The sequence below is a fragment of the Vigna angularis genome, chromosome 3 (genome assembly GCF_016808095.1).
Source record: "Vigna angularis cultivar LongXiaoDou No.4 chromosome 3, ASM1680809v1, whole genome shotgun sequence".
In the NCBI taxonomy this organism is placed as follows: Eukaryota; Viridiplantae; Streptophyta; class Magnoliopsida; order Fabales; family Fabaceae; genus Vigna; species Vigna angularis.
The window spans coordinates 24433977-24506065 of record NC_068972.1 but is presented as its reverse complement, the minus strand read 5'-3'; the positions used below and the strand labels follow the sequence as shown (position 1 = coordinate 24506065).

Below are 72089 nucleotides of genomic sequence, written 5' to 3'. Positions count from 1 at the left end.
GACTGAGCATCAATGGTGTCGAATGGCCAAATGCTGGAGCGCTTGAGGCCACGGATGGCCGAGCGTCAATGAGAGCGAATGGCCGAACTGTTAAGGCCAAGCTGCCGAACGTCAGGGAGACCGAATGGTGGAACATGTGGGGCCATACATGGCCGAATGCTGGAGCGCTCGTAGCCATGAATGGGCGAGCGACGTAGGCCGAAAGGCCGAACGTCCGTGAGGCTGAGTGGTCGAACGTCAGTGAGGCCGAGCGGTCACTAGAAACCTTGGGGCCGCAAGAGGCCGAACGACTGAAAATGGTGGACCGACAACATGAGAAGCCGAACGGCCGAACCCTTGAAAATTGGATCTTCTTGGGCGAACATAAGGTAGGCTAGGGGACGGTCCCCTAGTTTTGATGTTCTGGGTGTTCTAGGGCGAACATCTACCAGAGGGAGTGTATCCCTTTATTCAATGCACCTGGGTGTTCTAGGGCGAACATCTACCAGAGGGAGTGTATCCCTTTATTCAATGCACCTGGGTGTTCTAGGGCGAACATCTACCAGGTTTGAGAGTGTTTTCTCGATTTTGAGTGCTTGAGCATGTACGACTCTCTAGTGTCCGCTTTTGTATGCAAGGTGTACTCGCCTGCACTGTATAATGAGAAAAAAAAAAGTAGCCAAACAAACCAATGCATTTACAAGATTTAGAAAATTAATATAAAAAATAGATCATGTTATAACGCCGATCAGTTGATAGAGTAAGATCGCTCGATCGCTCGATCTTTGGTTAATTGTCCCCTGTGACCTGTAAGATACATAATATCAAACATATAGGTAAGACCGTTTGACTGAGATTTAAGCTGAGGCCGAATGGCCGAACATTAGTTGGGCCGAATGACCGAATGCTGGAACACTTGAGGCTGAAAATTTTCCGAACGTCAAATGAGACCGAATGGCCGAACGGTTGAGACCAAGCGGTCGAACGTCATTGAGGCCGAACATCCGTGAGGTTGAATGGCCGAATGCAGGAACGCTAGAGGGAGGCCGCGAATAGCCGAACGATTAAGACCGAAGGGTTGAGGCCAAGCGGCTGAACGTCAGTGAGACCGAATGGCCGAACGCTAGAGCGCTTGAGGCCACGGATAGCCGAGCGTCAATGAGGCCGAATGCTGGAACATGTGGGGCCATACATGGCCGAGCGGTAGAGGATGAGTGGCCGAACGTCAGTGAGGTCGAATGCTGGAACGCTTGAGGGAGGCCGCGAATAGCCGAACGATTGAGACCGAACGGTTGAGGCCTAGCGGCCGAAAGTCAGTGAGAGCGAATGGCCGAACGGTTAAGGCCAAGCTGCCGAACGTCAGGGAGAGTGAATGGCCGAACGGTTGAACGTTTGAACACGTGAGACCATGCATGGCCTAGCGCTACAGATCGAACGTCAATGAGGAAGAATGCGAGCGGCCGAATGTTAGTGAGGTCGAATGCTGGAACGCTTGAGGGAGGCCGCGAATAGCCGAACGATTGAGATCGAACGGTTGAGGCCTAGCGGCCGAAAGTCAGTGAGAGCGAATGGCCGAACGGTTAAGGCCAAGCATCCGAACGTTAGGGAGCCGAATGGCTGAACACTAGTGGGGTCGAGTGGCCGAATGCTGGAGCGCTTGTAGCCATGGATGGTCGAGCGGTGAGTGGCCAAACGTCAATGAGACCTATGGCCGAACCATTGAGGCAAGTGGACGAACGTTATTGAGGCCGACTGACCGAACATCAGTGGGGTCGAACGTCCGTGAGACCGAATTCTGGAACGCTTGAGATACGGATGGCCTAGCGGTAGAGGCCGAGTGGCCGAACGTCAATGACACCTATGGCCGAACGATTGAGGCAAGCGGACGAACGTTATTGAGGTCGACCGGCCGAACATCAGTAAGGTCGAACGTCCGTGAGACCGAATTCTGGAACGCTTGAGATACGGATGGCCTAGCGGTAGAGGCCGAGTGGCCGAAGGTCAATGAGACCTATGGCCGAACGATTGAGGCAAGTGGACGAACATTACTGAGGCCGACTGGCCGAACATTAGTGGGGTCGAACGGTGAGGTCGGATAACCAAAAACATTTGAGGGCGAACGGTGAGAATTCGGCCGTCGAACGGTGAGGTCGGATGACCAAAAAAATTTGAGGGCGAACGGCGAGAATTCGGTCGTCCGGCCTCGCTGCCGTTCGGTCGAGTGCTGTAGCGCTTGTGGTCACTGATGGCCGCTTTCTCACGAGCTGAAGCAGACCGAGTAGCTTCATCTCTAGGGGGCACAGGAAGCTAGGCCTGTGGACGGTGTTGGAGGGTGTCCTGGATGAGGATGGCGGCGGATTTCGACAACGCCGGCCGAGGCCCTATAGAGGATAGATTGGATTAAACCCTCCACGACAAAGAAGGAATCATCTATTCAGAGATTCACTCGCGAACCCTAAATTGTCGATGATGTTGGTGATTAGGTAATGATAACCGGAGTTTGACATATGGGGAATAGAAATTTGGACGACGTGGAGGCAGAACCGAACGGCGCATGGATGCCGTGGGTGCTGCGGAAGACGCGGAGGATGGGTCGGACAATGCGGCGGACTTGGAGGCGCCGAAAGGGTTTGTCTCTTGGCTGGGTCTGACCCGCAAAGGGGTGCGATTTCTCAGAGGTACTCACGGGCGCGATTTCGCAGAGGTGCTCGCGGTGGAGTCAATGGCTCACGGAGGAGAATCCTGGCGGTGATGTGGCAGCTTCATCTTTTTGGAGTAGCCTTATCCGAAGAAGTGATTCATCGAGGCCGAGCGCTCCTCTTGTGGCTTCTGTGGGATGACACTCGACCCCACGGTGGGCGCCAAAATGTTTCGGTGTAAATGTTGTCTGGTGTGTCTTTGTTGCTTCCAAATGCCTGGGATGCTCGCTTCTCCTCAATTGTTGTCGTTCGCACTCCTTCAACTAGTACCGCTTGTCTGCTTTCGTCAATGGAGGGGGAGGTACCTGCGAAGATACTCCGACGCTCAAGTCAGATGTGAGTTATGGAGCCTCAGCTCTCAAGAAAGTGATTGTATTATCACTGTAGAATATTATCTAGAGTCTCTAGAACGTAGAGGGAACGTACCTGAACTTTTGCCCTGTCATTGTATTTATAAACCAAATAACCTTACCTAAAAATGTGGTTAGTTACTCCTAAATATCTTAACCGCTTAAAATATCTTACTACGTAACAAAATATATATATATATATATATATATATATATATATATATATATATATATATATATATTATTCTAATCCAAAATATAATATATAAAGTTAATCAGTTTTGTAAAATTTATTTTTATTGTTAAATATCGAACATACTTACAAATACTTGCGCAATGACCATTTTTGATATTTTTTTTCTGAGTTTTGTGAAATTTTTTTTGTTTTTTTAAGATTTATTGACTGGTTGATTAAATGTTGACATGAGAATAAAATTGTCAACACTAAAAACTGATGATGTACAAAGCCCAATTTACATTATGCTTAATATCTATTTATAATCTAATATCCATTTATGCTTAATATGATTTCTGTTTGAGTATTTTAATTAGCTTTTTTTCATACATTTTTTTTTAAAATAAAAAATTAGCAAAATTGTCGGTAAACAAGAAAAATAATGAGTAATGTATGCAAAGAATAGAAATTTTTGACATACTTTCTAATATGAATTTTGTTATTGGATATGTAAACTTTATTAAACTCAACCATCATGCAATTTAGTAAATAGTTGTTTTCTTTCTTTATTGTTTATGGCATTAATTTTGGTATGTCTATGTTTAGTTTTATTTTGTCTCTAAGTCTTTGTTTTAAGCTCCTTTTTTGCATTGTTGCACTCTAGGTTGCTTTTCATACTGTCAATTTGTTGGCTTTGAGTGTCTATTTAGGTTTTAAATTGCATTTTTTCAAATATATTTTTCAATTTTTTTTATACATTTGCAAAATATCAACAAAAAATATTTATAAAATATTTTTAAAAATTGACCAAATCCGATAGATTAGTTGAGTGATATTACATTACTAAAAAAAGATTTCAGAAAAATATTCTTTAAATGACCGTTAATTTAAATTTCATTATTTTTTAAATTAAAAAATTTGTTTGATCATTTTATTCTTTTAATCATTATTTATTTGAATTCAGTTATTTTTTAATTAAATTAATTATCTATAATAAAAAAAAGACGCATACGCACGTATCATTTCATATTTTCATTTATATAAAAAGGTATTATATACGCTATTTTCTCAATAGTAATAACTATGTTTCTTCCGTGAACTTATATATATATATATATATATATATATATATATATATATATATTACTTTATCTAAACCTTTCTTCTACGATTTTTCACCATTTTTTTTTAAAAAAGAAAACACGATTTTATATGAATAATTAAAACCATATATAACATAAAAGTTAAAATACTAATTTAATATTTCACTCAATACTCTATCTCTTTCAATTTATATAACATTATAATTTATAATATATTCTGTTGAGGTTTTTCTATATTTTTAATATAATAGTATAGCTCAATTGAAGTCAATTTAAAAAGAATCAATAAAAATTTTAAGCATGGTTTAAAAAAACAGCTAAAACAGAATAAATTATATTTTACTATTAAGATTTATCTTTAAAAATTTTATCTTCAATATCTTACATTAGTTAAAAATAAAAAAATAAAATATCAATATATCTTTCTATTTGCAATAATTATCCTCAGTATATTTTTCAATCAATATTTATGAATAAATTTGGTGCCTTAAGATAGAAGATAAAAATAGATAATAAAAATAATAAATAAGAATAAAAGAGAGAGTATAAATATATTAACTTGGTCATGAACGAAATAAGAGTGGAGTCGCATAAGTTTGAATAGGAACAGAAAAAAGAGTGAGAGAGAGCACCGTTTCAAAGTTTTGACGCAAAGCAACCAAAAGGAGTGACGAGACGAGGCAACACTGGTTGACACCACCACCTTCAACTACTGATTCCGCCATGGTAATTTTCTCTCGTAAAGGTTTTTCCTATGAGCACTAACAGTAGTAATTGATTGGATATCTAGATCTCGTCAAGTTCATTCCTTTTACTCCGATATATTATTTTTAACCTAAAACCTAAAAATTCAATAGGTTTAAACTCCCCCTAGTCTGTAATCATTGAGATCAATTCCCAATTGGTTCCTACTAGGGTTGCATTGTCTCACTGTTTTCTCTTTGTTGCAGCTGCCCCTTTCCCTTCTCAAGACTGCCCAAGGCCACCCAATGGTGAGTCAAACCCCTTTGTTTTATTTGATCCTTTACTTTTACGGTTATAAAAACTTGTGTTAATACTGTTTTTTGTGTAACTCCTGACATATTGTAACAGTTGGTGGAACTGAAAAATGGGGAGACTTATAACGGCCATTTGGTAAATTGTGATACATGGATGAACATCCATCTCAGAGAAGTCATCTGTACATCTAAAGTATTCTTCTTTTCAAAGCCCTCTTTCTTTTCATTTTCAGTTATCAATTTCTCATTTGTTTATGTTGTTGCACCTTACAATGTTTCATTGGAATTGGTAACTTAGGATGGAGATAGATTTTGGCGTATGCCTGAGTGCTACATTCGTGGTAATACCATTAAGTACCTTCGGGTTCCTGATGAGGTAAGTTCGGGTGGTTCAGTGCTTTTTGTTTTTGCTCTTTCAGTGAATAAGGTTAAGAACTTGTTAGTGAACGTCTGAAGCTCTTAAGCTTGCTTACATCTATCCACTTATCTAGCTTCATTGCCTGTTGATTTAGGTTATTGACAAAGTCCAGGAAGAAACAAAGAGCCGTACCGGTAAGCCTTGATTTTTGAAACTATTTGTATGTTCATGTTGATATTTAAATTGGTTTGGTGATCTGAGAGTTTGAGAAAAAGTCATGCCGGTATGCTTATCATTAATGTTAAGGCTTTTTCGATTACAAGTATTACAAATACACATTAATTTTCTTCACTTGTACCTTTTATTTTTCCACCAAGTAACCATTTCATTTCATCAACTTCCGAAACACAATTCAAAAATTGGTCAGTGGTTATGATTTCGTGAATGTGAACAATTTATGGTTGTGCAAGTACCATTCCTTTTTCAGTTAACAAAAAACTAGAAAGTTCTGATTGATGTGATCGTTTTTTCAGATCGCAAACCCCCAGGTGTGGGACGTGGAAGGGGAAGAGGTAGGGATGATGGCCCTGGAGGACGGGCAAAAGGAATTGGGCGTGGCCTTGAAGAAGGTGGACCAAAAGGACAAGGAGGAGGTCGAGGTAGGGGTGGTCCAGGTGGAAAGCCTGGTGGAATCAGAGGTATATCATTCTTTACGTTCATAATTTTCTATCTCTCAAATTCACCTTGAAATGTGTTCTTGCTTTAGTGCTTTTATTTTCACTTCTATGATCTCCTGTTGGAGCAAACATGTTTTTGTTCAGTGTAAAAACTAAATTATTATTGAAGGAGCTTGGAGGTCTTATTCCTCTTTATTTTTATGTTTATAGAAAAAGAATTTGGTAGATTGGGTTACATATTTCAGAGTTGTTATAGGTCAAATAACTTGAATTTCTGAAATATAATATCCATGTTGTAGTTTTTGATCACTTTTTCAAATCTGAGGGGAAGAGTGGCTTCCCTTCCTGTTCTTAAAATTATTCCGGAAATATTGTTTAAATTTGCGTCTTCTTAAAGGCCACTTTTTCATTTGCATCTTCGTCTTTACCTTCCATCCAACACATATCGAGTAATACAGATACTGTGATTGAAGCTCATCCAATACTTTTCTTCTTGTGGTAGGTGCAGGGCGAGGTAGAGGTTAATTTGGGTACTGATGTGGAGAATATAGAAGGACCAGTTGCTGCATTTAAAGGCAATGGTGCCCATTCAGAAAAATTACTGTTTGCCCTTTGTTTCCTGTGCATTACTTGTAGGTTTCGAATTATTTTCCTGTATTTATAGCCACAAAACTTCTAATGCAAACATCGTTTTCTAATGAATTTGCCTTATATCCAGTGATGAGTAAAATTAAATCAAATGGAATAAATAGTGCAGTGGAATGAAATTCAATAGTCCATTAGGTTTCATTCCATCTTATTCTAAACTACCCAAATAATGGAACCCAGTTTTATTCCATTTCAGTCCACAGTTAATGGTACATCATGAAAGTAATTGGCTTATATAGTGAATAGATTGAATTACAAGCCTGTTCTCAAATGCCCTTGGTAGTTTGAGCTGCTGATCTTACGTTGCTTTTATGCCAAAACTGGGATCTGATGGAAATTATACAGCGTAGATTTATCTTTATCTTTGTGTTCATTTCATCACTTGTTATTCACATCTCTTGCGATCTTGTTTCCAATGCTACAGCCTGTAACTTTTTTTGGTCTGATGTCCACCGGTATTAATGTGATTGGCCTAACACTGAAAATTAAGCGATGAACATAGTATAATAGTGAAAGTGAATAAAAAAGAAACTATTGGTAAAATAATGAAAATGTTTTTATTGGAAATGAAGTAATCTATGGCATTAAGAATTTGTTTCTGCCTTACAACGTGAGCTTTTTTCCTTAATGGAGGTAGTAATTACTCTAATTCATTCCCAAATTGATTCAATCCTTTGATCATTTTCTCCACTCCTAAGGTTTAGCCAGACCTGCCACCCCAACAATTCTTACTTTATATTCTTTCCTCAAAACTAAAACATAAACAATTCATAGTTTCTCACTTTCAAGAAAATGTCTTTTTTGTCCTAATTTGTGTTCCTAAATTGTGCTTATTTCAAGATATCATATTATTTTTTAATTCGAGAATATTATGTTCTTATATTCGATAAAAAAATTTAAAAAAACTTCAACATTGTTGATTTTCAGAGATATAAAATATTTATTTGTTTGTTCTTTTTATCATTTCTACGGCGAAAGGAAAGTTTATTACATTCTCGTAGAGAGGAAGCCACTTCCTACTTTAATTACTTGGTCCCGTTTTGTTCTTCAATAGTTCTATGATTATTTTCTGATTAAATAAGTTTAATATTTTTTAAAAAATATTACTAAAGACTTACTAAATATGTTCATGAGAATAATATATTTGAAAATGTGATTTTTGAGAGTGTAATATTCTTCTTTTAACAAACAGTCTAAAATTAAAAAAAAAAAAAAGAGAAGTCAATATAGGAGTGGCCATTTAATAATTGTGGAGCGTGAGAAATGCAAAAGAAAAAAAATGTTTTTCCAACCTACTTCCCAGACCAACCATAAGTATACAAAGTCTTGTCATAACATTATTTAATAGAAAATAAATATTAACTCAATGATTGTCAACTATATATAAATTTAAATAAAAAAACACACTTCTAAAATCAAATTCTAGATAACTTTTCAACTATTAATGGTTTTTTCATCACTAACTTTATTTTAAAAAATATATTAAAAAAGTAACTATTAATTGATTTCAATACATTATTATTAAAATTATAATTAAATACTTTTTAGGACAAATTGAAATAAATTATTCAAAAACAAAAAATTTAAAACTGAAAAGATGATATATTTTATCCACGTCCTTTCAATCCTAAATAAATAAATAAATAAATAAAGAATGAATAGGTCCTCCAACAAATGATGGAATGAAGAGGCGTTTTTGGTGCAGCTCCAGGTTTTAGTGTGATGACATAAATAACTTTCAGAAAAACATATACAAAAAAAAAATTAAATTAGGTAAGCAGTAATTATTGTTTACCAAAATTGTGTCCTCTGTTGAAGGCATGCACCCCCAAATCATACCTTCACCAATTTTTTCTTCTCTCGTTTCTTTAATGTTCTTTGGTGTGGTGGTGTGCTTTGCATTTATTCTTCGTTTTAACAATTTCGTAGTTCAGCTGGTTTTCCTTCGTCTTCTTCATTTCATCCCATTCATCTTCTAGGTATAAGCATTTTTTATTGGTGAAATTTGGTTTGAAATTTTATATTTATTTCCTTTTAAATTTATATTTATTTTTATTATATTTTGCATGTACTGGATTTACTTGTTTTGTTTTAACAATTTATTGATATCCAATTATTATTATTACTGAAGAAGTAAGGTATTCAATTATGGTGTTGTTATGCTATAGGTGGTTATATTGTAAAATGAAAGATTATCCTTTCAATTTGATAGATTCAAAAGTAAATTCGAGCTTTATGTCAATTTTCTCTTCTTTTATCAATGAAATGTGTGAGGAAGATTATACAAATAATTTTACAATTGATCATATTTTTCTCACACGTGATGAGTTAATTGAGTGGGTTCGAGAGATTGCTTTTGATCTTGGTTTTGTTGTCTTCATTATAAGATATGACACTACAAGAAAAGCGCGAATTACCGAGGGTATTTTTCCGAAGGCCAGTCTACCATCGGTAAAAGTGATTTACCGAAGGGCAAAAAGTGAAGCACCGACGGCCTAGACGAAATGACATTTCCGACGGTCAAAAAGACCTTAGCGAGGGTTTGGAACCTTCGGTAAGAGCGTCGAGCAATTAAAATCAATGATTGGGGTTCGTCCCCAATTTTGTCAAACAAAGCCCTCCTTCCCCTCTGCCGATAAGAGCTGCGATTTCGGCCCTCCCTCCCCATCGACCTTCCCATTCACTCCGTCTGCATTCCCTTTCGCTTGCTTTCGTTCATTCTCTCCCTATCCCTCTCCCTGCCGGTGGCATTGTGTGCGTACGGTTCGTCGTGTCGCTGTGGGTCGTGTCGTTGTGGGTCTTGCGGGTGGGGTGGTGGTTCGTGGTCGTGGGCGTCAGGCTTGTGCGGCGAGTGGGGTGGTGATTCGTGGTGATTAGCGTCAGGAGGTCGTTGCGGTGAAGCCCAAGGTTGGCTGTTGGGTTGAGAGCTCGCGGTGTGGCTTGGCTTCCATTGAATTGGGTGCTATGGAGTGCGAGGTAAGTTCTCTGTTTTAGAACGCTACTTGAATAAATTGATTGCCTTGTTCTTCCCTAGTTGTGTGCAATGTGTCCATGTAATTGGTTGTTTCCCTGTTCTTACCAATATGCATGAACTTGTTTGCATTGTTGATATTTCTGTAAGGACAAGGTACTCACATATATGGAACCCCAACTTTCCGAAAACGTAGACGTTTACTTCTCTGGCCATCCGAATCTGTTTTGTATCTAATGCAAGTCTGGCAAAATATTTTTGTCTTCATATATGGGCATCTTTTTCTGTTCTATGGGTGAATTGAAGAACTCAACAATAATTTTAGTCGCAAGATTCAGTGTGTTGCTTAATTTCCTAACATTAAGTCATAAAAGCGAGAGTTATAACTGGCTTTGTTGAGCAACTATAATTCCTTACCTTTTTGGTCTCAACATTAATTCTAAAACCTGTTTCTAACAGTATAGCTATCTCAGTTAGGCGTTGATTAACCCTGCATTTGATAATACTCGCGGAGAAACAGATTATACGTTGAAGTGTATGGATGTTCAACAGTCCTATTAGAGTCATATCTCAAATATTACCGGATTGACAATAAATTTGAATGTTTGACTCTCTAGCAAGCAATGTCCCTTAATTAAGCTTGTAATACATGTGGACTGGAATAAAACAAGTTTAAAAAATATAGGACCACTTAACAAAGTACATTGATTAAGTAAAAAGGGACATCAAAATCCTCTAAAACAAAGTAACACTAGAATAATCACCTTGTACCAGAATCTGTTTTCCAATACTTTGACCCCAATAGTCACTTTCAGATGCTGTACTTGACTTGACCACAACAAAACTAAAATGATGGGTGATTGGAGGGAACTCTTCTTTTCTGAAAGGTTGATTTCTCTCTGAAGTTTGAACCTTTAGGATTCTTGTCTGAACATTGTGTTTGCAAAGTGCCCCTCTTGTCTTTGACACAACAATCATGCATGTGTAAGCATGGAAGGTGTAGTGGACTTGTCTTCACTTGTTTACAAAAATTTTTTGTTTGCGCTAAGGCCCCTTCTCTAACAAGTCATTATTAGCAAGGTTAATTGAACCAAAGGTCTCAGCCACGCTACCACTATTAATTTGTTTACTTTTGCCACTGTTGTTGGCAAAAGCAGGTTGTTAGATTGGTTCAAGATAGAGAGAAAAATGGAGTAAATGATCCTTATCAACACTGACTGAGCCACTAAAGGGTTAAACTAGGACAAGTGTGTAAATTGAGGTAAGCAAGTCTAACACAAGATGGCAAGTGGCAAGTGACTAAGGGAATCTGCAAACTTTATCTGGAAATTTAACTTTATTGATTCTAGGCTTTTACTCAATCCAACCAAGTCTACTTGCAATGTAAAATTAAAATCAGACTTCACAACATCCACTTATACCAAAAATGAACTCAGAATGGATTTTTGAGATGTGAAAACGCACACAAGTTGCTCTAAGGCCAATTAATCAATTCCAGCAACTTTATATTATGAAATTAGATTTGTTTAAGCTGGGAATTGGTACAGAAACAACATAGATCATAATATGACCTCCTAACATCCCATTATGCAGGAAAATAAGCAACCTCACACCCCAAACTGAGTTTTAGTGAAACAAAGGACCAAACAACAATGCAAACAACTTTGAAATAAGTATTAACACTGAATCAAGCTGGAAAATATCAACTAGGTGAAATTAAACTCGAATTAGTGATTTAAAGCAAAGCTAGCATGGTGATAAGTTGAAAACTGTGCAATCATATGGTTTAAGCAGTAAAGCTGTGGAAATGCACTTCATAGCTTATTTGATGTGCTTTCCTTGATGCAAAAGTATCCACAACTGATTTGGAATAGCAAGGGTTGATTTTGGGTTTATGCTTTCTAAACCATCACTTTTTGAGTTAAAATAGAAGTGGAGTAGTGATTTTGAGTTGCAGGATGTTTATAACTCATTTTAGAGTTTAAAGACAATTAAAATCATCAAATAAAGTTACTTGAACATTCAGTTGTGTGTTTAAATCACTTGCATATGTTTTTTAGTATCAAACCACCAAACTAGGGACTTTTTCTAGTGCAAAATTTGTTTTCCAGCTAAGGTTTGATTCTTTTCTGTAGTTGCAGTGCATTTGTAGTCATTTATGAATCATATAAGGTAATGAGACAATGTCTAGCCTTGATTATATGTGCTACATCAGTTAAAACATGATTCTGTTTCAAAAATTCTGCACAAAATGGAATAAATCTAGTGCAATCTCATAAATCTGTTTCAGTGGAACTTTTTTGTTTCTTAAGCAATGTGCAAGTTTGTTTAATGATATGAAACATGTTCCAAGTAATAGCAACCTGTATTAATCACTAAAGTGCAAAAAGCATAGTTGAGTTGCTAATAAATCCTGAATCAAGGTGCTGTTATTGCTTTTTTGATCAATCTTTTCACCGTGATTGATATCTTTGCTTGTGTCTTAGGTGTTTAAATTCTTCTAGCTGATTCTCTGCAGTTATATCAAGTGTTTTAGGATGTCTTAGAGTCATTGCAACTGTTGTCTTCATTTCATTTCACTGAATTCTAAATTCTGGTGTAGTTTTGGTAACATTTTCATGCATATTTGGCTATAGCAAGTATGATTTGTTGAATCTTGTTGTGTTCGTGCATATACAAAGTTTGAGCAAGTTTATTTTTCCATTTTAAAGTTGTGTGCACTGTTCAAATGGTCATTTTTATGCCTATATGCATAATCATCTCTTAAACCATCAAAATTGGCTTTAAAATGGAAGTGAACCAGTGAATTCACATTGCAAGATGTTTTCAAACTGTTTGTGTTTAAACATCTTTAAAATGATGATACAAAGTTGTTTGATGCAACAATTGAGCTGCTGAATGACTTCCAATCAATATTGGGTTTAAAACCACCAAATTATAAGCATTTTCCTAGTGCAGTGTTCAAATCAAGTAGTCTTTGAAAATTTGTTTGCTCCAATTTTCGATTCTGGGTTGGCATGTGCAGGTTTATGTTTCCAAATGTAAGGATATGACTAAAACATTGTAAAAAATCCATAAAAAGCAAAACAATAACCTAAAACTCAAAGTTTGAGTATTTAATACCTAAAAAGTGTACTTATAAGGTGACAAATTGTCATTTCACCTAATGTAGACTCATTCTAAGGTATGTGAACATCCTAACATGTCTAAACTAGTGGAATGAAGCTAGGAAACTTGTCAAAAGCAAAGAATTACCTAGCCAGCAAAGGTCAAAGTTGACAACATGTTATCTCACCCAAGTTGCTCATCTCATAAACATTGTTTCTTTCCTCCATCATGGGGTGCCAAAACATCACTTTCCTCCACTAAAACACCAGGACCAGCCTAAGACAAGATCAAAAGTGCTTAAAACTCACTTCTTTTAACAATGGTGACCCCTGTTCACCTGACTGAGTACCTGTGTTGGACTTTCTGTACAAAATCCAATTTTCTCTCGGGTAATCGTTTACAGTGTCCTTGTAATCGATTACAGTGTCAAAGAAGGTGTAAATTTGATTTCTAAGGCATAATTTGAAAGGTCTTTGAGTATAGATTCCAACAAAACAAGAATCAACTCATTTGGAGTTCGGTGGAGAAAGTTATGAGCAAAAGAACAAGCAAAGGTCAGAGTTGGCAAAAATATATGAAACGCTAACTTGAAACAATAAACTGTACCAACTCAGATGTCCAAAAATTACAAATTAGTAGTCATTGGAAAGATTTTTGAGTCTAGTTTCTAATAAAAAAAGAATCACATCATTTGGAGGTCGGTGGGAAAAGTTATCAGTAAAATAGCCAACAAAGGTCAAAGTTGACAGCATGTTATCTCACTCAAGTTGCTCATCTCATAAACATTGTTTCTTTCCTCCATCATGGGGTGCCAAAACATCACTTTCCTCCATCATTGGGACATAATCACATCACTAACCTCCCTCTCCCACCACTAAACACAAGGAACAACCTAAGACAAGTGCAAAAGTGCCTAAAAGTCACTTCTTTTTTCAATGGTGACCCCTGTTCACCTGACTGAGTACCTGTGTTGGACTTTCTGTACAAATTCCAATTTTCTCTCGGGTAATCGTTTACAGGGTTGGTGTAAACGATTACCAGACCCCTGTTCACCTGACTGAGTACCCTCCATTATACTTTTTTTTTCAGCTATTCGGTAATTACCGAAGGCTTTTGGCCCTCGGTAATTACCGAAGGCTTTTGGCCCTCGGTAATTACCGAAGGTCAAAAGCCCTCGGTAAATGTTAGCGACAAGCGATTTACCGAGGGCTCTTTGGCCGTCGATAAGCCTTCGGTAATTACCTTTTACCGACGGTTTTGGGCTGTTTCCGAGGGCTTCTGGCCTTCGGTAATGCCCTTCTTTTTTGTAGTGTGATAAAACTAATGTTAAACCTAGGAGAAAGACGTTTGTGTTGTTAGAATGTGAAGGAGGTGGAAAGTACAAGAAATACAAACATGATGTTCATCCTAGTATATTCGACATAAGAAAATGCGAGTGTAATTGAAAGGTTAGCCAATTTCTAATGGAAAATGATGTGTATTGAAGGTAATGTGTGTATATCATAACCATGATTTGACACAAACTTTACTTGGTCACCCCTTTGCTAGGAGGTTAAATTATACCGAACAATTATTGTTTGTTGATATGACTAAAAGTCAAGTGAAGCCTACAAACATTCTCCTTACTCTCAAAGAAAATAATGATTGTAATGTGACAATAATCAAACAAGTATATAATGCAAGATATACTTACAAACGATCATTAAGAGATTCGATAAATGAATTACAACAACTGATGATGATGTTAGAACATGATAAATACATCCATTAGAGTATATGTGTCGATGAATTTAAGGAGGTAAGTGACCTCTTTGGACACATCCTGATGTAGCCATATTGTTCAATAAATTTAATATTTTTTTGTTGATGGATAGCACATACAAAACAAAAAAATATCGATTACCATTGCTTGAGATAGTTGGGGTCACATCAATAGAGTTGACTTTCTTAGTGGCCTTTGTATTCTTATCAAGTGAACGACAAAAGAATTTCACTTGGGCTATAGAAAGGCTAAAGTGATTATTTTTGACACATAAGGGCAGTTCATAGGTCATTGTTAACGATAGAGACCTAATTTTGATGAATGTCATTGACATTATATTTCCTGAATGTTATCATCTCCTATGTCTTTTCTACATTCAGAAAAATGTGCAAGCCAAGTACAAAATGTTAGTAAATTCTTTTGAGGCATGAGATGTTGTCACGAAAATATGAAAAATGTCATGGATTGTGAACATGAACCAATGTTTACTAATTGTGTTGATCGCCTTCATCATGCTTGTATTTCATAACTTTTATTCTTTGAATATGTCAATGACTCTTGGATCATTTCGTATAAGAAATATTTTGTAAAGGCCTAGACAAACCAAGTTATGCATTTAGGAAACACAACAACAAACATATATGTTTAATCTTATTTTATTTAGTTTTTTATGTTTGATGTTTTATTATATTGTTTATGTCATTTGTATCAGGGATGAGTATGCTCACTAGAGCTTGAAGAAAGTATTGGGGAGTAGTATGAGAGACTTGTATTCATATTGGAATGCAATTCATAACATCATCATCCTGCGATATAATGAGATAAAGGCATCCTTATGAGTGACGCTTTTAAAACAACATATATAAAAGATTGGTTGGAAGTGTGTCAAAATATGCTTTGAGATTCATTGCTCAGGAGTTTGATCAAGTGAAGCATATAGGATTTGATAGTGAATCTCATATACTATTGGGTGCATGTTTTTCAAACTCTGCACGAGTTATCTGTAATGCCTCATTAATACGGTCTCAGGCTACAACGCCTTCGTTAACATCACGACAATCAATCATCATCTGTAAGATTTTCATCATGCGGTTGATAGATCCCGACAATGATGATAACAACAAATAAATTAATATTCTTTAATAACATAAACACATAAACATTGTATGATTACATACCAGCAAACCAGATTCTAACTCTAATCTCCTACAAACTGGAATGTCATCTGGGAGATGTCGACGAAGTCGAGGTATAAGACTCGGTTGGTCGTCCTAGTAGCAGAAATAACATAGGGATGAGATATCCTTGTGAACCATTACAGGTATCCCTTAACACATGCAAATGGATATGATGTCGGTGTGACATTCACCAACATGTGCTCGACAAAGTTCAACCAACAATCATTAATGGTTATGTCAACCTTTGGAACAACGTTTAGCGATTGCAAGATTGGTTGCTTATATCCAAATTGCCTTAACACGTGTCAAGCCATCCAAATGTGTCCTGACCTTATGTAGGCTAGAAATTTGCCTCCTTATCACCTAACGTGTAGCCTGAGGTCTACCTTCATCATAACTAGGCAACAAATGTCTCATTTCCATCCAAGAGAAATACTCATATATCCAACTCTAAAAATAATTAATTAAAGGTTTTTCAATAATGAAATAATAAAGGAAATCAAAGTGCAAGATATATGTCTACCTATAAAAGAGTCAAATATCAAACTAATTGTTTTGTCTATACAAAACTGGCATTTCCAAGTTGCTCATACAAGTGGGCATGTGCAACAACTTCTTAAGCATATCTGTCACATGACTACAAGTCTTTGAAGAGCAACAGGTATGATACACAAATGAAGGTGTCTCTCTTATCCATAAAAATAGTGCATGCAACAAGTAGGCGTTAAAGAAATTAACATTTTTATTACTTTACTTTTCTGCAATGGTATCAGATTTTAAATTTTCGCAAATAATAATGTTTTATACTTTACTCATGGCATCCCAAATCGGGATGTTACAATTGTCTCATTATAAGCATATGTAACTGCGCAAATACAACATCTAGTGTGACAATCATCTCACTAACAAGGACATGAAAAATGTTTGTCTTTTTATGTCATCTCTCAACGAACACCAATATCAAGCCCTTATCGGTGTAATCCTAAGAAATATCACATAGAGACATCAAACATGAATTCATTACAAAATTTGAATAGACAAATGACATGTTCCAAATTTGTTTATATTTTTTTTCATGGGAGACCAACTTGATCTCCCTTTGATCCTAGAGAAAACAATTGAATATAAAGTTCAAACAACTCATCAAGCATAAAAATTCAAGAAAAAAATTATTCAACTACTGTATTAATCTAGCCTTGCCTCGGTGTGAAAGCAAAATGATAAGCATAGCTCGTCAACAATGATGTATCATGTGGACCTCCAAGAAATCCACCTACTTCATGTTCTTCTTGAACAATATCCTTATGCTGCTCAACAACATCATGTTGCTTCTCAATAACTTCCTCCTCGTGCTCATGAAGATTAAGATGAGTTAATTCCAAAACTTCTTCAAAACGACCCCCTTCTACGAGCAGATGTCGTAGGTCTCCTTGATTTCACCCTATGAAGAACTCTTAACCCGATATGTAGATGAACCTCGTTTTTTTATTTCCATAACAAAAAAATTCATAAAAAATTAAAAATAAATGAAAATAAAATTTTAAATAAAGTTAAAAAATTAATATATATATATATATATATATATATATATATATGTATATATATATATATAGATATATAATCCTTAAACTTTAAAGAAGAACAAAAAAATCAAAAAATCAAAAAACAAATGAAAAAATCATAACTACAATATCCCTTATTTGGATGTCACTAAAAATGTCAAGGACTAAAATTTGTTCGTTCGATTTTACTCATAAATAAACTTTTCCAAATATATAAACTTATCATAACTTAAAAGCTTATTATTCATATCGAAAGAGAATTTCTTAATTAAATTGATTTCGTACAAACATAAGGTTAAATATATTTATAAGAAGAATGTTCACTTTAGTTGTATAGACATACATAAAGCCTTGAAATTCTTTAGAAATAAAATATAATTCCCTTAAAACCTAATATAATTTCTTTAAATTGCATAATGACATACACATTGGAAAATTTCCCTAGAAAATTCTATTTCCCCTCTCGTAGGTCTACGAAACCTATAAAGCCTCTGCAAAACATCTGTATTTCTATCTGAGCTCTTGTATAACACATTATACGATAATATCAAAGCACAAAAATAAGCAAAGCAAACAAATGTATGAGTGAGCTATTTGAATAAGAACAAAGTATACATAACAATTGTTAAAGTCAAAATCGTCTATACAACTAAATGCTCCCATGTTTTGAAGTTTAATCAAATAACATTAAAATAGAGTAATAATCAGAAATAACTTAGGGTAAGAACACAAGACTTAGAGCCTAAACTCCAAACAAACACAACCTAGAACCAGAATCCCCAAACGTAGAAAACCGTAGGAAAACACTTAGGTCCTAGGAAATAAAGAAACATCTAGGTTAAAACATCCAGACGTATGACTAAAAGATGTTTTGCCTAAAGCGTCCAAGAGAGATTATGATAAAAGCTCAATGCTTATAATACCTAGAATAAGTATCTGGCTTCTCTAAAAAACAAAATAGGTCGAGACAATGTCTCTGACAAAATACATTAAATGACTTAAAAAGTATAAGGAAACTTAAACAAGATAAACACCATCTGTCTAAAAAGAGACAAAAGATAAAAAAAGCATTTACTTGGATAAACGATACCATGAGCTCAACAACTACCTCATCTTTTGATGAAGTGTATATCTACGCTTGATATCTTCAAGAAAAATAACTTAATGGTAAAATGTTACCTAATGATAGGAAATCAAAAGCACTTTGTTGTTATGAGCAAACATTAAATAACATTAAATGCTCAACGTTCAAAAGCAAAAGTGATAAGAAAAATCATATTTGTTGCATGCACAATTTACTCTAATTTTGCAGATAAGGTAGTGTACATGCATGCACACTGCTACAGTTCAAATATCAAAATGTGGATGTTAAAGGCAAAAGAGATATTCACGGAATGTTCCTCACTTGAAGAAAAGTATAAAAAGATCGTACAACCTACTTCAAGCAAAGGACTGGAAAAACATGCTTGCTCTTACAAAGTTGACTTAAACAATGACTGCTGTGAAAAGAAGAAAGAGAAAATACAAGTATCAATGTTATAAACTACAAACTCAAACTAATAGACAAATATTCACGAAGCGTATAAATAGAAGATATATCAAGAAGAAAATCAAGAGGATAACTTAAGAGAAAATCTTAAGAAAGAAGAGCTTACAATGATATATCCATCTTGAAAAAAAAGGAGAAAGAGCTCAAGAAAAAGAATACATTTGAGTTGAAGAAAAGAGAAGAGAAGAGAAAAAGAGAAAGAGATACTCTCGAGCTTCATTGTAAAATTGCTTACTGTTGTAAGAGAGAAGAGAAAAACATTTGCAAGTGTTTAGACTGCATTGTATTGTATTCAAATCCTCTCGTTGAGAGATATAGTCTGAACTACTTGTAAGAAATCGTTGATTACAATTCTGAATAGAATTAAAACACTCATAAATGAACTCTATTTGAGTTGAGGAATCTAGGTGCGATAGTCTAGTACCAAGAGTGGTGCGAATACTCAAGGAGATCTCGGCAGGTTGTTGAGTACCAAGAGTGGTGCGAATACTCAAAGGAAATCTTAACAGGGTGTTGAGTACCAAGAGTGGTTCTAATACTCAAAGGAAATCTCGACGAGGTAGTTGAGTACCAGGAGTGGTGCTAATACTCATTTGTAATCGTGTGAAGATTATAGTGGAACCCTTTGCGGAGGAGATTGGACGTTCAGTTGGAGCGAACCAGTATAAAATCTCGTGTTATTTTCTCTTCTCTTAACTAAACGACCCTCTTGAAAAACCTACAGTTGAGCTTTATATTTTAAATACAAGAACTTCCAATCTAAACGATTATTTTCTTTAAGGAAGTTCTTACAAAACATTGCAGAAGATATATTCTTATTAGCACGCCATACTTATTGACGCTTATACATAAATCTCAAGTTGAGCGTTTAAGCTTTCAAAAGAACATTTCAAGAGCTCGATAAGCGTGCTATATCAGAAGGATTGCGAAAACATTTTTTTATTAACACTATTCAACCCCCTTCTAGTGTTTTTCAAGTACTTCAACAATATCATTTATCACCAAAGCAAAAAGCATTTAAGTACCTTTAAGATACAATTTTTATGCTTCAGAATTATTAATAAATCTAGAGATTTGTATATCAACTTAAACTCTAATATGTTCTAATTACAATTCCTAATTTAATTTCCAAAACAATACAACTAATTTTAATTAACTTAGATCTACATGTCCCTAGCATTTAGCTCATTTCAAAATTCAAAAATTTATTCTTAACAATACAACAATATTTATATCATCAAATTAAATTGCTCGACCCATAACTCTATACTATTCAGTTTCTCCTCGGAAAATAATCTCTTGTTCATGTTTAGTCACCATAATTACATTTATAGAGTAAACATACATTATTACCAACCTACACGTACTTTATAAGCCATTTTCATTTCATTTCAATCAAAATATTAAATTCCTAAGCCTTGGATTATACTACTCTTTCTTAATGAAACCAATTACCAAATTCCAATCTTAAAGACACATATCTCATACTTACAACAATTATCCCATATTATGCAAAATACAACACCTTAATGCTCTCATACATTTATATCATTTTTCGTACATCACCACATCTAAAAATAGGATTTTTACCTCCACTCAGCTAGTCCATTCCGTAAACACAAAAACACGTGACAACATTAATACCATATTTATTTTCATCATAATACACTCCATTACTCAAATACCTTAATTCAATGACAGTTCTTGAAGCATACACTATAAAACCCCTTTTTTAACAACCCATGACCCCTTTAATTCAAGTCATAAAATTTCCAAAAAGATACAACCCAAAGTGATAGGAACTACTCCACACTTCAAGCAAGAGTGCTCCACGACCTAGAATGCAGCAGCGGATTGTAGGAGAATGATGGAAGTTTAGACGTGCGCCAAGTGTTTGATGTAAGGTTTTGTGGAGTTTGGATGTGTGTATAGTGTATCTCAAGCTTAGACAACCTTCCAAAGGGGAAGGAAGCTAGAGGAGGACGTGCTAAAGAGGCACAAGGCACTGAACTCGAAGCAAAGATGGCTGGAAGAATCTCAGTAGCGTTTCGTTATAACATTCAAGTTCCCTTTACAAAGGAGAAGAGCCTCCCTTTTATCGATGAAGAGAGGACTTTGAAACTTGCCTTGCAAGCTTCTAAAAATACAAACGAAGTGTGTTTGGAGAAGCTACAAAGCTCGGTGTGCAAGTTTCAGAAGCCAACTAATCAATCACGTGTTGAAAACATAAAGCTGCACAAAAAACGTTGGTCGTCGCAATGGTTGAAATTGCACTCCTCTTTGCCTTCCTTGCTTTCTCTTGCTTTGTCAAGCTTTCTAAGATGCATAGACATGGTTTCCAACTTTTATTGTTGTCCTACAAAACAATGTAAATGTATTTAGTAAAGAGAAGAAATGATTAATAAGTGATGTTCCATAGGAGTAAAGTGGTGAGTGATCCTTCTTCTTCTTGAATCCTTCTAGACATGGCTCTTGTTAGAGGTCCTAGTTGTATCTTAGATGGTCCTCTATCAGTCCCTCCCTCTTGAAAATGATCTGTCCTCAGATCTGCTTCTTCCTATTGAGCATTACTTGTGAAAGGAATGAAGTCGCAGATGTTAAAAGTAGGACTGACACCATAACTTTCAGGAATGTCTAACATGTATGCATTGTCATTTATTTTCTTGACCACCTTGAATGGACCATCACCTCGTGGACTAAGTTTGGACTTGCGTTGAGAGGGAAATCTATCCTTTCTCAAATGAAGCCAAACTAGGTCTCCTTCTTTAAGAATTACTTGTTTTCTCCCTTTGTTGTTGTATTCAGTATATTTTTGGGTTTGTTTTTCAATATGGAGTTTAACCTTTTCATGTAACTTCTCGGTGAACTCTGCTTTAGAAACTCCTTCTTTATAACGAAAAGAAGATGATTCTGGAAGAGGTAGTAGATCAAGAGGTGTGAGAGGGTTAAAACCATAAACAACCTCAAAAGGAGAAATATTAGTTGTCTTGTGGACTACTCTATTATAAGAAAATTCTATGTGAGGTAGATCATCATCCCAATTCTTATGATTTCCTCTTAACATTACCCGTAATAGAGTAGATAAAGATCTATTTACTACTTTGGTTTGCCCATCAGTTTGTGGGTGACACGTAGTAGAAAATAATAGTTTAGTTCCTAGCTTGGCCCATAATCTTTTCCAAAAATAGCTAAGGAACTTAACATCTCTATCAAAAACTATAGTTTTGGGTAAGCCCTGTAATTTGACTACTCTTTAAAGAAGAGTCTTGCAATATAGCTAGCATCATCTACTTTGTGGCAAGGGATGAAATGAGCCATTTTACTAAATCGATCAACCACCACAAAGATAGAATCAAAGCCCTTTTGAGTTCTTGGCAATCCTAGGACAAAGTCCATACTAATATCCTCCCAAGGGGCACTAGCTATGGGAAGAGGAAGGTAAACTCCATGAGGCATAACTTTAGATTTAGCTTGTAAACAAGTTATACAACTAGAGCAATGCCTTTGGACGTCTACTATCATGTGTGGCCAATAACATTTACTCTTCAAAATATTTAGAGTTTTATCAACTCCATGATGGCCCATGAGTCCTCCTCCGTGACTTTCTTTTATAAGAAGATTTCTAATGGATCCTTGAGGTATACAGAGTTTGCCTTTATTATAAAGATACCCCTCGGATAAATAGAATCCATCAAATGGCTTCTTAAGACAAGATGCATAAGTGGATGCAAATGTAGGATCAGTTTCATAAAGTTGTTTGATGTCATCAAAGCCTAGTATTTGTGATCCTAGAGTGACTAATAATGAATGACGTCTAGATAAAGCATCCGCAACAACATTAGTACTCCCCTTCTTACGTTTGATGACATATGGAAACTGCTCGAGGAACTCTATCCACTTTGCATGTCTCTTGTTTAATTTTCCTTGCCCTTTGAGATACTTGAGAGATTCATGGTGAGTGTTGATTATAAATTCTCGTGATACCAGGTAATGCTCCCAAGTCTTCAATGCTCGTATAAGGGCATATAACTCTTTGTCATAGGTGGGATAGTTCAAAGTTGTTCCCTGAAGGTTTTCACTAAAATAAGCAATGGGATGACCTTCTTGAATTAAGATTTCTCCTATCCCAACCCTAGATGCATCACATTCTACGTGAAAGCCTTTGGAAAAATCAAGTAAGTGTAGAATGAGCGCATGTGTTAACTTAAGCTTTAAGGTCTCAAAGGCTAAGATTTGTCAATCACCCCATTTGAATGACACATCTTTCTTTATCAGCTCATTGAGGGGAACAACAATAGTAGAGAAGTTTTCTACAAAACGTCTATAGAAACCAGCGAGACCGAGAAAAATTCTTACTTCTCCCACGGTTTTCAAAACAGGCCATTCTTGGATAGCCTGATTTTGTCAGGATCAACATGGACACTGTCTTTTCCAACTTTGAATCCCAGAAAAATTATACTTTCTTGACAAAAAGTACATTTGTCAAAGTTGGCAAAGAGATGATGTTGTCTAAGAAAACTCAAGACCTTCCTAACATGGTGAAGATGTTCTTTACGACCTTGGCTATATATTAAAATTTCGTCAAAGTAGACCACAACAAACCTTCCTATGTAATCCTGAAGGACATGATTCATTAGTCACATGAAGGTACTAGGAGCATTGGTTAAGCCAAAAGGCATGACTAACCATTCATATAAACCAAATTTGGTCTTAAAAGCGGTTTTCCATTAATTTCCTTCTTTTATTCTAATTTGGTGATATCCGCTTTTAAGATCAATCTTAGTAAACATGTTTGCTCCATGTAGCTCATCTAACATATCATCCAAGTGAGGAATATGGTGCCTATACTTAACATTGATGTTGTTGATGGCCCTACAACCAGTACACATCCTCCATGATCCATATTTCTTTCGGACCAACAACACTGGCACCGCACAAGGACTAAGGCTTTTCTGGATCCACCCCTTGTCCAATAAATTATTGACTTGATTGGGAAGGCTAGCCCCAAGAATGAAATCAATTTGATGTTCTATTTACCTAAGAAGTGGTAAACCACTTGGAACCTCTGTAGGAAATAGATCATCAAATTCTCTTAAAAGCTTTTGTAATCCCTTGGGTAGAGAATCAAGTTGATAATTTTCGGAGACAAGTGCCTCTTTGCAATAGAGAAGAAAATGAGGTTATGCTAGGAAAAGAGTTTTAGAATTTTTTGAATGGACAACAACTTTGGTCGAGGCACGACCTACCAAACTCACATTCTTCTCTTTTGAGCCTTTTTTATTTTCAATCTTTTTCTCCCCATCCAACCTTTTTTTAAGAATGATTTGATCCTCTCGCACCCGTGATGGTGTAAGAGGGCTCAATATAATCTTTTTTCCCTTATGTTGGATGATTATCTTATTTGTGACCCCATCATACAAAGCTTGTTTGTCAAATTGTCAGGGTCATCCAAGTAAGATGTGACCAACTCCCATTGGAACAATATCGCAAATGATTTGATCTTCATATTTGTCAATGGATATAGGTACACTTACTTATTCCTTTACTACTATCCCTTCATCCTCTTTGATCCATTGAAGTTTGTAAGGGTTTGGATGAGGAATAGTAGTTAAGTCTAACTTTTCAACCATTCGAGAGCTACAATAGTTGCAACAAGAACCACTATCCACAATTATAGAACAAGTTTTGTTTAAAACTTTATAGCGTGTGTGGAATAGGTTTACTCATTGAGTTTGTTCTAGCTCAACATGCTTTGTTTCCAGGAGTTGTCTAACCATAAGTATGGAGTCTCTTGTTCCTCATTAGACAAAGATAACTCAGACTCACTTGAAGAAGAGTCCTCACTATCACTACCATGCTCAACATGTAGGTTGACCTCTTAATATGACACTCAGTAGAATAGTGTCCTCTTTCCCCACACTTAAAACATTAGGTCTCCCTACTCTTAGAATCTCATGAGAGCTCTTTGTGAATATTGTCTCTCTCATTTCCCTTCTCTCTTTCCTTCTCTTTTTTCAAATCTTAATCTTTACCCTTGACTCTTTCTTTTTCTCTCTCTCGAATTTTCTCATACCTTGAATAACTACCCTCCCTCTTAGGATCTTTCCTATATGTGGAGGTAGTAGGGTAAGTCCTCTTGGTGAAAGTTTTTCGTCTATTTTGTTCTTCCACTTTCACACATAGCTGCACGAAATCATTGAGATCGAGGTAAGGTAAAAGCTCTACCTTATCACGGATCTCATAGTTAAGTCCACTTTGAAACCTACCTATGGTGAATCTTTCTTCCTCTTTAATTCCAGCTCTTAACATGAGTAGTTCCATCTTTTGTCGATATTCCTCGACACTCATGTTTCTTTGTTGGAGTCTATGGAGCTTGTCCTTGATCTCCCAGGCATAATATGATGGCACATGTCTTCGATGCAAGGCGACTTTGAGCTCAATCCAATATTGGATGGTGTAGTCTCATTGCATCCTTTGTTCTCTGATTACGGATGTCCACCAATATAGAGCTGCGCCTTGGAAGGTGATAACGGTTGAAAATACCGTTATCTGTGATGTAATTTTCATACTAAATCCACCCTTTCCTGCTTAGAAACTTGCTTGGAATCATGTTTTTCTGTTAAGTTGTGTGAATAAGAGAGTTGAGGTTGAATTTTATGAACTTATGACTAAATTCCCTTGTTTTGGCAGGAAATGAGATAATACGGAAAGCAGAGATGAAGTGCCAAGGAGATAAAGCTCAGAAAGGCCTGGAAAAGCATCAGAAGGGAGGAATGCTCGAAGCTTGGGCGCCCTTTTTGGAGGCTTAAGCGCAAAAGAGTGTCGCTCACCACCTGGGCGCCCCTTTTGGGCGCTTGAGCGTCAGAAGCACGAAGCTTGGGCGCCCCTTTTGGGCGCCCAAGCGCCAGGAACCACCGCTCACCGCCCGGGCGCCCTAAGTGGGGCGCTTGAGTGCCAACGACATGGGCCAAACTTCGTTTCTGTTCTCTTTTCCCTCTATTTAAATGACCCAGACGTCCTAGGTTTTGTATCTTTGGCAGGAGGAGCGCAGCAACACACTCTTTCACCCTCTAGAGGCAGATTTGGATGCAGGAGCTTCCATCTTCTATTTTTAGGGTTTTTCTATCTCATTCTTCTCCATTATTCATCTAGTTTCACCATGTCTATGGTGAACTAAACTCTATTTGTTGTTGGGGGATGATGTAACCTTGTGAACTCTCATGTATTTGAATTGATTCTTAATAATATATGCTTTTTCATTAATTGTTAGAGTAATTCATTTGTTACAACGCTTGCTTTGTTTAATTCATTCAATAGCATGATTTATGAATTGCATGAGTGCCAGGAGGTTCCTTACAATTCAGGTTCTTGTTGAATTACTCCCAAGAGTAATATTTAACAGGGATAAGGGTATGAGTCTTGGTCGTATTAAAGCTCTTGATCTTCACATTTAATTACTAGGAATGCTAGGAATTGCATGAACTAGTGATTAAGGACAGGCTTATTTCGCCGAGGGATCGGGTTTAAGTGATTTAGTGAGTGACGTTAACATTAATGCATAAAGAAGAATTCTTACATACATGAGAGGGAACTTGGCGAAATCTAACCCTAACAACATACTCATCTCATATTAAACAACATCCGTTCATCATTGTGCTACTTTACTATCGATCAACTTGCATTCATATTTAATATTCTGTTTTTGCATTTGAAACCAATGATCTTGTTTTCTTTAAGTTTTAATTAATCAAGTTATCACACAACTGTCTAGTGTCGAGAGTCTTTTGGGACACGATACTTGGTGTTACCATTTTATATTACTTGTGCGATTCAGTACACTTGTCGATCCATCAACAAGTTTTTGGCGTCGTTGTCGGGGACTCACGATTTAAACTATTCTATTTTTGTTGATTCTTGATTAACTTTGACTTTATTTTTATTTTTAATTTTTAATTTTTTAATTTTTTTTAATTTTAATTTTTTTTAATTTTAATTTGTGTTTTGTGTCGTTTTGCTTTGTTTTTGTGCTAACAGTGTTTCTAGGGTTTTGTGTTTAGTTTATGCAGGATGCAATTCGAACAAGAAGTTAACTATATGGACACTAAATTCCACTAAGGTAATTTCAACCACTGGTGGAAACCTCACTTAAACATGGGTCAAAGTCAATTTGGGCAAGCTGCCGAACAATTTGATAGGCTGCCACAACAACAATGGCAGAACAACTCTTTCCCTTAGAAAGAATGGCTAAGATGAATGACACACTTCAACAATTAATGCAGATGTCTGATTCTCATCACAAAAGCACTAAAGCGACACTCAGAAGAATGGAGATGCAGCTTGGTCACATACTTCAGAAGCTGGATGATTTTGGGGGCAATATGGAAGTTAACCCTAGGGAGGAATGTCAAGCCATTATCACTAGAAGTGACAAAGTTTTAGATGAGAGAAAAATCGAGAGAAAAGAAGAAAGGTTGAGTGAGAAAGATGTAAAGGAAGATGAAGAAAAAGAAGAGAGAAAAAGTGAGGTTGAGAGAAAAGAAAAGGGGAAGAATGTGGAAGAAGAGAGAAAAGAAAAAGAAGAGGTTGAGAGAGTAAAGAAAAAAATTGAGAAAAATCTTCTATACCCTAAGGAGTGTTCCAAGGAGGAAAAAGAGAGGGAAGAAAAGAAAAAGAAAAAGGAGGAGGATGAGAGAAAAATGAAAGAATCATATGAAAAACTCCTTCCTCACCCAAAGAAGTATCATAGGAAGGAGAAGGAAAAACAGTTTGAGCGTTTCATGGAAATCTTCAAGAAATTGGAGATTAAAATTCCTATGATTGGGACACTGCAACAAGTTCCTGGTTATATTAAATTCCTAAAAAAATTCAACAAAAAGAAAAAAAAAATATTCAGAAAAGGGAACAATTGAGGCACAGGGCAATTGTAGTGGGCCAAGCTAATGACGTTAAAGAAGCGCTTGCTGGGAGGCAACCCAGTTTCTGATTTTGTTTTTTTTTTATTTTCGTTGTGTGGTGTGGATTTGATTTTGTTTTGCAGTAATGACAGCATTTGCGGATGGATGCTGGACAGCATCTACTGAGGAATGCTAAGAGGATTCAGATAACAATATCTACAGATGGATGCTGCTACCTGAAATTTTCTTTTTAGTTGATTTAATTGTGTGGTTTTGATTTGATTTTTTCTTTGTGTGTTTGAGTTTTTTTTTTAGGTTAAATGTTGCTTCTGATGGCAGTAATTATAGCATCTACTGATGGATGCTTCTACAACATCTACTGATGGATGCTGCATTGGAAGAGGACGGTGACTAGACATCTACTGATGGATGCGATGAAGATGAGAAAAATTGGTGTCTACTAAGGGATACCAATGAAGATAAGAAATATTAGCATCTACTGATGGATGCTATGTGATTAGACATCTACTGATGGATGTTACTAACAACATCTACTGATGGATGGTATGATGATGAAGATTGGGTCAAGCTAGTGACGTTAAAGAAGCGCTTACTAGGAGGCAACCCAGTTTTTATCTTTCTAATTTATGTTCGTGTTTATGTTCTAGTATAGGTTATTGTACTTGGCTTGAATTAACTTTACTGCATTGGTTCGATTATGTTGTGTTTTGTGATAAGTACTGCTTTGTGATGCTCTATTATATTGATTGATGTTGAGATGGTGCATGATGTGCTGATATACAGGTGATGGCTCACAGTTTGTATGAGAAAGGTGCTTGAGGTAAAATTTGATTGAGATACTGAGCAGGGTGTTTTTCTGAATTCTAGAACTTGAGAGTTAACCTGTGTGAGGTTTGGGCTTCAGAGTTTTTTGTGAATAATTGCTATTACTTTGTAAGCATGAATGATTTTGCCCAAATTTTCTGTGATTGAACTACTTGCTTGCAGGTTTCATATGATCAAGGCCATCTTTTGTTATCCCTTATCCTTTTAGCCTTCACATGATTTTTGTCCACTGAAAAGAAAACAATTTGTTTTAACCTTTGAACCTTGAGCCTTATGCATGTTTTCAAAACCCTTTGTGAAAATCTTTACCTTGAGTTAAGTTGAGAACATTTGTAAGGTATTGATAAAGGTTCAAGTTTGGGGTTGCTGGAAAGATTGAGAAAGGAAAAAGAAAAAGCATTGAGCTAAACAATGAGTACATGAAAAGCAAAAGCAAAAGAAAAATAAAAATAAAGAAAAGAAAAGCCCAATGCAAGAGAAAGTTGGGAAAAAGAAAGTGAGTTTGTGCTTGAATGATGAAATCATAAATGCCTCTCTTAACTCAAGGATTTTGCTTACCAGAAAAACCAATTTCCTTTCTAGCCCAGCCATGTTACAAGCCATGAAAAGCCCTTGTGATGAGAACTTGCTTATGAGTATGTTTGATTGTGGTTAAATAAAAGGCAAAGTTAATTTGTGTGACATTGTGATAGCAGAGTAAAAAAGACACCAACACCTCACTATACACCTTTGAGTTGAGTGATACACTTTTGAGTGCTTGAGTGAAACACTTTCCTTGATGAGGAGTAGTTCTTTGAATTTTTGATGACATCTTTGCTTGGTTGATTGATTATTCTTAAGGATAGCATCTGTTGAAGTATATGAGCATCACATTGATTTTGATTGAATTAAGGCATCTACACATCTTGACTGACATCTTATGCTGAGTTGATAAAAGTGATTCTTGTCCTAGAAGGAAAAGTTTTGAAAAATGTTGAATCATTGTAGTAATTGTTCTGAAAAACTGAGTTACAATCTGTTTTGCTTGAGGACAAGCAAAGTTCTAAGTTTGGGGTTGTGATAACGGTTGAAAATATAGTTATCTGTGATGTAATTTTGATACTAAATGCACCCTTTTTTGCTTAGAAACTTGCTTGGAATCATGTTTTTCTGTTAAGTTGTGTGAATAAGAGAGTTGAGGTTGAATTTGATGAATTTATGACTAAATTTCCTTGTTTTGGCAGGAAATGAGATAATACGGAAAGCAGAGATGAAGTGCCAAGGAGATGGAGCTCAAAAAGGCTTGGAAAAGCACCAGAAGGGAGGAATGCTCGAAGCTTAGGCGCCCTTTTTGGAGGCTTAAGCGCAGAAGAGTGTCGTTCACTGCCTTGGCGCCCCTTTTAGGCGCTTGAGCGTTAGAAGCACGAAGCTTGGGCGCCCCTTTTGAGTGCTCAAGCGCCAGGAACCACCGCTCACCGCCTGGGCACCCTAAATGGGGCGCTTGAGCGCCAGCAAGATGGGCCGAACTTCGTTTCTGTTATGTTTTCGCTCTATTTAAAGGACCCAGACGTTCTAGGTTTTGTATCTTTGGCAGGAGGAGCGCAGCAACACACTCTTTCACCCTCTGGAGGTAGATTTGGATGCGGGAGCTTCCATCTTCTATTTTTAGGGTTTTTCTATCTCATTCTTCTCCATTATTCATCTAGTTTCACCATGTCTATGGTGAACTAAACTCTATTTGTTGTTGGGGGATGATGTAACCTTGTGAACTCTCATGTATTTGAATTGATTCTTAATAATATATGTTTTTTCATTAATTGTTAGAGTAATTCATTTGTTACAACGCTTGCTTTGTTTAACTCATTCAATAGCATGATTTATGAATTGCATGAGTGCGGGGAGGTTCCTTACAATTCAGGTTCTTGTTGAATTACTCCCAAGAGTAATATTTCTCAGGGATGAGGGTATGACTCTTTGTCGTCTTAAAGCTCTTGATCTTCAAATTTAATTACTAGAAATTATAGGAATTGCATGAACTAGTGATTAAGGACAGACTTATTTCTCCGAGGGATCGGGTTTAAGTGATTTAGTGAGTGACATTAATATTAAAGCATAAAGAAGAATTCTTACATACATGAGAGGGAACTTGGCGAAATCTAACCCCAAAAACATACTCATCTCATATTAAACAACATCTGTTCATCATTGTGCTACTCTGCTATGATTCAACTTGCATTCATATTTAATTTTCTGTTTTTGCATTTGAAACCAATGATCTTGTTTTCTTTAAGTCTTAATTAATCAAGTTATCACACGACTGTCTAGTGCCGAGAATCTCTTGGGACACGATACTTGGTCTTACCATTTTATATTACTTGTGCGATTCGGTACACTTGCCGATCCATCAACAGAAGGTCAAAGTTGCTAAGGTAATTCTCCGCTTATCATCAATGTGGTAACACTCAAAAATTTGTTCGACCTTCATCTCCCACTCAAAGTATTCTTCTACATTATCTCGGCCATAGAAGGGGGGAAGGTCAAGTTTTGGTTCCACATAATGATCTCTATGATGGTGGTGTCTTCGAGGTTGGTGTTGATAGTAGTCATTATGATGACCACTATTGTGATCATTATGATGGGAATGATCACCACGATAATGGTTTTTCCTATGGGAAGTCTCAACATGATTTTGACCTCTTTGATTGAGAGTGAGGCTAGTAACCATTTGCCTAAGCTCATTTATCTCTTGTCGAGCTAGTTGAAACTCAGATTGAGTTTTATTAAGCTCGACTTCAGTCCTATTAAGTTGAGCTTGAGTTTTGTGAAGTTCCTCACTTAATTGCACATTGTCACAATCATTTCTTATACTGCCTTGCACACTTGAGTGACTCATACTTGTGAAGTGAGAAAAGACTTTCACAAAAGTTTGAAAAACTTGCACAAGTAGAGGGTCTAAAAATTTCACAAATCTTTTTTATATTTTCTTGGAGAAGGATTTCTAGAAATATTCTAGAGGTAAAATAAACCAAATAGCTTATAGGAAGGAGAGGTGAGTCACAAATGGACAAGCTTAAGAACCTTGTCCTTCCTAGCCAGAGTGTCTTTGGTTGTTTCTTACCTTAGTTTCTAGGTATAAATCTTTCAAAATCTTTTCGAATGCAAGATGAAATGCACCTAGAAACCAAATGAAGGTTTATCTAAATGAAACGCGCTCCTAGGTATCACGGAGACTTAAAACAAAAAGTCAATCAAGTAAAGTAAAGTAAAGTAATGCAAATGAAAAGGAGAATGAGAGACGACCCTAAGTGAAAGTGCAAGTGACACTTGGAGCCTCTTGACACACTTTCACACTAAGATGCGGAGACTAGACTATTACAATGTTCAAATGTGCACTTGGAATTGCTTGAAAAGCATATTCCCAAGCCACTTAAGTTGCAAATGTAAAACAATTAAACTACAAATGTTCTGTGATACAATGATTCAAAAATACATGAAACTATGTGTAAAATACAACAAGACAAGTGAATTTGCAGTTGTTGTCTTGTGCAGTTCCAAATTGGTGAGAAAATGTGTTGTGTTTGGTGTAGAAGTGCTGCTGAACCAGCAAAAGAAGTATAGCTTTGAGCTGCACGCTTGTTGCCAATTTAAAAAATCTTCCACTCCCTAAGATGCTACCCCCTTGGAGCAAGGTGTCTGGACTTCATAAACGTTACCAAGATGTCACAACAGCCAAACAAACCAGCAAACAGTGAGCACAAAAACACTTGTTTTGCACCATATTTTTAATACTGAAAACAGATTGCAAAGCACATTTGGAAGCCAAAAATGTTGAATTCAAAGGACTTAAAGGCTGGAATAAAAGAAGGAACACAAAAGGAACCTAGGATAGGATCTAGAATAGATTAAACAAACAAGAAAAACTCAAAACGAAGATCACAAACAAGTGCAGTGAAAATGTTTGATGAAAAAGCCAAATTGTTTGACAAAATGTCCCAAAAAAATGCAGAATTGTGGTATTTTCGATTTTGATGGTCAAAATTGGATTGCTTGGTTTTCTTTTTCTTTTTCTTGATGTTTTACACTTTTTTAATCATATCATTGCATTTGGAAACTTGAAACCAGCTTTTGCCAATCCAATGAAGATTAAAGTTTGGCAAATTTCAAACAGCACATGATTATCAAGCTGCACCAAAAAATGAGTTGGAAAATGGTGCTTTCACTGGAAAAAATGAGTGGTAGTGTTTCTAAGGCTCAATTGAGATTTCAAGCAAATTTATATCATCAAATTGGATGTGTGCAAACACTTAAATAGCCAAGAAACAGATTACACCAGAAAATCAGTGGTCCACTTTCAATTTCAAGCAACTTTGATGGTTTGGATTATAATTTTGCCTATATGGTCAAAACTGACCAAATGAACAGTACACACGGCTTTCAAATGGTAAAATACATGTGCACAAATGTTTAGACGACACTGAAACAAATAGAATTAGCAATTGATAGTAGCAATTGCTTAAAATTGCAGAAAAAATGAACCAAAACTACAACATAATGGAAAATTTAGAAGATTCAAAGCTGGATAGATCAACAAATGTTTAAGAAAGGTCCTATTCAACTAGATCTAGCTACAGAATATTAGCTAGCAGAGTTTGAGTGACCTAAAACAAGCAAGGACAGTAAGCACGATGCAAACACTAGACTGAAAACAATGACAACACTATTTTACCAGATTTTGATCAACTCGACTATACATTTTGCAATTATGTTATTATTATGAGTTGCTACTCCTTGAAACATGTTTAACAACATTAAACAAACTTGCACAAAGGTTGAGAAACATGAAATCTGGACAGAAACAGATTGGATCATATTAAACTAAAAATGCATTTTAATGCAGATTTTTGAAACTGAAAACTCTCGGTCAATGGTCTAAGCTCTTTTGATCAAAGCTAGACAATATATCATTGTTTTATATGATCAATATATAGCTATCAAATGCACTGAACACGAATTAAAATGAAAAATGAAAGCTGAAACAGATTCAAACACATACTGACAGAAGTGAAAATTGCACAAAAGGCACATGACGTGACAAAACTGGAAAATGGAAATTAAAGTTGGAATGAAACTCAAACAAATGAATTGCACCGATTAAAATGATGAACAAACACTAAGGAAAACTCAAGGAACACGAACATCAATAACAAACGCGAATTTAAGCCAAAGCAGAAGTGAAAACAAATTCAAACACATGGACAAAACTGGAACAACACAACACGAAAGTAAGAAAATGAAGTTAAGAGCAACTTAGCTCTTGAAGCAATGCATGGACGTGCTGGCTCTTGATTCCAAATGATAGGTACAACTCCACACTTCAAGCGAGAGTGCTCCACGAACCAGAATGCAGCAGCGGATTGGAGGAGAATGATGGAAGTTTAGACGCGCGCCAAGTGTTTGATTTAAGGTTTTGTGGAGTTTGGATGTGTGTATAGTGTATCTCAAGCTCAAACAGCCTTCGAAAGGAGAAGGAAGCTAGAGGAGGACGTGCTAAAGAGGCACAAGACAATGAACTCGAAGCAAAGATGGCTGGAAGAATCTCAGCAGCGTTTCTTTATAACATTCAAGTTCCCTTTACAAAGGAGAAGAGCCTCCCTTTTATAGATGAAGAGAGGACTCTGAAACTTACCTTGCAAGCTTCTAAAAATACAAACGAAGTGTGTTTGGAGAAGTACAAAGCTCGGTGTGCAAGTTTCAGAAGCCAGCTAATCAATCACGTGTTGAAAACATAAAGCTGCACAAAAAACGTTGGGCGTCACAATGGTTGAAATTGCACTCCTCTTTGCCTTCCTTGCTTTCTCTTGCTTTGTCAAGCTTTCTAAGATGCATAGGCATGGTTTGCAACTTTTATTGTTGTCCTACAAAACAATGAAATGTATTTAGTAAAGAGAAGAAAAGATTAATAAGTGATGTTCCATAGGAGTACAGTGGTGAGGTTCTTCTTCTTGAATCCTTGTAGACATGGCTCTTGTTAGAGGTCCTATTTGTATCTTAGATGGCCCTCCATCACAAAGATAATGAAATAAACACTCAAACAAGCATGGCACTTCCTCAAACAATTTCAATGAACCCAAATATGAACATAATATCATCCTTCACCATTGAATACTTAGACATAATAATTTCATAATAGAACATAAAGAAACACTATTATAACATCATTATGCAATCAATTACCACCCAAAACAGAACAACCCATCATATCATTTGTAACCATGAACTGAACCAAATGTCATCATTCTAATTTCTTTTCTCCAAACAATCAATCAATACCCATACCAGAAATCAAACAAACCATAATGGCTCCCTATACCTGAAATTACCTTTTTTCACACAATTTGTCCCCTTTTATAGGTTCCACCAAACTCCCATCCAAGAACGCTCACAGCCTCAGTATTAAGTCCCTCTTCCTCGAATTTCCTCTCCTATAACTCACCTTAAACCCTAGTCTTAAAAACCCTAAATATGTTTCTCTCTAGAGCATTAGTGCTTTCTCACATGCTGATCAAATTTGCGAAAGAAGGAAAAAGAAGAAAGAACGAGAATTGAAAAAAGAGAAAGTAGAATAAAGAGAATAGAAAAGAAGTGACGCCACAGAAGCGTCACACACCACATACCACTAGGCCAATCTTAATTCACTAATATCATTTTCATTTTATTTATGTTTAAGTTATTATGTTTCACCTATTATCTTATTTTTCACATTTTTAATTCAAATGATTAATTATTTTACACGACCAAAGACTTGTACACAAGACATTTACGACCATACACTCTATTCTAATTACCCACATAATATTAAATAAATTATAACTCAAAATATTTCAATTACTGACTTATACCTAAGTTTATATTAAAATTCTTAGATCTTACAATAACCATTAAAAGTAGATTAAAAGAATATAAACAATAATTAAAATAACAAATTAAATAAATAATTCTAAAAAATTTAAAAGTTTAAACCCTAAATAATTGAACACAATAAACCATTAAAATTAAATTAGTATATATATATATATATATATATATATATATATATATTATTTTATTATTTTAAAATTCAGTTAAGGACTTCACTGAATTTTGAAATTCAATTATAAACTTATTATATTTCGAAATGTGATTAATAATTCAAATCTAATAATATTTCAATCGGAATTCAAAATATAGTGAATTTCATAACTGAATTTTAAAGTCTAATGAACTTTATTTCTCTTATCGTATATCTTAGATCTTCAATTTATTTCTTCAAATTTGTTATAGTATATATAGATCTCCAAATTCTAAAAAATTTAAAAGTTTAAACCCTAAATAATTGAAAACAATAAACTATTAAAATTAAATTTATATATATATATATATATATATATATTATTTTTTTATTTTCAAATTTAATTAAGGACTTCACCGAATTTTGAAATTCAATTATAAACTTATTATACTTTGAAATGTGACTATCAGTCCAAATCTGATAATATTTCAATCTGGAATTCAAAATATAGTGAATTTCATAACTGAATTTTAAAATCTAGTAAACTTTATTTCTCCAAATCTGTTATCGTATATCTTAGATCTCCAATTTATTTCTTCAAATTTGTTATCGTATATCCTAGATCTCCAATTTCTACATGAATCTACATTATACTAAATATTTACAAACAAATATAAACAAAGAAATGTAAACAAATGAACCTTCCAGGATGTTGAACATTAAGAAAGAGAGTTGCGGAAGAGAGAAACTGTGGTGGTGCAATGATGTGGTAGAGACGAAAGCAACATGAAGGAGGTGCAGTTAGGTTAAAAGAAAAGTGTGAGAGTAGAAACAGGTGAGTGAGGTAATTATAGGATAATTTTTTTTTTACTTACCCTAACAAGAAAGGTAGTTTAGGTATTTAAAAAAATTTGGAGGTAGAGAAAGAAAACTTCGTAGTGCAAGAAGAAGTTCCCTTAAATGAAAGGTATTATCGTTCTAGAAGAAGTAATTTTATTGGAAATCCTCTAGATGTATAAAATTAGATTTAGCTAAATTATTTTCAAAATAAAGCGATTTACACTGGAACGTGTTTAGTGTTTTTTCATCTCAATTGAATTTACTTTTAATAGCACAATTTCTTTTGAAGTCTAAACAAAAATTTACTTTTATCACTTTTAATCATAACAATCCATAATCAAAATCCACATTTTTATACAATCAACTTTGACAGTCAATCAATTTTTAATACTTCTATCGTTTAACCAAATACTCTTGACCAAGTAATTTTTCCTCAGTTCTTTGTCAATAGCTTGTTTGAGTTGAGATCCTCAACTAAACTCTTCGACCAAAGACAAACAGACAAAATGGTCGAAAGCTTGAATTCATTGGAAAGAGTATGGAAGAAACAACCTTTAGATTTACCAACAAGATTAACTATTTTTGATCTCAATTAATTGATAATTTCCCATCATATAAATATAAGAATGTCATTAACGTATGATAAGTAACACTTTCACCCTATAATTTTAAAGGAACTCCAAATGCAACCGATCTACACAAATATAGAAAGAGAGGAGCATTTGCTGTTTCAGTAACACGAGATAATGTTTCGAGACATGAAAGAAGAGAAATATAAATTGCCTCCATTTAAACAACTTTCAGTTGACAGCACAACCTGACCGAAAATATCACTGCACATTTGTAAGTCTTCTGAGTACAATCGGTAAACAAATACATATCAATTTCATAACTTCAGATTCTATTAATAATAAGAGTAATATAGTATCAATTCTGATTAGTTTAATGGATGCAATGTTGCTACTAAATTTTATTCCTCCATCACTTATCACACATTGCCACGTTTATAAGTTGTATGAGTCAAAACTTTCAAATAATATAGCAATAATACATGATAGAGATGGGCTGCGTTTGGTTTTCCTTATCACTATGTAAACTTCAAGTTTAGGACATAGTTGCCAAATGGTCAACTTCCAATTCTCCACCCGTTAAAAACAATGATCAATGCCACCTGATTGACAAAAAACTATAATGAAAAAAATGAGGAAGAAGCAGGAATTGTACGGTACCCCATGTTTGGTTGAGAGAAGTGGATTTGGAACCCTAGTATCTACTCCCAAACCCAACCACAATTATTCCTCTTTTGGATTTTGAACTTGTGGACTTTTTTCCAGTGATTTCTTTTTTACCAGGCTTTTTTCTTCATGTGGACTCTTCAATTTTCAAAATGAAAGAGACTTACGTATTATCTCTCCTAAAAGTATATTGGAACAAGCTTTTTGGAAATTTTGAATATACGGAATGTCTAGACTAAGATTTTCGAAACAGATTTTCTAGAATATATTAAACATATTTTGGAATAAACTTTTCAAAATAGTATTTTCAATAATGAGTTTTCAAAATGAACTTTTTGAAAAAAAATTCAAAATACATCAAATGCATTTCAGAAAAAAAAAAACTTTTCAAAAGGAGCTTTTCTCCTCAACACCTTCTCCCTCTCTTCTTTCTTCTTTGCAACGGAGATGTCATAATGACAATAAGGGCAACAGTGATATTTTAGTCTTTTTATATTGAATTAGGGGTGCGTTTAGTAATGATAGGGTGTAAAAACAACAGCAGTTGTAATAGGCTCTTTTATTCAAATACGAGTCCATTAAGTCCCAGATATGAAACTGTCATTAAAATCCAAAAGGAATTTAACCATTTGTCATATTAAAATATTTGTTTTAAAATGATAAACTAAAAAAATATTAAATTGATTGGATCAATTTTTATATTTTTATTTTTTAAAGGTTTTATTTGGATAAATTATTTTAAATTTATTGAATTTTAATTATCATCAAATATTAAAAAAAAAATTAGATATTGAATGAATATTAATAATTAAAAGTAAAATATTAATGATTATTTTAATCAATATTAGTTTATGTTGCTTTTCTTTCAAAGTTTATCACAATTTTTATGAAAGGTTTTTTACTTTTTTATATTGATCTAAATGTTTAAAAAATGAATATATTTCAACTTCAACTCCATCAAGATAATATTGTTAAACATTAATTATTTCTTTTAATATATTATTCGTGTTAGAGTTTGATTGTTCCTTTATATTTTTCTACTTAAAAAAGGTGTCTTAATGAATTTGAATGGAAAATATTTATAAACTATCTCCTGTTTTTATTCAAACTTTTATACATACCCAAAAAAATTATGGAACACTTAAGGTCTTAGTGTAGCTTTATTTATGCAAAACTTTTAATACAATCCAAAGCCATTAAAATATTAATATAAATTATTACACAACTTTCATTATAAATAACTAAATTCTTAATATAAAATCGTTATAAACCTTTTAAATAACAATTTTTGGTTTAATGTCTCCGTAGGTCTCTATTTTGGTCATGAATTTCAAATAGGTCCTCTTCATTTTCGGCGTATCAATTGAGTCCTTGTTTTTGTAAAATTAAATCAATTACAGGTCTGCCGTTAATTTGGACAAACGGCCGTTACGATATTGGTTACGTGGCATTTAAAACGATTTTTGTATTAAATAATTGGTATGCAGAGATGTATATTCAATTTTGGGTAAGGGCAAAGTAGGAAATTCAGTTCTCTCACTCTACACTCAATGATGCCTCCCTCCATCGAGACCCAGGTCTCTTTCTCTCTGACCAGGAAAACCTAGGGCTGGGAGGCACGCCGCCGCCACCTCGGCTGGAACCGGCCACCGCCACCTCCGCCAAGACCACGCCTTGGCCTCGCCGGCGACAACCCGAGCCATTGGAACCACCGTTGGCCGCAACGCCTTTGCCCTCCCTCTTGCTTCTCCGCTTCTTCGAAGAAGGTGACCTAGGGAGGTTTGCCTCCCCTGCGCACACGCACCATCGCCACCACCGAGTCGGAAGATGGCTGCATGCTTCCTAGATTGGGCGAGAATGAATGAAGAGTGAAGTATGAGTTTTGTTTTGATTTCTGCTTCTGAGTTTGGTTGATTGCAGGTTGAAGATGGTGTTGTGTTTGAATTGGGGGAATGGGGTTCGGAAGGAGACGTGGAGTGCGTGGATGAGGGAGTGGAAATCAGGGGGAGGTAGTGCGTGTCATGGCGGAGGATGTTGGTTTAAGATTGGGAACTCAAACAAATGAAGGTTGCAAGGGTGGAGGATGGTTGAAGAGGATGAAGACATTGTTGTTCTTCTTTCTGTTTTTCAAATTTCCTACTTTGCCCTTACCCAAAACTGAATATACATCTGTGCATACCAATTATTTAATACAAAAATCGTTTTAAATGCCATGTCTGATTAGTAACTGCACTCAACCATGCCACGTAACCAATACCGTAACGGCCGTTTGTCCAAATTAACGGCAGGCCTATAATTGATTCAATTTTACAAAAACAAGGACTCAATTGATACGCCGAAAATGAAGAGGACCTATTTGAAATTCATGACCAAAATAGGGACCTACGGAGACATTAAACCACAATTTTTTCGTGCAAATGCTTTTAGAATGATCTAACCATTAATTGTCTCTACAAACAAGAGAAGAGAGGGAAAGGAGAAACATATAAAAGGATAGCTAATAATTTCATTTATGTGTAACGGATGGGAGTCGAAGAAAAGAAGAGATGAATAGAAATTTAAATGACCAATTATATTATGTCATAAATATTTAGATTTTTTAATATAATAATAAATCTAAACAAATAAAAATTAAATAATCCAAAAAAAGATGAACTAATAAGCAAATCTATTTAAGTTTTTTCTCATTTTTATTTTCTTTGATGTAATTTAAAAAAAAAAGTATTTTCACATGCATAAAATTTTTATATTCAATTGATATTACTTTTTTTCTTTTAAAAAGTAAAAATTTACTCTTATGATCATTTTGTAATATCTCACCATTATTTCTAATTTAAATAATTTTTTGTCTTTTGCTTATCTTTATTTATTTTCTTCTCTTTTATTTACTTTTTTTTGCCTTTTAAATATCTATAAGTTCAAATAACGTGTCTATGATTATCCAGACAAATTAAGAAGATTAGGGATAAAATTGGGTTGGATACGAACAATGTTTATTCGCAACTTGACTCGAAAAAAAATCTATATGTTATCCAATCTGCTACTCGCACCAATATTTATTTAAAAAATATTCATAGATATTTTAAAATTTGTAGATATCTGTGAATACTCGTGAATATTTACAAATATTTTAAAAAATATATTTTTATAAATTATTAAAATAAAATTTAAATAAAATTTCAAAACATATATAAAATATAATATAAATTAAATTTAAGCTTATAAAATATAAATTAGTTTTAATTAAATTAAATTTAGTTTAATAAAATATAAATTAAAATTTTATTTTTATTTTTTACGGGTAATGAATATCTGCGGGTACAGACAGTATAATACCCGCACCAGACCCGTTTATAAGCGGATATTAAAATACCCGTTATCTGCAATCCGTGAATAGTAAGTATCCGCAGGTACTAATTATCTATCGTGAATTTTATCCGTGAATACTCGCTTACACATATTTTATTCGCAGATGGACGAAATTTTTTTGCCTAACTAAAGTAATTAAGGTTATGATTTAGACAAAATGATCACTTAACCTTATTAAAGGAAATCAGGAATTAGGTTGGATATTTGCATTGAAAACTTGTGGAAAACTCATAATGTAATTAGGAAATTAGTTTAAATTGAGTTTAATGAAATTATAAAAAGTCATCTTAATATGAAGGTGTGGGGTTGGAGAAGATGATTTAATCGTCACATCCAATTAACACTTATACTCACAATCCTTGAGACAGTGATATCCATCAAATTTAAGACCCCTTAAAGGATTTTTTTAACTGAAATACATAAAAAAGTACGTTTTGCAGTTATTATTGTTTAATTGGAAGACCTTTTTGCCCGTAGCTATTGGACAAAGCTTTCAAAATCCGATGCTTTTGTCTTTTATATTCCCAAACGGCCGACCCAAATCCTTTTCTGCGCACATCAAGCCACCGTGTTCTTCTGTTGCTCATCTCCATTGGTCATTCATCAAAGGACAATTGTCTTTCTTTTGTCAAACTATCTTCTTCAACTTGACTTGTAACATCTGGGAAGCTTGCACTCTGTTTCCTTAAAAAGATACTGGTTCTTTTCATGTTGACCAAGCTGCTATAGTTTTTTTTTTATGAAAGTTGGTGATGATAGCAGTAAAAATTATTTCCATAAAAGTGTAGTTTTATTGCTAACATCCCATAGTTGAGAACACTACAAGAAATTGAAATTTGCTTTAGAGTTGTAGTCTTGGACACGTATCAGGAGTGAGCGTGTTTCATTGAGGATGGCTAAAACCCGCAAAGGTAAGCGTTGTTGAGTTGTATTTTGGAGTTTTGTTTTACTTCCAAAGAGTTTTTGAATTACTTTTTGTGGCGTATTGTTAGTTTCCAACCTGCTAAATATAGACTCATAAAGGCAGCACAGTGTTTGAGCTCCTTTAAATTTTGTCCAACCGTGCTTTCTTGTTTCAGGGGTGGAGGGAATTGAGTTATAAGGTTGTAAGGCTGTAATACGAGTGAAGAAGTTTCCTGTTGGGGTATCTGCAAACAAGCATGTCTTTTACAGCTTCAACGTGGCTCACATCCCTCTCGTGTTCATTGGATGCAACTCCAAATCTGCCTCACTGGCTGAGATTCATTTTCCTCTCTCCATGCCCTCAGAGAGCTCTTTCGTCTGGTGTTGACGTTCTGCTTCTGTTGACACTCTTTGTGTTTGCGCTTGTAAAGCTCTATTCTAGGCTCACTTCCAATGCCAACGCTGACTCACACCTTGTTAAACCACTTATCAGAAACAACAGAGTTTCTGTCAGGACAACGGCATGGTTTAAACTAACTCTAACTGCAACCACTCTTTTGACAATATTGTACGCGGTGGCTTGCATTCTAGTGTTTGTCAGTTCCACCAACGAGCCCTGGAAGCACACTGATGGGTTGTTTTGGTTATTTCAGGCCTTAACACAACTAGTCCTTATAGTCTTGATCGTCCATGAGAAAAGATTTGAAGCTGTTGCTCACCCTTTATCTCTCAGAATATACTGGATTTCGAATTTCATTGTGGTTTCTCTGTTCACTGCTTCTGGGATCATACGTTTGGTCTCAGTGGGAGTGGAAGATGGGAAATACTTCAGCTTCATGGTTGTTGACACGGTTTCATTCATTTCTTTACCCCTGTCACTTTTTCTGCTCTGTGTTGCGGTTAAAGGGTTTACCGGGATATTGACTGGAGAAGAAACTGAACCCCTTGTTCATGAGGAAACAATAATATATGAGAAATCCAACGTTACTGGTTTTGCTTCAGCTTCTGCAATATCCAAGGCCTTTTGGATTTGGATAAACCCGTTGTTGAGCAAAGGGTACAACTCACCACTGAAGATTGATGAAATTCCATCCCTTTCACCTCAGCATAGAGCTGAGAGGATGTCCGTTATCTTTGAATCAAAGTGGCCTAAATCAGATGAGAGGTCGAAGCACCCGGTTCGAACAACATTGCTTCGGTGTTTCTGGAAGGAGATAGCCTTCACAGGCTTCCTTGCTGTTATTAACCTATCCGTGATGTTCGTAGGCCCAGTTTTCATTCAAAGTTTTGTTGATTTTACTGCAGGGAAAGGTAGCTCTGTGTATGAAGGGTACTGCCTCGTGTTAGTTCTCCTGTGCGCCAAATTTGTAGAAGTTTTGACCATTCACCACTTCAACTTCAATTCTCAGAAGCTTGGGATGCTTGTCAGATGCACTCTCATCACTTCTCTGTACAAGAAGGGGCTCAGGCTATCGGGTTCCGCGAGGCAGGATCATGGTGTTGGGCCTATTGTCAATTACATTGCTGTTGATGCTCAACAACTCTCTGATATGACGATCCAGTTACATGCTGTGTGGATGATGCCATTTCAAGTTGGCATTGGTTTGGTTTTGCTGTACAATTGTCTGGGAGCCTCAGTGGTTACGGCTATGGTTGGACTTCTTGGTGTCATTGCATTTGCTGTGGTGGCTAATAGAAGGAACAAGCGTTACCAGTCTAATGCAATGATGTGTCGTGATTCAAGGATGAAAGCAGTGAATGAGTTGCTTAATTACATGCGTGTCATCAAGTTCCAAGCATGGGAAGAGCATTTCAGTGGGAGAATTTTCGGTTTCCGCAAGTCTGAGTTTGACTGCGTTTCCAAGTTAATGCACTCAATCTGTAGCATTTTTATTGTGTTGTGGAGCACCCCATTGTTGATATCAACTGTGACGTTTGGTACCGCGCTTTTGCTTGGAGTTCGACTTGATGCAGGCACGGTTTTCACCACCACATCTGTATTTAAGATCCTGCAGGAACCTATTATATCCTTTCCTCAGAGTATGATATCTCTTTCACAAGCGCTGGTATCACTTGGGCGGTTAGATGGGTACATGTCTAGCACAGAATTATTGGATGATTCGGTTGAGAGAGAGGAAGGTTGTGGTGGACGCATTGCTGTGAAGGTCAGAGACGGAACTTTTAGCTGGGATGATCATGGCCAGCTGCAAGACTTGAAAAACATTAATTTGGAGATTAATAAAGGGGAGCTCACAGCAATTGTTGGGACTGTGGGATCGGGGAAATCTTCACTTCTTGCTTCAATTCTTGGTGAGATGCACAAAATTTCTGGGAAGGTATGTACTTATTTCTTGTTTAGAAATGAGGACTTTGTTTTCTTTACCATGAAGTCACTGATTTGTACGGTAATGTTGGTTTCTGACAATATGTTTTGGTGGCAGATTCAAGTTTGTGGGAGTACTGCTTATGTTGCACAAACATCTTGGATTCAAAATGGGACAATTGAGGAAAACATTCTCTTTGGCTTACCAATGAACAGGCAGAAGTACAATGAAGTGGTCAGAGATTGTAGCTTGGAGAAAGACTTGGAAATGATGGAGCATGGTGATCAGACAGAGATTGGAGAGCGTGGCATCAACCTAAGTGGGGGTCAGAAGCAGCGCATACAGCTTGCCAGGGCTGTATATCAAGATTCTGATATATATCTTCTTGATGATGTTTTCAGTGCTGTAGATGCACATACTGGTACTGAAATATTCAAGGTGATTAATCTAATATCTCTTACTGTTTCCTACTTCTTGCTACAAGTCAATTTTGTGAAACCTTATAAAAAAAAAAGATGTACAATTCAGTTTTTAGTTATTGATTTTGGGTGAATTAGCTCCTAGCCAAATGTTTTTGAGACAGTATACTGAAAATGACGCCATATTTACAATACTATGTTTATACAGGAATGTGTGAGAGGGTCTCTTAAAGGCAAGACCATTATTCTTGTAACACACCAAGTAGACTTCCTACAGAATGTGGATCTTATAGTGGTAAGTCCTTTTTATAATCTTTTAAAATTTTGTCTAATTCAACTTCCATTTAACTTGGTGAGTGATTCTAAATTTCTAATACACGTGTTTGCTTGGTCAAAAGGTGATGAGGGATGGAACGATAGTACAATCAGGGAAGTACAATGATCTACTTGCTTCTGGAATGGATTTTAGTGCTCTTGTTGCAGCACATGAGACATCTATGAAACTAATGGAGCAAGGTGCGGTCGTGCCTGGGGACAATCTGAACAAACAAATGAAATCACCGAAGGCAGCTTCTAATAACAGAGAAACAAATGGTGAAATCAATCCTCTTGACCAGCTCAAGTCTGACAATGAAGGTTCTAAACTCATCAAAGAAGAGGAAAGAGAAACTGGGAAAGTTAGCTTTCATATATGTAAACTTTACTGCACAGAGGCTTTCGGGTGGTGGGGCATTGGGGGAGTAATCTTTCTTTCTGTGTTGTGGCAAGCTTCTACGATAGCGAGTGATTATTGGCTGGCCTATGAAACATCAGAAGAGCGTGCTCAGTTCTTCAATCCTTCTGTGTTTATTTCTATCTACGCAATTATTGCTGTAGTTTCAGTTATTTTGATTGTTCTAAGATCCTACTCTTTCACGGTCCTTGGGTTAAAGACAGCACAGATATTCTTCTCTCAAATTCTCCACAGCATCTTGCATGCCCCCATGTCTTTCTTTGACACCACTCCATCCGGGAGAATTCTGAGCAGGGTATGAATTTCGAGGCTCATAGTATGCTATTTTAAAATGTCACATGGAATTATAACCTCGAGTCTCTTTAGACGAACTTCATAAAAAAAATTAACTTCCCAGTGAATTAAAATTAGTTTATGCATAATAATTTGCATACATTTTATCTATAACTTCTCCAATTTCTACCTTTAATTTGTGCATAAACCAACATTTTTACATTACTGTCACATTCACATATGTATATTGACTTAAACTTTGACAGGCATCAATGGATCAGACCAATGTTGATGTCGTTATCCCCTTGTTCCTCAATTTTGTGGTAACCATGTACATTACAGTGATCAGCATCTTCATAATCACATGTCAAAATTCTTGGCCGACAACTTTCTTGTTAATTCCTCTTGCTTGGTTAAACGTTTGGTACCGGGTATGTGAACGGTGGTTCAGTTAGTCCAATGTATTGCTGTCATTTTATTATTTAAAGAATAACGGTATTTGATTATCAATCATTGTCTATATGCTAAACTTTGTGGCAGGAAAGAAAACTAAACGTGCTTCCTATTAATGAGTTCTCAATTCGACTATTGAAGTAATTGAACAGCCGTGGTAAAAGCACAGGAATTGCTCACAGCTAAACATATCTGATGCAATATATGTTAACAACTCATGTGTTTGATTTTTCGATTTTGGGTTTTGTAGGGTTATTTTCTTGCTTCCTCTCGTGAGTTAACTCGTCTGGATTCAATTACAAAAGCACCTGTCATTCACCATTTCTCTGAAAGCATTTCGGGAGTCATGACAATCCGCGCATTCAGAAAGCAGAAGCAGTTTTGCGGAGAAAACATTAAACGGGTGAATTCTAATTTGCGAATGGATTTCCACAACTTCAGTTCCAATGCGTGGTTGGGTTTCCGCTTAGAATTGCTTGGAAGCATAGTTTTTTGCTTCTCCGCCATGTTCATGATCATGTTACCCAGCAATATCTTAAAGCCAGGTAAACAAACTCACTATAAAATTATTTCTAAATTATTTGCCTTATTTTCTCAATGATCCTTCACATTACATACATCTGGTTTAATCTTTTAAAGTGGTCCTCAGCAGATCAGACGGTTTTGTTTCTGTCAATGACATCATAACTGAGAGTCCTTGGAACAAGTATTTGTCCCGTACAAAATTCTAAGCAAAACTTATAATAGGTGGACCAGGTTCATAGTGTAATTTTTACACAAGGATAGACACTAGAGAAAACGTGGAGTTACAAAGTGGGATTAGATGAAAGTGTTAATCGGAAGCAGCGTAGTGGATATGGTTACAAGTTAAATAAGGAAAATAACAACATCACTGTCTGCATAGGACAGAAACACATCAAACACAATTATATGAAGAAAACAGTAAAGTTGCAACTTTTTTTAAAGAAAAAAATTCCACCTATTACCCAACTATCAGAATTTGGCCGTCACCCTATTCCACTTCCATACCTTGCTAAAGTTGTCTTCCACTTTCAAATTATTTAGTATAAAAGTAATCACAGCATACCCTTGTAGCACGTCTCTAGCAACATACTCTATTGGTGCAAAATGTTCAAGAGGTAAGACAAAATATAGAGACAAGATGATTTCAAGATGGTGCTCCTTTGAATTGTTATTGAACTATTGTTACATGCATTATCCTTAGAATTTACATGTCGAAAATAGTATTAGGTTGGAGTGTGCGTCGTGTACGCTGCATGTTGGAGTAGAATGTGTTGAAAAGCAGCAATGGTATTTACACTGCAGTCAAAGTTTTATCGTGATAAACAAGTGATTGGGTTGTTGTCATTGATGCAGAGAATGTTGGTTTGTCGCTCTCATATGGGTTATCCCTAAACGCCATGATGTTCTGGGCCATATACACTAGCTGTTCCATTGAAAACAAATTGGTATCTGTTGAGAGGATCAAACAGTTCACAAATATTCCATCCGAAGCAACATGGAGAAACAAGGATCGTGTGCCTCCTGCAAATTGGCCCGGTCAAGGCAATGTTGATATCAAAGATTTGCAGGTATCCAGAAAAAACCAAATTGATTATGATTATTTCTTGTGGTAAAATTAATTATGCAGTAAAATTTCACTATATCCTACTTTACAAGAGTTTTCAATTTAAAATCTTATGATTGATTGCGACTGTTGTAAAGCACGAAGGCATACTTTCATTAAGTTAGCAGGTGCTGATGTTAAATGACTGGTTAACGAATGAGATAACTATTTTATGTTGTAGTAATAACTGGTATGTGGTGTCAAGGCATATAATATTTTTATTTAGTACATTACTTTATTAAATGATTATTATTAAAAAAATTTAAAGAGAAATATTTGGTAAGAAAAGACTTGTGTTATTGTTATTGTAATACGCTCTGAGCAACAAACTATTTACTTAAGGTCATTACTTAAACTTGTGGCAAACAGGTTAGATATCGTCCAAACACCCCTTTGGTTCTTAAAGGCATCACCTTAAGCATCAATGGAGGAGAAAAAGTTGGTGTTGTTGGTCGAACAGGAAGTGGAAAATCAACTTTGATTCAAGTTTTCTTCAGGCTGGTGGAACCAACAGGAGGAAAAATAATAATTGACGGCATTGACATATCTATCTTGGGACTTCATGATCTTAGATCACGGTTTGGTATAATCCCTCAAGAGCCTGTCCTTTTTGAAGGAACAGTTCGAACTAACATTGATCCAACTGGACAATATACAGACGAAGAGATATGGAAGGTAAATAAATTCCTTCAGACCCATTTACTTTCATTTTTTTGCCATTAGCCTCATCATTTCTTGTTTACTGTTGTTGTAGAGTTTGGAACGCTGTCAGCTAAAAGAAGCAGTGGCTTCCAAGCCAGAGAAACTTGACTCTTCAGGTTTGAAACATTCTTACGATAGTTTGACTAATTTTTGGGCTTACTAATGGAAATGGAACTTTCGTTTACAGTGGTTGATAATGGAGATAACTGGAGTGTGGGGCAGAGACAGTTGCTTTGTTTGGGAAGGGTTATGCTTAAGCAAAGTAGGTTGTTGTTTATGGATGAGGCAACAGCTTCTGTTGATTCTCAAACCGATGCTGTGATTCAAAAGATCATCCGAGAGGACTTTGCAGCACGTACCATCATCAGCATTGCTCATAGAATACCAACAGTAATGGACTGCGATAGAATTCTAGTTGTGGACGCAGGTATGAAACATATACTCCTGTTTCTTCTTACTCTGTTACATCTCATGGATTACACTATTTCTAAGCTAAGTTCTGTTTATTTTTGCCTTAATAGGGAGGGCCAAAGAATTTGACTCACCAGCCAACTTGGTCCAAAGGCCATCACTCTTTGTTGCTTTAGTTCAGGAGTATGCCAATCGCTCAAATGGCCTATAAGAAACTTTTGAGTGTCACTTCTGCAAGACAGTAACAGAAAACATACATTGGCTAAGCCTATTAAGTTTTGAGTGATCTTCCTAGTGCTATGCGAAAGAACAAAAGACATTTACCATGGAAGCAGAAAACAAGTGTTGTGAGACGCAATTACCGTCTCGAATAATTTCTATTAATGCAAGTGAAGTTACCTAAAGTAAATCTAATGTACAACTTACATCCACAAATACGTACTAACTATTATATAAATATTCAAAGTGTGCACAACACTCAAATTCTAAAGTTCAAATACACCCTAAATATACTTATGTAATTGAGTTACAACTCTATGTTGTTATTAAGAATGAAAGTATAAGTTAAAAGTTTACATTAAATAAAAATTAGGGAGTTGAGTGACATAAGAAAAAAAACCTATAAATATGGAGTCTTTGATATCAAATCTCTTGTATAGACAACTTTTTATTCATTGATGGTGAATTTTCTCAATATTTGAACATAGATATTGTTATCAATTTAGCCATCATTTGGGTTACGTTATTTAACATGTATTGACCTAAATATTGCTACAACCATATATTCTACTTAGTATTAGACAATGTAACAGTGGAGTATAAAGATGTTTTTCAACTAATTGCATTAGTCAAAATTTTGAACATAATCAAAGTCAACATAACCAAATACTACTACTAGTATTATAATTCCTAATAATAAATCAAGCCAACATTTTGTACTATTTTGCAATTAGTTTAAAATTGGCTTGAAATTGGTTTGAAATTGATGCTTTTAGTTTGAAATTGGCTTGAAATTGGTTTGAAATTGATGCTATTAATTTGAAATTGGCTACCAATGGAGTGTTAATTGACATAGTATTTTGCATTAAAAAATGTTCCAATACTTTTTCAATGTACTTCTTTTTTTGAGACAACTACAATTTTTTTAATGTTTATCTTAGTAGATTTTCATGGCAAAAATCATCCTAACAACATCCAAATATTATAAGAAAGTCTTTATACGGTAACCAATTTTAGTGGCCAAAAATATTTAGTCATTATAGTGACTAATTTATAAAATTAAAAGTTATGGATTACTAAAATATAACATGATTTTGATTTTAGTCTCTTTTTTAAAGTTTTCATCCAATTAGATCCTTATCCTTAAAAATGTTTGGATTTAGTCCTCAATGATTAACGGTGTTAACTATTTTTTGATGCGGTAAACAATGTGTCCCGTTCGTTTTTGGACATGTATCATTTTTTAAATTACTTATATTGATAATTTTAGTTTTTTTCATTTTTATATTTTCATTTTCATTTTTTCTTTTTGTTTTTGTTTTCCTTTCTCCTCATCTTCAACCATCTTCATCCTAGCCCACATTATTCCACCTTCTCCTTCTTCTTCTTCTTCACACAAGGCTTCTTCTTCCTCCCATCACATATGCTCCTGCCTTTGATGAACTTGAAACATCATCTTCGCTCGCTTCTTGTTCATGTGTTCCATATCGAGATTCTCCCATGGGAGCCCGATGAAGCTATACTGCTCATTGTTGCGTCATTCATCGAGGTCATCGCTGATGACCCCATTTGCAGTTGAGGTACAAACAAAGTCCCACATCAGATAAAAGAAGAGTTGGACATGAGTTTATATACACATAGATACCTCCATTGATAAGAGGTCTTTTGGAATAGTACCAAAAGCAAATCTGTGAGGGTTTGACCCAAAGCAGATAATATCTTACTAGTGTGGAGATATGTGTGTATATCGAACCTCCCTAACATTTGCTTCCTCCTACGTGAATCGCGAGAGGGTTTCCCCATCCCTTTTTCACCATGTGTGAGCACCACCCAACCATATTGTTTTCATAAAGAAAGGTCATCAGAGCATGACGTTAGCCATAAACACCACCTACCACTTTTCACTTTCCTCACCTAAACCTACGATTAAGGTTTTGGTGGGGTTGATTTGTGAGGGTTGGGTGTGTTGATGGTGATTGAAAGAACAAACTTGGATGACGAAAATGAATTTATGAAGAGGGAGTTGTGATTTTTTTAGAATCAGAGTTGCAGAACGCTCCTTCCTCATTCAATTTCTTTGTGTTTGCATTTTATTTTTCTATTTTCACATTTGATTTCGCATTTAATTTCTCTATTTTCGCATTTGATGAATAAAGATTACTTTCGTTAGGTTCTTTATGATTATTTATTTCAATATGAAATTTATTTTTGAAGTTTTTTATACTTTTGATAGTTGAAAGATGAAGTTAAAGCTGAGTGTGATAATGAAGTTTTGTGTGTTCTTATAGCTGTGAGGTTGATAATAGAGGATAAATGTTGAAGGTGGAAATGAAAAAGGGTTTTGTGTGTTGTGTGTGTGTTTGGAGAATGAAGATGTCCACTATCAAAGAAGAAGATGATAAAGTAGAAAATTAATTTTATTATTTAAATTAAATAATATATAATGTCCCAAACGAGTCATTGAGACTAATTTCATGAATTTCGAAAGGACATGGACCTAACTAGAACAAACTTTGAAAGATGGATTAAAATGAAAATTGCTTAATAGTTTAGGAACAAAAAAACATAATTAATCCAAAACATATTTGGTTTGTAAATTGGTCTCTAACATTAACTATCAAGATTTTGGCTTCCAAATAAATTAGTTTCTAAATTGTTCAATAATCAATTAGAGACTAATTTAGAAACTAATTCATTTAGTAGTCGATACTAACACAAAATTGGGCTATTAAGTCAGCTCATTTACGTTTAATAAAAATACGTCATACGTGAAAAATGTTTGGTGTCATTTTTATAAATAATTTGTCAAAATTTATGTCTAACCATTTCTCACCAAAAGTAAATTCGGTTGTTTACATCTAGCCCACTTAAGTCTGGTAGGAAAGGGTAAGACATAAATGGCTTAAAAAAACTCTCGTGCCTCTTTGATTTTCACTTTTTCCTTTTCATAGTGTGAGAACAAAAAAACAAACATAGTGTAAACACAGTTGTCGACGTCGACATCTTTTTCAACATTCGTAGGGCCTCCATTGGTGCTTGAAGCTTAAGTTTTCTTCCTCTATGGTATGCGATTCAGTGATAAACCTCCTTCTTCCCGATTATTTTCGACATTGAGGATGGTTTTCCTTATCTTCTCCATTTTAGGGTTTAGATAATTTTAGTGTTATTAGTTAATTTTCAGTGTTATTAGTGGTCATAGATCTGGTTGTGGATATTCGACGTGGTTGCAGCAGCGAAGTGGTGAGATAGTCTAGTGGATGTTGATATGCGAAGAAGTATTTGTTCAATAGCCTACGGGATTCATCAAGAAAGGAAAAGAAGATCAAGTATGCAAATTAAAGAAAGCATTATATGGGTTTAAGCAAGTAACAAGAGCATGGTATAGAAAAATTGAGGCCTACTTTGCAAAGGAACAGTTTGAAAGATGCTCCAGTGAACAGACCTTGTTCACCAAAAAGAATAATAGTAATATTCTAACAGTTAGCCCCTATGTTGACGATTTAATTTTCATTAGAAATGGTAGAAACATGTGTGAGGAATTAAAAAGGATAACGAAGTCGGAGTTTGACATGATCGATTTTGGTAAAATGAGACACTTTTTTAGAGTAGAAGTCATACAAAGTGATGTTGGTATATTTTCATTTGTCAAAGAATATATACTCGTCCTTAACAATGATCGCCTCTAGCCATGCTTTGTACCCAAACCCTAACCTTCTCCAAGATCAAGAGATTCCCCTTGGAAAACATTGTGTCCTTCATCCTCTTCCCTACCGGTCCTTTGTCATCGATGGTGATTCTAAGTTCGGGATCTTCGTCGGCATTCTCATTGGGTATGTAGGGAATTTCAACGGCACCATCGATTTGGAAAAGTGAAGCTCCATTGGAGTTGGAAAAAACCAAACTAGGGTTTCTCAGAAATGGGGGTTTTCAACCTGCAAAGAACAAAGGTGGGTCTGTGAGCAATAGAGAACAACTATTGCATTTAAAGCCTGCACCAAAGCTTATCATGCTTGGCATCACCATCGTTTCCTATGTTGCTTTTCGCATGCGTAAGGATCTGTTCCTCGACAAGCCGGACGCCTCTCAGACCACTTGATTTCTCTCCTTCCTTCGCATCCCCTACCACTCTCGCCATTGTCATTCCAACCGCCTTCACATTAGTCTAAGCAGGGAATCCTTCGATTTGATGGTCTCTCAATTCGGAAGAGAACCACGTGGTGGAGGCTAGGTTCCAAGGGAACGGCCAACACGAAGGAGGCATGTGAGGTGGAGTTTCGATTGAAAATGGAAAGGAGAGAAAATTATGGAAAGTTGTGTGTCCTGCCAAAAGAGAACTAACAGGGTGAAGATGAAGATGGTGAAAATTTGTGAGAAGGAAGAATGAAGATTGAAACGTTTTTAGGGTTTCTATTTTCTGAAATGGTGGAGCGGATAGAAAGAAATTTCGTTTAAATCTTATTTTTATTTTTATTTTTTAATAAATAATTTTGAAAATCCGTATGTGAAGTTGGTAAATAATTTTTAGATTACATACGAATTTTAAATGTTTACATATAAATAATATCTTTAGAAAATTTCCGCCTTAACACACTAAAATTACATACGAAAAATCGGTAAATAAAAATATGTATTTAACTCATTTTTAAAAATGTATATAAAATCCTTACATAATACTTACGTTACCTATGGATTAAAATCCGTACGTAGGTAAATTGCATTTTTCATCTACGTATAAAAAACATAAACTCAATTGAATTAAAAATAAATATAAGAACTAAAACTAATCAAAAATATCTAATTAAATAATTAATTTTCATTATTATTACAAACTGAATGTTCTTCGCCATATATTCAAATTGTCAATTAGTATTATTTTGAGTTTGAATTTCACTTCAAGCTTAAGACTTTCTAATCTTGTGTTTTGTGATTTAGGTATTAAGTATATAAAAGGAGTGGACGAAGTGTCCACACTAGATTTTTTTTCTTTAAGATAATTTTAATTATTTCAATAGTTTAAAATGTAATTGAAAAATAATTTATATTTAAATGGTTTTTTTCTAATTTAGTTCATAGAAGTATTATTTCAATTATAGAAGATTTCTAAATGTTAATATAGTTATTTATTTGTAAAATAAATTTTAAGTACTTTGTTAAAAGTAGGTTCTATTATCTTTCAGATACGACTTCTGATGGAAAGAATGTGACACTCTGATTTCTAAGATGTCATGAGTTATTAAAAGTCGGTAAAATTCAAAATTTATCATAGTGCGGAAACGTACTTAAAGAAAACTTTATTCAATTATATTATTTCAAGTAATTAAATAACGAAAGAGATACTCCAATTATATTGCCTTAACTTGTAAAACAAAATAACTTTAAATGAATCCCAAGGTTATTCCCTACCTTCTCTCGAGTCAATCAAACATCTGGAACATTATCTGCTCACGTATAACACATTATACGATCATCGTAGATAATTTCATTCATAAACACATTAACACAAACATGTATGAGGTAAAATACCGATAAAACAATCATAACAACAAGATACATACATATTACTGATTATATCAACAATAATCAAACACATAACAAGATACATATCTTCTGATTACACCAACCATAATCAAACACACACAAGATACATAGTTTTTGTATATATCAACCATAATCAAACACCACATACATAGTAGTAATAACAATAGAATTCATAATCCTCTAACATAAACAATTCAATCATACGGAATTACTCGATCATCGATCCCTGATCCTTGAACTTCGATCATTGATCCTTGATCTATAACCCTTGATGTCATCACTAACATCTTACATAGACACTTGGTATATCCACTCATTAGCACCCATGCTAATTACTTACTATAACCATTATAGTAACACCATTATCAACATAACATAACTTGTAGCATCTCAACATGATCATCATCATAGATACACCACCATCATGACTATCTCAATCATGAAAATCACCAATAGAATCACCGTAACATAATACCATAGTGGAAAGAGTCGATCTCATTCATGTATCCTACCTCACCGACTGTAGCCGCTCCAACAGCCCACTTGTAGCCTCCCCTACATGACATTTGTAGCCTTCCCTACAGATCATCTCCTTCCAATGCACACAAGGAAAAAGGAAGCACTTATCCGTAGATAGAACCCGGATTTACGAGGTACAAAGTAGACTTATCCTTCATTCTCATGTTCATCAATCACATGCTCAGGTACATTCCAACACTCATTCATGTTCCACTCTCAACCACAAGTCAAACTGACCATAAACATAGCCCCTAACCTCAATCTCTGATTCGTGTTCCACAACTCCCCAAGCTTGGTTCACGTCCATTCTTCATCAAATTCGCCATTTTTCACCAAAATGAACTATGATAATCGATTATAAGTGATAATTGATTATCTCAATGAAATTTATCTAGAAACATCACTACGAAGGGATAATTGATCATCATCCCAAATAATCAATTATTCCTGAAACCACACACAAAACCAACGAGTAGATAATCAATTATAACTAATGATAATCAATTATTGTCAATCGAAACACATCCTAGACATGATTCAAGCATTCAAACATACATACATCAACCCTAGAGCACATGGAATTATAGTTAACACATCATACATACATTCAAGCATCACATACCTATGTAAACATACTCAAACACATATAATAGATCACTTGAATCATCCAGATCCAATCATTGACATGTTATACCTCCAATAATAGGATGCAAAAGTGTCTCCGATAAAAACACCAAATAGAGTTTTCAATCAGAGCTAATGCTTACAAGTGAGAACCAAGAAGATGAAAATTCTCAAAAATAGAGCTACTGATGTGAGGTTGTTTTCTCTCGAACTAGGCCATTGATTGAAGATCCGAGCGGTCATAATAGAGAACCATACGTCTGGAATCTACAGTCCAAAAATCAGCCCGATCCAACGGTGAACAGTTGCAAAACGGCGAAAACACCAGTGTAGGTTTTATGTTATGCGGGAATGACTTCTACTCTTCCTTTCTCTCTCACTTGGCTTTTCCCTCTCTTCAAACCACATTAATGTGTCCTACTAATTTGAACCATCTCCACTAAAACAAAAGTGAGACCTAATGGTCCATGTTATTTGGCATATTCGTCACATAGGAAGGGAACTCAATAACCCAACACTTACAACATATATTTGCATGGAAACCATCAAGCATCATAACTTTGTTCTCTCTTAGCATCAAATTGTCTATTGGGATAACCCAACAAAACATAAATAATACATTCAAAGGAAAAGTCATCACAAATATTACATAAACCCTATCCCATTCATACACAAACTCCTACCCAATAATAACCACAAATAATCATAATCATATACACATGTATTAAAACAAGGATTATCAATCAAGATAATTAAGAACACATATATACAATCAAAAACAAATAAAGGTAAGCTTCCTCATACCTTAGCCAATCATAAGGCTTTATCTACAACCCTAAAACACTACCAATCTTCCCTTGCACTAAGGTTTTATGCAGCTCTTCCTCTTTTCTCGTAGAAAACGTTTTTTCTTTCCCGTATCTTTCTAATTTTTGTTTTTTTATTTTAGGGTAACAAAATGCAGACCCCTTTTTACTCTTCTCCTTTTTATCTTCTTATATTCTTCACTATCTTTTTTTGATTTAATTAAATCTCTCAGTTTATCTCTAAAACCACTAAGATTTCCTCTCTTATTCTCTCTTAACTACTTTTTAAAATATCATCAACCACCAAATCCTTTTAAAATTCAGGTAATCCTTTAAAATATCCAATAATATCTAATAATGATATTTTCTAATAATAATATCTCTTTTAATCTTTAAACTCACCAAGATTATATCTCTTATTTTCATTTAACTAATTTTTAAAATAATAACAACTAATTCTTCTTAAAATTTTACATAATATTATTTTATTAAATATCCAGGTTATTTAATTTGCATGTTTTTCCTATCTACACCCCTCTTAATTAATTTTTATACCAATTAAATAAAGATGAAAGAATCTTTTTCCCCTAAGCAAAAATATAAAAATGAAGAAATAACATAACAATTATGTTCAAACAAAAATTCAAGAACACTAATTTCCAAACAAAAATTCAAAGTTTCAAACGTACTTTGATTTTAAGACCCCTATTTTCCTGGATTTTTTAAGAACATTTTGTGAATATCTGCTTTGTCTCTAATATCCACTTTTGATATATTTTGAATAGAGTAGGTGGATGCATGTATTAGGTTATCTGCATAGAATATAGTAGATTGTGCATGCAACAAATATATCTTATCTCTTATCACTTTTGTTATTTTTGAACGTGGAGCATTTAATGACATTTAATGTTTGTTCATAACAACATAGTGACTTTTACATTTTCTACCATTGAGGTAACGTTATCATTTAAGCTTTTCTCTAAGATACCAAACATTGAATAAGAACTTCATCATTAGGCGAAGTGAGGGGTTTAGCTCATGGTATCGTCTAGTCTATTGGAAACGTTTTTTCGAATATTATCTTTTTAGAGCAAGAGCGTTTAGTAAGTTTTGTCTTCTACATGTTTTTGGATTTTTATTTTTGGCTTTTAAAGGGTTTAGCCAAAGAGATTGTTTCGACATCTTTTCACTTGTTGAGAGTTCAACTGATTACCATTGGGTATAGTATAGCTTACGTGTTTAACATAACTCTCATAGATGCTTTGACTTAGGAGTCATTTGGTGTTGTGTCTAGATGTTTTAACATGGTTTTTTTACGTGTCAAATATCCGTAAGTGTTTTCCCAAGGCTTTTCAATGTTGCTATATATTTAGGGATTTTGTGCCTAACACTTATGTTTATTCCTATCCTATTCTTCTAATTATAGCATTTTCAAATTCTTATCTCGCTTAATGTTATTTGATTAAACTTCAAAACATGAGAGTGTTTAGATATATAAGTCTTATAGATGACTTTTTCTTAAGAACCAAAAGTGTCTATGGATACCAAAAGTGGTGGGAATACTCAGTTGTAATATTGTTGAAGATTATAGTGGAACCCTCTAAGGATAGAGGGTATCAGACATAGTTCAGTTGAAGTGAACTAGTATAAAACTATCTATGCATTTATTGTTTACTTCTATCTCAACGCTTCTCTTATAAAACTTGTAATTGCATTTTAGTTTTGAATATAAGAGTTTCCCGTACTAAACGATTGTTCATTAAAAGCAAGTCCTTGCAAACACTACAGTGAATATTCTGAATAGCACTTGAAAATAATTTATTATTTAAAACCAATTACGAGGTCGAGCGATTAACAACTACTCGAAAAATCTTGTACTCGACGAAAATGCTATATTAGGAAGGTTGCAAAAAAAAAATTCCATTAACATTATTCAATCCCCCTTCTAGTATTTTTCATGTACTTTAGTACAACACAATGGCTTTTATCGTCGGCATTTAAGGCTCAACTCTACGAACACGGTGGCTCTTATTTCATAGCCCAATGCAATCAACACCCATAACGAAATAATCAATTAGGGTAAGAGGAAGACGATGATGACGAGTGAAGGATAACGAGAAACTCGTCGATACAAGAGATCGAAGTCGTTGAGTTTCAAACATAGAACACATCAACGACATGGTGGATGTTTGCTGGAGAGAGAAACCAACTAGGGATCAAACGCTCGTAGGGAAGACATAAATGACGCCAGTGTGGGTAATGGTGGAGGTGAAATGTTGCGTTGGAGGAGGCAAAGTCCTTGAGGCCTTGTTCACTTGAATGGATTTGGGGGAGAGTGATTGAGGGGATTTGAGAGGATTTGAAAGTAAATTTTTTTGTTGTTTATTTGAGTGGATTTGGAGGTAAGTGAGAGTAAATTTGGAAGTAAAGTTTGTGAGAATTAGTGTAGGATTTAATTGACGTGACAAATTAAAAAATTTACTTCCAAATCCACTCTCATTTAGTTCCAAATTCACTCAAATAAACAACAAAAAAATTTACCTTCAAATCCCCTTAATCACTCTCTCCCAAATTCATTCAAGTGAACAAAACCTGAAGGAGAAAAAGTTGCGTTTGGTGAAAAAGAGAAGTTACATTTTTGTAAATGTGAGGGCTGAGAGAAATGAAGTGGGAACAATCAAAAGTAAGATTAGATGAAAAAGAGACCATTAGAATTTTCATTGGACAACATCTAAGGCCACAATATCATTATAAAATTTATTAATATTTTTAAATAATTCAATAATAAATCATTTATTAAGAATAAAAATATTATGTTATTAAAACAAATTGGGAATAAATGTTTTCTTATAATTAAAAATATTTTTATAAATAAAATTTGAATTAATTAATCAATTAATCAAAACAAAACTTAAAAGAGTAATTAAGTATCAATAATTAATGGTGAAAAAATATTATACAATAAACCAGAAATTTAAAAGAAATGTTTTCCTATAACTAACACAAAAATTCGGTAATTCCAATTAATTAACATAAAAATTAAAAAATAACAAAATATCAATAATTATGGTGAAAAAAATCTTATACTATAATAAAAATAAAATTTGGAATAATTATTTTTCTATACTTAAAATTAATTTTATCAATAAATATAAATTAATTAATTAATTAATTAGCACAACAATAAAAAGAAAAATAAAATATCAATAATTAATGGTGACAAAAAGGTTATACAATATTAGAAATAAAATTTGATATCAATGTTTTCCTATAATTAAAATTATATTTATCAATAAAATCTAAAAGAATGAATTAATTAATTAGCACGAAAATTAAAAGAGTAATAAATTATCACTAATGATGAAAAAAAATCTTATATTATAATAGAGAAATTTTTTGAAATAAATGTTTTCTTACAATTTAAATAAATAAATTAATTAATTAGTTAACACGAAAATTAAAAGAAAAATAAATTATCAACAATTAATGGTGAAAATATATTATACAATAAAAAAAACTTTTAGATAAATGTTTTTCTATAATAAACACAAACATTCAGTAATTATAATTAATTAGCACAAATATTAATAAAGTAACAAAATATTAATAATTAATGGTGAAAAAATCTCATACTATCATAGAAATAAAATTTAGATAAATGTTTTCCATTAATTAAAATTATATTTATCAATCAAATCTAAAAGAATGAATGAATTAATTAAATAAAATTAAAAGAGTAATAAATTATCACTAATTAATGATGAAAGAAATAGAAATAAAATTTGAAATAAATGTTTTTTTATAATTAAAATTATTTTTATAAATAAAATTTAAATTAATTAATTAATTAAGTAACATAAAAATTTAAAAATAGTAAATTATCAATAAGTAATGGTAAAAAGTATCTTATACTATAATAGAAATAAAATTTTGAGATAAAAACTTTTCTATAATTAAAATTATTTTTATCAATAAAATCTAAATGAATTAATTAATTAATTAGCACAAAAATTAAAAATATAATAAATTATCAATAATTAATTAGGAAAAAATTTATACTATAGTAAAAATAAAATTTGAAATAAATATTTTTTTATAAAATTAAAATAGTAATAGAATGTCAATATTTAATGGTGAGAATATATTATATTATAAAAATAGAAATTTAGGATAAATGTTTTTTATAATTAAAATTATTTTTAACAATAAAATTTGAATGAATTAATATTTTAAAATTTAATTACTAATAAATTTTATTACGGAAAAAATCTATTGAATTAAATATAAATTATCGACGAATTTATAAAAAAAATTTAATAATAAATAAAATATAAATTACTAACAAAACTTACCAACAAATTTATCGATAAACTTTTTTTTTTGATAATAAATCATTTGTTAATGAGAAATTTTAAAATCTGTCTACAATAAAAATTAATTGATAAATTTATTTTGATCAATACGATTGTGTCAATAAATTCAAAAAGTTTTGAAGTTTTGTAATGAAAAGAAATAAGGAAAAAGATTATAAATTCAACTCTTTTCACTACTAATTAACATTTATCGATAAAAAGATATATGATATTTACCTATTTTAGAATTAGTTTCATTATTGTTGTTTAGAAAATTTACATTCTCATGTTTTTTTTAATGAGTATGTTGCGTTATTAGAAAAATGTTTAGAAGTTATCTTGTAATGTAATAGTAACTTCCCTACTCATTACTACACCATTAGAAAACTTTTAAAGTTATTATAACATTCAAAAGAATGTCACCCAATATGTTAAAACAAACACTCCTTTGATTTTAAACAAATTCACTTACTTCCATGTAAGTTCACATTTGAATATTGGCCATTTAGATTCTATTGTTATTTTTATTTTCTATGCATCATATTTCATTTGAATAAAAGAAATGATGATAACCAAAAAATGTAAAATGATGCACAAACAAAAAATTAAGGGTAAAAACATGTAATGTAAGTAAATTTTATAATTTATATAATTCTAAAAAACATACAAGATTTTGAATTTTATGATTCTCACAATTCTCACATACATAATTATGAAACAAAAGAACTTATCTAGATCCATTACAAAGTTCTCTCAATTAATTGTTTTTCCTTTTTTTTTTACTTCTTTTAAATGTCTTTTTATGATATAGAAATTACCAAAGAATCTCCTTCTGTCAAAGTCACAATTTCTCTTAATAAAATATCAAGATGTCCTATTGGAGTTAGAAGAGAGGGATTAATTTTAATAACTCTAAAAAAATTCCTATAACTTTAATTTATTTATATTCTAATAATCACCACATTAAAATTTTTATATCAAAGTTATTCTTTAAATTACATGAACTAAATATTAAATTAATATAATTTAACATTATGTGATGACTTGAAGATCGAAAACTAAACTTTAAGTGTGCATCACTCATTAGAATTATCAAGTCATCATCCTTATATGAATTGAAATTATCGGATCATGGCAAACAAAATTCATGAACAACAAGATTCCTTCCACATGTCACATAATTAAACCAACTCAACATAACTTTAATCAATCTTATAACTTTCATATCTCTATTACAAACATAACATGTTACCACAATCAATAATACATGTATATAACTTAATGCGGATAAAAATAAAATAAAGAGAAACATAACTTTAATTGAATTCACAAGTGTCATAATAGTACAAGCATATAACTATACATTTCCATGTAGATAGATAACATCATCATGTTAATGTTGACTTATCCAAAATATCCATACTTCCAACATGACCAATAAAAGTTTTGGGTGGTAGTCCTTTAGTTAACGAATCTATTATCATCAAATCAGTACCAATATGCTCAATCAACACTCTATGTTTATGCACTTCTTCTTTAACCGAAAAGTATTTCAAATCCATGTGTTTAGCACCCTTTTGAGAACTTGTCATATTTAGACAAGAAGACAGTTGTGGAATTATCATAATAAATCCATATTGGCCTACCAATACTGTCAATAATCACAAGCCTTGATACAAAGTTCCGCAACCACAATGCATGAACAATGGCCTCAAAGCATGCCACGAATTCAGCCTCCATGATGGAAGTAGCAATGACTGATTGTTTTTCACTTTTCTAAGAAATTGCTCCTCCAGCTAATAGATTAAAATACCCAAATATGGATTTTGTTGAATTCACACATTCAATATAGTCTGAATCTGAATAGTCAATCACTTCAATATGATATGACCTTTTGTAGGTGAGCATGTAGTCTTTGGTACCTTGTAAGTACCTAAGAACCATCTTTGCATCTTTCTAGTGATCCATTTCGGGATTACTTTGGTATCGACCTAACATTCCAACAATAAAACTTATATATGGCCGAATACAAGTTTAAGCATACATCAAACTCCCAACCATTGACGCATAAGGAATGAACTCCATGGCATTTAGTTCCAAATCATTCTTGGGACATTGCATTTGACTAAAATTGTCCCCTTTCTGAATTGGAACTACTCCAAGAGGGCATTTTTCCATTCTGAATCTCTCTAACACTTTGTTAATATAGCCTTTTTGAGACAAACTTAACAATCATTGTGATCTATCACAAAATATTTCTATTCCTATCACATAAGATGTCTCATTCATATCTTTCATTTCAAAGTTGCTAGAGAAAGTGTTTTACATCATGTAACATACCAATATTATTAGTAGCAAGCAGAATGTCGTCAACATATAAAACAAGAATAACAAACTTACTCAGACTGATCCTTATGTATATACACCATTCAATGGTGTTCTCTACAAAACCATATGAAGTTATGGTATCATTAAATTTTAGATATCATTGTTGGGAAGCATGTCTTAGTCTATATATTGATTTCTTCAATTAACACACCAAATTTTCTTTTCCTAATATTGGGAAACCTTTTAATTGATCCATATAAGCTTCCTCTTCTAAGTCACCATTTAGAAAAGCGTCTTTACATTCATTTGGTGAAGCTCTAAATCATAATGAACCACCAAAAGCAAAACAATTCTCAAAGACTTAGAAACAGGAGAGAAGGTCTCTTTGTAGTTGATGTCATCCTTTTAAGTGATACCTTTGGCGACTAATCTAGCTTTATACATTTCAATATTGTCTTTTGAGTCATGTTTGGTCTTAAAGACCTATTTACAACCGAATGTTTTTGAACTCTTAGGCAATTCAACTAGATCCCATACTTTATTGTCATCCATTGATTTCAACTCTTCTTTCATAGCATTCAACCAATTCTTTGAATTGTTACTTTCCATGTGTTGAAAATAGAATGACTTAGTTTCAATACGGGATGGGTGAATTGGTGAAACACAAAAGTAATGTTTTCTTTAAATCTTTTTCGCAAAGTAGATGCCTTTAAAAGCTTTCTTGAAACACAAGGAAAAAGACTTTGTAGTGTAGCAGAATATAATCGAATGAGTAAAATACAAAGTCGACTGAATAATAGAGTAGGGATAAAAAGATCAAACGCTGAGTTTTTATACTGGTTCGGCCAAGCCTGCATCCAGTGTCCTTCCACCACAGGAAGCAAATGCACTATAATGATCAAGGTTTTTACAACAAGACTTTTATAGCAACCTCCACATCAAAAATATAAAACACCTCTCTAACCCTCTAATCAAAATATAGACATATATAAACAAATAACAACAGCAAGATATCCCCTCTCTTGTAGTCTTTAACACTTTGAACAATCCTCAAAGTCCAGAACGTCGCACGTTCTCTTCCTGTAATCACATCAAGGCAACTCCAATCTTCACAAGATTGATAGAAACTGATCACAAAATAGACACCTCAAGTGTAGGTTGATCAGACAGTAAGAGCACACAGATTCTTGCTCGTCATTCTTGGAATGCTTTGATGAGCCTTCATTCCTCCTTCTTGAAATCCAGCAACATACTTCCAGATGGAATGATCAATACATATGTCCACACCCTTTACTTTGGACGTGATACAATTACCTTCCTTTTTCATATTTGAATAGAAAACCTTCACAAGGTTTAGATAGCAATCCCCTTGAAGTTCAACAAATTTGGTCAGACCAGCTTTCTCCAACCATTCTTGAAACACGAAACCTTCATTGCAGAAAAATAGAATGCTCATGCATTTGTGCCTGATCACTTCCTTATAACCCCACTGGCATATGAAATCAGTGTGTTGATCATCATCACTAAGCCAGCCAAACGGATTCGCTTCCCTTCTAGAAGATGATGAACGCTTTCCTAGGCGAGAAGATGAGGCAACCATCTTGCCAAAACTTTGTAAAGAATGTAGAGACTCTTTGACAGAAGCAAGGGTTTTGCATATTACAACTACAGTCATGGTATGCATATATAAAGGCGCAAAAGATATGTACTCAAATAAGCGCACATTTCAATTTTCAAATACAGAAGGCCCAATAATAGAGATATCAAATCGATTTCATTAATTTCAAAGTTGACTTCTGTATGACAAAAGGTTTTCACAAAATAAAAACACATACAATATTATGTAATCGACTAAGTACTTAATCCAATCGATTAAAAGTCGTAAAAATTGATTTTCACAAAAAAACAATCTTAATTAATCAATCAAACAATCATACACCCATCAAACAATCCTTCAAACAAATATCATGCATGATGCAGTGCGATAATAATCGTTACCACTTGTTGATACTCAAGAACTTTGATATTATCAAGTTAGCTCATCCTTGAGTTGTGCACTACTACAACATCCTCTACTATCCTCCAAAACAATTTAAATTTTTTGATGTTGGTACCCATTTGAATTTGGGTCCTTGTTTGTCAGTTGCAGAAAGTTGTTCCTCGGGAACCCATTTGTATTTTCCATTTGGAACACCAACATTTCTAAAATAGCAGTTTCTTATTGTGTGACCAAGTGTATTGCAGTAAAAGCATGGATTAGTAGTAGGTTTACTCAGATCAATAAATTTCTTTGAGTTTATCCTATTACTTTTAGCCTTATAACCAATACCTTGTCTGTAGATAGCTCTTCCAAATGATCTCAACACAACACCAAGATTTTCTTTGCCTTAAGTGAATTTTGCCAATGTGCTGGTTAAGTACTCAATTTTCTCAACATGTAGAGGACAATTATCACACTCTTTCTCAACAACTTGTAGTTCAGTCTTTACTGTCTTTGTAGATTTCAGAGCTTCTTCAAGATCTTTTTCAAGCTTTTCATTATCCTACACAAGATTATCAATTTTGTATTCATAATCTATTCTCTCAGATGATAATCGATTCACTTTATACTGAAGTCGTATGGCCTCTGCATGAATTTCCTGAAATACATCCAGTAGCCTGTAGTACTCGACTTCTATTGGTTCATTTTCGAATTCACGATCAGTATCATCGTCTGATTGTGCAGAGCCTGCCATGAAGCATAGATTTGATTCTTCTTCGCGATCACAGTCCTCATCAGTTGAAGAGTCTTCATCACTATTTTCCCAAGCAATATAAACTTTCCTCTGCTTCCTGTTTTTGTCTTGAGGATACTTGGAGAATTCTTTCTGCTTGTTCTTCCAGTCTGGACAGTCAGGCTTGATATGACCATCCTTTCCACATTCATAGCATTGAACAACGTTGTTTCTTGAACTCTTCTTTCCTCCTCTCGAGAAACCTGCATTGTTAGTTAGTTGAATTTTATTTTTCATAAACCGATTAAACTTTCTTACCATCATATTCATCATTTCTTTTTCTGGTATATCTGCATTTGATTCAGTTTCAGGTTCATGAATCTTTGTAGCTTTCTTGCTTGTGGCTTTTAGAGCAATCAATTTCTTCTCCTCAATTTCTTCTTCCTCCTTTAGCCTTCCAAGCTCCAATTCATGTTCTCTGAGTTTTCCAAATAGTGTGGCCATGTTCATGCTGGTCAAGTCTCTTGAATCAGAAATTGCAATAAACTTGGGTTTTTAGCTTCTATTCAGACTTTATAATATCTTAATATTGATCTCTTCTTTGTCAAACACTTTTCCTAGAGCCATGAGGTCGTTCACTATATGCATGAATCTTTTCTGCACCTCGTAGATAGTCTCACTAGCCTTCATTCTGAATAATTCATACTCTTGTATCTGTGAATTCTTTCTGGCTCGTTTGACTTCTTCCGTGCCTTCATGCGTGACCTCCAAAACGTCCAAATTTCCTTTGCTGTCTTACACTATGAAATCCTAAAAAATTCATCCATAGTTAGTGCAGAAGCAATTACATTACATGCTTTGACATCATATTGTGCTCTACGGTTTTCATCCTGAGTCCACTTAGAAAAAAATTTCAAAACAGTTTTTCCATTAATAACATGAGTTGGCTCAAAAGGACCGTTCAATATTGCATCCCAAACACCTTTATCCACGGATTCAAGAAAGATTTGCATCCGAATTTTCCAAAAAGCATAGTTTTCACCAACAAATAGTGGTGGTCTATTTGTTGATCCACCTTTACCAAAGGTTTGAGAACTAAAAGCCATTTTCTAGGAATCAGTCGATTTAAGAAAAAACGTACTCGACTAGTTTTCCAAATATCTTATGAAAACCAGCTCTGGTACCAATTGTTGAAAATAGAATGGCTTAGTTTCAATACCAAGAGGGGGGGTGAATTGGTGAAACACAAAAATAATGTTTTCTTTAAATCTTTTTCGCAAAGTAGATGCCTTTAAAAGCTTTCTTGAAACACAAGGAAAAAGACTTTGTAGTGCAGCGAAATATAATCGAATGAGTAAAATACAAAGTCGACTGAATGTAACAGAGTAGGAATAGAAAGATCAAACGCTGAGTTTTTATACTGGTTCGGCCAAGCCTACATCCAGTGTCCTTCCACCACAAGATGCAAATGCACTATAATGATCAAGGTTTTTAAAGCAAGGCTTTTATAGCCACCTCCACGTAAAAAATATAAAACACCTCTCTAACCCTCTAATAAAAATATAGGCATATACAAACAAAGAACAACAGCAAGATATCCCCTCTCCTTCAGTCTTTAACACTTTGAACAATCCTCAAAGTCTAGAACGTCGCACGTTCTCTTCCTAATCACATCAAGGCAACTCCAATCTTCACAAGATTGATAGAAACTAATCATGAAATAGACACCTCAAGTGCAGGTTGATCAGACAGTAAGAGCACACAGATTCTTGCTCGTCAAGCAATCACCAAAGATGAACACCACGGTCTTCTTGATGAATTCTCGGAGCTTTCACACTTTCTACAAGAGCTCAATAATATGAAAGAAATCAATCAAATCGTTAGAATCACAAAAGTTCTTGCAGAAATCAAATTCGCGTCAATTTATAGCAATTCGCAACTCTAACGCATTTTAATCGACTTTGCTATTAATGCAGTCGAATATAACAAAACAGTTATAAAAGTTAACAACAATCAATGCAGTTAATTGAATGTACAATTAATGCAGTCAAATCACAATAAATGCTTGGTCAACATATTTAAAAATATAGTCCTTGTAACATTTAATTCAAGCATTAACAGAATTTCAAAACTGTAACAGACTTAGTCGAATGCAGGTTGCATGTAATCGACAATGTTTAAGTCACATTCATGTTCAATAGATTGGATCCTCGTCAATGTTTAAGTCACATTCATGTTCAATAGAGTAAATTACCTAGTCATTCGAAATAGCAAGTCTTTTATGCTTTACATACCTTCTTAATGCTATTTCTTGTGGTTTCTCTATCAATTTCTCATTTGTGACTTGTTTAATGTCACTTGGTTCAACATTTATATGTTCATTTCGTAGGATTGGAACATTAACTTGTTGTCTCTGCTTGTTGTGTGACTATGCTACAAAAAGAGGGATAACAACTTAAGAAGAGACAAATATATTGATAATTTTTTCCTTCGATAATAAACCCGTCGATAATGAAATATTTTAAAATTTGTTAGTAATAGAAACTTACTAACGAATTTATTTTTGTCAATAAAATTTTGTCGAATAAATTCAAAAATTTTTGTAATGGAAAGTAATAAAGAAAAAATGATAAATTCAACTCTTCCACTAACAACTAACACTTGATAAAAAAATAACATTTACCTATTTTATAATTAGTTTCATCATTGGTTTTTAGAAAATTTACAATGTTTTTTTTTAACTTCTACTTCATCTCTTAAACATGATGAGTATGTTACCTTATCACAAAAATGTTTAGACGTTATCTTGTAATGTCACCCAATATGTTAAAACAAACACTCCTTCAAAACATCAACAAACACTTTATATTTTCCCGTAAAATTCAAAAACAAACAATTAAGGGTAAAGAGCATGCATTACAAAACAAAACAAATCGTTTTCATTTACCCGTAAAATTCAAAAGCTATCAACATGTCTTCTTATACACAACCTAATTGAATTGGTGTGAAGATGACAAATAGATGTGAATAAAGAATATAAATAATGCAACCTTGAAGTATTGTAGATACTAGCTAAACTCTAACGGTATTAACTGTCAGTTGACAGTACATTCTTTTGTGACTCTACTGTACATATCCATTGTTTTGTTAATGAAAAAAATAACTTTCATTTTTCTCTCCCTCACGTGTCATACTCTCTGCTCATCTCTCCCTTTGTTTCATTTCCTCGAACATCTTGAAAGCGTAACAGTGGTATCAGTAGCAACAGGTTACGAAACCTGGTGAAGAGTTGAAAATCCAAGAACTCGTTTTGAAGAAGAGTTTCCGTGAAGAAATGATGGCAAGGATAATCCAAAGCAATTTTCCGGTGTTCGATGGTAAAAACTATGATGATTGATGTGTGAAGATGGATCCCATTCTTGGTTTTCAAGAAGTAGATGAAGTTGTCAAGAAAGGTTTTAAAGAATCTTCGAAAGGGGATTCAGAAGAAGTGAAGAAATTGTATAAAGAAAATAAGAAATTGGATTGCAAAGCACGAATGCTGTTGCACTAGTGTGTTTAGGCTGCCATCTTCCAGAAGGTCTCGAAGGCTAATACGACAAAGGAGGTTTGGGACATCTTGCAGGAAGGATATGGTAATTCTGGGAAAGTAAAGAAGATTAAGTTGCAGGCGTTACAAAGAGAATATGAGCTTCTATGCATGGGAGAGAATGAGACCATTATAGAATACATTGGAAAAATCCAAGTAGTTGTGCATGCAATGAGGTCGCACAACAAGGTTGTGAAAGATAGGAAGATAGTTGAAAAAATCCTCAGAACTTTGACACCCTAGTATGATCACATTGTTGTAGCTATAGAAGAATGTAAAGACCTTGAAACGATGAGGGTGGAAGAATTCCAAAAATCTTTGGAGGCGCATGAGCATAGATTGATTGAAAAGAGGAGTGCGGAAAAGGCGCTGGTTCAAGACACAAAGCAAGCCTTGCAAGCCAGGTCTGTCCAAAACATAAGAGGTCGTGGAACTAGAAGAGGCAGAAGGTGTTCAAGAAGTGAACGTGGTAAAGGAAGAAACCCAGATACTTCTGAAAAATATGAAGAAGAGAACATTAATGTTTAGAGAGATGCAAACAGAAGAGGCAGTAGAAAGTCCAGGGGTAGAGGCAGAAAAGGCTATGACAAAAGAAACATTCAATGTTTCACGTGTAGCAAATATGGTCATTATTCTTCGGAATGTTGGCACAATGAAGATGTGAAGAGAAACAAGAATGATGAAGTGGCAAAACTTGCACAAGAAATAGGAGATTCTAGGTCCGATCATGTTGTGTTCATGAGCACAATGGAGCAACCCAAAGAAGAGTTATACGGGAAATCTTCTCAGAATAGGTGTAAGCGAGGAACGAGTTATTCGGTAGACAAGTGTGACCAAGAATACGTGTCGATCCCAGACAACATGAAGCATGCAACGGGTGATGGAAAAAACGTGTTGTTTTAAACTAAAATGAGACATGCAGCGGATGATGAAGAACCTACACATGTGTTGCTTTCAAACGAGACAAACCATGCGGCGGCTGATGACTCATGTAGCTGGTATTTGGACACGGGTTGTTCGAATCACATGACGGGGAGAAGAGAATGGCTGGTGAATCTCAACTCAAGCATAAAGAGCTGTGTGAGGTTTGTGGATAATAGAACGATTATGGCAGAAGGAATTGACAGAGTCTTGATCACCTACAAAAATGGCAAGATTGCCTACGTGCATGATGTGCTATATGTGCCGACAATGAAGAGCAACCTGCTGAGTTTGGGGCAACTCCTGAAGAAAGGGTATACGATGTCAATGCACCAGAAACACATAGAAGTATTTGACAACAAACAACGCCTAGTGATTAAAGCTCCTCTTGCCAGAAATAGAATTCAAAGTAAACTTAAATGTTGCATGATACACTGTCGTTGAAGCTATCAAATTAATACTACTTTTCAAGGCAACTTCAGTATTGCTAAGTAGTATTCAAGAAAGAAGATAGGGTTAAAGTAACCCTGAGTTGTCTCCCAATGAACACAGAATTGGTTTTCAATATTTGACTCTTATGAATGTTATGCAATGCTTAAGAATAAAAGTAAGAAATTATGCTAATGGAATTAAGGTTTGAAGAATGTTGAAGAACACATAGGAAACTTAAAAAAAATTATAATGAAATAGGCTAATTCTACTGCTTTTCCCAGATAGATTCATCATCGGTTATCCACAGATTATTGTTCAATTGGTTATTGTTTGGGTTTCAAATTAATTGAAGTACATTCTTAGTTAATTTGAGGGCGATCATGCAATTAACCAAAGTAGATTCTCAATCAAATGCAGAACCTTTCGAGAATATTCACAATAAATTCAACCAAAGTACATTCTCAATCAAATCCTATTGTGTTTAATCATGTCTATTCTTAAATCTCCTAACCAAATTAAAAGCTAATCAATCAAAATAAATTGTCAATTGATTATAGTTGAAATTATCACCACCAATCAAAGTACATTCTCAATTGATAGCAAAAACCTGTTTAATCATATGAAAGTCCCTAAATTTAATCAAAGTAGATTCTCAACCAAACCTAGAAACTCTTGAACTCATATGATTAATATGCGTGTAGATTCAAACACGTTATGATACAAAAATCCTTTTTTTAATATGATTGAGAGATGAAAGACATAGAAAGAGAGCAACTCAAATCAATAATCAAAAGGAACAATTGCATTAATTCAACATAACCTCAGAATCCATAATGAAATTACAGTGGAATAGCCCTAGAAGCTCAGCCCTCCA

The 72089-nt window shown here is 34.3% G+C and overlaps 2 protein-coding genes and 1 long non-coding RNA gene across 5 annotated transcripts; 2 read left to right on the top strand and 1 right to left on the bottom strand.

Moving 5' to 3' along the window:
• Nucleotides 1-4882: 4882 nt before the first annotated feature.
• LOC108325253 (probable U6 snRNA-associated Sm-like protein LSm4) lies at nt 4883-7056 on the top strand. 2 transcript variants are annotated; one of them, XM_052875337.1, is made up of 7 exons: nt 4883-5032; nt 5257-5298; nt 5399-5497; nt 5603-5680; nt 5817-5856; nt 6196-6360; nt 6848-7056. In XM_052875337.1, the coding sequence occupies exons 1-7, from the start codon at nt 5030-5032 to the stop codon at nt 6862-6864; spliced, it is 444 nt and encodes a 147-aa protein (XP_052731297.1). In that variant the 5' UTR covers nt 4883-5029; the 3' UTR covers nt 6865-7056. The 2 variants fall into 2 exon arrangements, with proteins under 2 accessions (XP_052731297.1, XP_017413782.2); XM_017558293.2 differs by having other exon boundaries at nt 6842-7056.
• A 25083-nt stretch (nt 7057-32139) lies between these two features.
• Nucleotides 32140-35474, bottom strand: LOC128195996 (uncharacterized). Its single transcript, XR_008248023.1, has 2 exons — nt 35217-35474; nt 32140-34751 (listed from the first exon to the last, which is right to left on the bottom strand). It is a non-coding gene; the product is annotated as an uncharacterized LOC128195996 (long non-coding RNA).
• Nucleotides 35475-42407: 6933 nt separating this feature from the next.
• Nucleotides 42408-49611, top strand: LOC108326367 (ABC transporter C family member 4). Of its 2 annotated transcripts, XM_017559841.2 has the most exons (11): nt 42408-44567; nt 44673-44993; nt 45183-45269; nt 45373-46002; nt 46247-46411; nt 46684-46978; nt 47811-48025; nt 48430-48735; nt 48815-48878; nt 48950-49189; nt 49284-49611. In XM_017559841.2, the coding sequence occupies exons 1-11, from the start codon at nt 42489-42491 to the stop codon at nt 49382-49384; spliced, it is 4503 nt and encodes a 1500-aa protein (XP_017415330.2). In that variant the 5' UTR covers nt 42408-42488; the 3' UTR covers nt 49385-49611. The 2 variants fall into 2 exon arrangements, with proteins under 2 accessions (XP_017415330.2, XP_017415331.2); XM_017559842.2 differs by lacking the exon at nt 46247-46411 and having other exon boundaries at nt 49284-49610.
• Nucleotides 49612-72089: the final 22478 nt, after the last annotated feature.

Coding starts and splice junctions, on each gene's coding strand:
- LOC108325253 (XM_017558293.2), top strand. Junction 5,857..6,195: donor AGAAACAAAGAGCCGTACCG/GTAAGCCTTGAT, acceptor TCGTTTTTTCAG/ATCGCAAACCCCCAGGTGTG. Junction 6,361..6,841: donor AAAGCCTGGTGGAATCAGAG/GTATATCATTCT, acceptor TTCTTGTGGTAG/GTGCAGGGCGAGGTAGAGGT.
- LOC108326367 (XM_017559841.2), top strand. CDS start 42,489: ATGTCTTTTACAGCTTCAACGTGGCTCACATCCCTCTCGTGTTCATTG. Junction 46,412..46,683: donor GGTTAAACGTTTGGTACCGG/GTATGTGAACGG, acceptor TGGGTTTTGTAG/GGTTATTTTCTTGCTTCCTC. Junction 48,879..48,949: donor AGAGAAACTTGACTCTTCAG/GTTTGAAACATT, acceptor TTTCGTTTACAG/TGGTTGATAATGGAGATAAC.